At 34.8% G+C, this 60,301-nt stretch overlaps 9 protein-coding genes across 10 annotated transcripts; 6 read left to right on the top strand and 3 right to left on the bottom strand.

Annotated features, from left to right (window-relative positions):
* Positions 1-2,032: 2,032 nt before the first annotated feature.
* On the top strand, positions 2,033-11,179 carry LOC145615044 (BTB/POZ domain-containing protein At2g30600-like). Its single transcript, XM_081670121.1, has 13 exons — positions 2,033-2,186; positions 2,784-3,619; positions 5,091-5,420; positions 6,758-6,988; positions 7,329-7,490; positions 7,945-8,157; positions 8,267-8,314; positions 8,698-8,756; positions 9,044-9,176; positions 9,280-9,354; positions 9,455-9,535; positions 10,415-10,483; positions 10,582-11,179. The coding sequence occupies exons 2-13, from the start codon at positions 2,822-2,824 to the stop codon at positions 10,798-10,800; spliced, it is 2,418 nt and encodes an 805-aa protein (XP_081526247.1). The 5' UTR covers positions 2,033-2,186; positions 2,784-2,821; the 3' UTR covers positions 10,801-11,179.
* Positions 11,180-14,897: 3,718 nt separating this feature from the next.
* On the top strand, positions 14,898-22,406 carry LOC145613181 (1,4-alpha-glucan-branching enzyme 1, chloroplastic/amyloplastic-like). Its single transcript, XM_081668245.1, has 15 exons — positions 14,898-15,049; positions 15,181-15,301; positions 16,720-16,836; positions 17,117-17,327; positions 17,581-17,650; positions 17,752-18,021; positions 18,104-19,010; positions 19,282-19,398; positions 19,534-19,596; positions 19,842-19,949; positions 20,239-20,340; positions 20,499-20,566; positions 20,724-20,805; positions 20,947-21,063; positions 22,002-22,406. Exons 2-15 carry the CDS (start codon positions 15,233-15,235, stop codon positions 22,302-22,304), a joined length of 2,604 nt encoding a protein of 867 aa, XP_081524371.1. The 5' UTR covers positions 14,898-15,049; positions 15,181-15,232; the 3' UTR covers positions 22,305-22,406.
* A 1,139-nt stretch (positions 22,407-23,545) lies between these two features.
* On the top strand, positions 23,546-25,248 carry LOC145615557 (uncharacterized). Its single transcript, XM_081670630.1, has 3 exons — positions 23,546-23,648; positions 23,803-23,918; positions 24,453-25,248. The coding sequence occupies exons 2-3, from the start codon at positions 23,804-23,806 to the stop codon at positions 24,953-24,955; spliced, it is 618 nt and encodes a 205-aa protein (XP_081526756.1). The 5' UTR covers positions 23,546-23,648; position 23,803; the 3' UTR covers positions 24,956-25,248.
* A 581-nt stretch (positions 25,249-25,829) lies between these two features.
* On the top strand, positions 25,830-28,911 carry LOC145615101 (butanoate--CoA ligase AAE1-like). Its single transcript, XM_081670177.1, has 2 exons — positions 25,830-26,027; positions 27,448-28,911. The coding sequence occupies exons 1-2, from the start codon at positions 25,830-25,832 to the stop codon at positions 28,909-28,911; spliced, it is 1,662 nt and encodes a 553-aa protein (XP_081526303.1).
* Positions 28,912-30,215: 1,304 nt separating this feature from the next.
* Positions 30,216-31,005, bottom strand: LOC145615585 (putative germin-like protein 2-1). Its single transcript, XM_081670659.1, has 2 exons — positions 30,882-31,005; positions 30,216-30,763 (listed from the first exon to the last, which is right to left on the bottom strand). The coding sequence occupies exons 1-2, from the start codon at positions 31,003-31,005 to the stop codon at positions 30,216-30,218; spliced, it is 672 nt and encodes a 223-aa protein (XP_081526785.1).
* Positions 31,006-33,330: 2,325 nt separating this feature from the next.
* On the bottom strand, positions 33,331-34,129 carry LOC145615350 (germin-like protein). Its single transcript, XM_081670419.1, has 2 exons — positions 34,006-34,129; positions 33,331-33,902 (listed from the first exon to the last, which is right to left on the bottom strand). The coding sequence occupies exons 1-2, from the start codon at positions 34,127-34,129 to the stop codon at positions 33,343-33,345; spliced, it is 684 nt and encodes a 227-aa protein (XP_081526545.1). The 3' UTR covers positions 33,331-33,342.
* A 2,327-nt stretch (positions 34,130-36,456) lies between these two features.
* On the top strand, positions 36,457-40,896 carry LOC145615447 (butanoate--CoA ligase AAE1-like). The gene is made up of 2 exons (XM_081670516.1): positions 36,457-36,781; positions 39,202-40,896. Exons 1-2 carry the CDS (start codon positions 36,575-36,577, stop codon positions 40,669-40,671), a joined length of 1,677 nt encoding a protein of 558 aa, XP_081526642.1. The 5' UTR covers positions 36,457-36,574; the 3' UTR covers positions 40,672-40,896.
* Positions 40,897-40,948: 52 nt separating this feature from the next.
* On the bottom strand, positions 40,949-46,362 carry LOC145615448 (metal tolerance protein 10-like). 2 transcript variants are annotated; one of them, XM_081670517.1, is made up of 6 exons: positions 46,137-46,362; positions 44,397-44,509; positions 43,753-43,998; positions 43,339-43,419; positions 41,755-41,985; positions 40,949-41,435 (listed from the first exon to the last, which is right to left on the bottom strand). In XM_081670517.1, the coding sequence occupies exons 1-6, from the start codon at positions 46,252-46,254 to the stop codon at positions 41,082-41,084; spliced, it is 1,143 nt and encodes a 380-aa protein (XP_081526643.1). In that variant the 5' UTR covers positions 46,255-46,362; the 3' UTR covers positions 40,949-41,081. The 2 variants fall into 2 exon arrangements, with proteins under 2 accessions (XP_081526643.1, XP_081526645.1); XM_081670519.1 differs by lacking the exon at positions 43,339-43,419.
* Positions 46,363-55,335: 8,973 nt separating this feature from the next.
* On the top strand, positions 55,336-60,014 carry LOC145613480 (butanoate--CoA ligase AAE1-like). Its single transcript, XM_081668595.1, has 3 exons — positions 55,336-55,644; positions 58,118-58,943; positions 59,098-60,014. Exons 1-3 carry the CDS (start codon positions 55,447-55,449, stop codon positions 59,748-59,750), a joined length of 1,677 nt encoding a protein of 558 aa, XP_081524721.1. The 5' UTR covers positions 55,336-55,446; the 3' UTR covers positions 59,751-60,014.
* The last annotated feature ends 287 nt before the right edge of the window (positions 60,015-60,301 follow it).

The raw sequence follows: 60,301 nt of genomic DNA, 5'->3' as shown, positions 1-60,301 counted from the left end.
AAGTTGACACGCGTCCCTGTCAGCCTGTTCCTCCAATCAAAAAATTCAACCGTTTAGCAACGGTAATTAAATCAAAACGGTAATTTGGCCGTTTTATAATTATTAAAAAAAAAAAAAAATTACCAACGGTTATATTTTTTTTTCCCCTACAAATAGAGATCCATTTTGACATATTTTGGTATAATTTCAAAAATCACAAAAACACCCAATATTACACTTAATCACATTTCTAGTGATATTTATGTTATAATTCTAATATGGCTCTATTAATGAGTAAAAAAAATAAATTTGTCGTAAGATTACAATTTAATAGAGTATTAATCGTACGTTTAAAATCTAGGTTCGTTATTGGTTTGTAGTATAAAATGTATTCGTACGCTAATTAAATTTTATGTTGTATTACATTTATAATTAATTAGCGATTAAATTTCAATATTGGTATAATTAGCGATTAAATTTCAATAATTAATTAGCGATTAAATAAAAGTATAATTGTAATTAGTACCCATAAATATTATTTTAACCAAAACATATTAAATATTAATAGGGTGATGTGTAAGAGAGAGAGATATTGGTGGGGTATGTGAAAAAGTAGGAGAGAGATTGATGAGCATTTTTTTTTTTGCTCACTAGTGGGATAGATTTTGCTCACTAAAAATGCTCATGAGCAAATTTAGTTGGGAAGAGAGAGAAAGTGGGTAGAGAGAGAATGAGGAGAATTTTTTTTGCTCACTAGTGAGAATGGTCTACATACATTTGAATTCAAATCTTCTTTGAAGTGTGGATCAAATTGGTGAAGGTTATCAAGGTACTTTTGCTAGGTGGGAATGTGAGATTATGAATACAAAAATAAAATAATTTAAACGATTTGGGTTGAATAATTCAGGAGGTGTAATGATTTTGGTATGATAACTAAAAGATTTAAGTATTACATGTAATGAGTTGTTATGCGTTAATTTACACGAGTTTTCCTCATGTTGAAATGGGTCATATTTTCAATGGTTATACGGGGTTTCCTTGAGTTAAAATGGACAATTAATTTGGATCATGAACGGTATAGGACATATACAGTTCGATGTCAATTACATGTCATATGCAATTTGGTATATATGTTGTCAAGGATATTTTGTTTCATTTACTCGTGGTCTTAATTCACAAACCATATAAACCCATTAAATCTAATTTGAGAACAAAAAGGTGGAGGGTTGTTAATTCGGATACATAAAGTATAGATAAAAATATCATCGAGATGTTACCTTTGAAGAACAGAATTTTGATGGAAGTAGAACTCATCTCTAGAGAATCAATAAGACTATTCATAAGATTATAAGAACAATTAAATCTGATTTGAGTGCAAAGGGGGAATGTTGTTGATTTTATGCTATTACAAATCTTGTTCAAAGGATCTCCTAATTTATAGGACATCATCCATATGTTATCTTGACATAATAATTTGTTTCTAACCACCCAGATGACCTTTTATTTCAAATTAAACTTGTTTCAACCTAATTCAAACCAAACCGGCAACTCAAATTGATAACATAACCAAAACCACAAACCCAAATAAATAAATAACATTAATTCTTAACTTGTGACATGACATATACTTCCTCCGTTTCTTTTTACTTGCAACACTTAACCCTATTCTAATTTTCGTGTAAAAATTATATTGATAAAATCGCTCACTTACCCTCACTAATCATCTCCTAAAACTGCGTGCTGCAAGTAAAAAGAAACGGAGGAAGTTTATTTTTTTTATCAACAAATACATGAGATATGACAAATACATTAGATGGATGGGAAAAATTGACCTTAAACCCAAATCATTTGAGAGGATATGACCAATATGGGACAGAGAACCTTAAATAATGATCCATAATTGAATTCATTCCGAGGTGGATACACGCCAGATTTGATAGCGACTTCCTCTTTCCCTTTCATCCTTATTCGCCACGTTTCGCTTCTCTTTCTTCACAAAAAAATCTCATTTCTTTCCAACTTTAGCCACATCTAAATCTTTGTACTTCAATATTCATGCTATTTTCTCAATAAATGAAAAAAACCCAATTCACCCGTCTCATCCTTCATCAATTTCATTTCGGCCACTATTTTTAATTTTTACCCACCGATTTTCTTGGACTTATTTAATCATTTGGAAAAAAAGGGGGTATTTTCCTGTCAATTTGGTAAGTTTTCAGATTTTGGATTTTTTAAAATTTTTATTTTGAGATGTCGCTGTTTTTATGTACAATACTTTAATTTGTATTTTGTATTTGTATTTTTATTATTTGTATGGTAAATTATTGGATTCAGATATTTTTGATTTACTGGATAAGAATATGGTGTATAATTGATGGCAAGTTGCAAGGTTTGATTTTTATTCAAGCTGTAATTTGAGTGTCTCAATTGTCTTGTAGTGGGTTTTGTGATGGAAACAATGCTAGAAGTTTCTGGGTTCTTTGTTAGCATCATAATTTATTATTCGCATTTGTATTCGAAATCTATTATGAACCCGGGTGTACCTAGAGATAAGTTAATCTAACACCTTATAAAATTGACACTTAATTTGTACCTAAAGTTATGTATATCCAACATCCTATAAAATCAACACTCTTCATTTGTACTATAAAAGCCTTTTGGAAGCTTTCTGTTTTATGTATGCCCATATATTTTCATTATCCTTTGCCTTTATCTCCTATACATGAACTAATTATAGCTTATGTAGTGAGCTCAATTTAGTATAATTTTCTCTCATATTTGATTGATTGCTTTGTATAATGTAGTTGAGTTTGAGTGATACAAAGCTAGTGAATCTTAAGAGATGATTGAGAAAAGGCAGCACAAGTTCTTGACTGTTGCTCCCTTTGAGTGTGCCTGGCAAAAGGACTTTAAGTTTAAAGAGGCGGGGCGGGGCTGTGTGGTTTTCGAAGCATTTGCTCGGAATGATGTGACGGTCGTGTTTCGGGAGAATGTAGGGAGTCAACACTATCATTACAAAACTGACAGCAGTCCTCACTACACTGTTGTCTTGGGAAGCCATAGGAATAGGAGATTGAAGATTGAGGTTGATGGTAAAGCTGTGGTCGATGTTGAAGGTGTTGGCCTTTGTTCTTCAGCTGCTTTCCAGAGCTATTGGATAAGTATTTATGATGGGTTGATTTGCATTGGAAATGGGAGATATCCATTTCAAAATGTTGTTTTTCAGTGGCTTGATTCGAACCCAAATTGTAATGTTCAATATGTCGGGTTGAGCAGTTGGGATAAACATGTTGGGTATAGGAACGTAAATGTATTGCCTCTGACACAGAACCATATATCCCTATGGAAGCAGCTGGATTCTAGAGCACATAATGAAGAAGAGGATAATGAAGAGGATTATGAGGAATCTATGTGTAATGATGATAAGTGGGGATTAGCGAATTTTCTCGAGAGCTGGGAGCTTTCCGATGTGCTTTTCCTTGCAGGAATAGATGAAAGGCCTGTTCCAGCTCACAAGATCATCTTGGCAGCAGCTGGTAACTTTCACTTTGCTCCAGATGAAGATATCATTCAGCTTCAAGAAGTTGGCTATCCAATCCTGCATGCGTTTCTCCAGTATATCTATACTGGCCAGACCCGGGTATGTTTTAGTTCCTTTCTTATGTCAGTAGTCTGGTTAATGAACAATTGAGCATCTATGATAGTTTCTTTGAACCTTTATGTTTGTTAAATGATTAGTTTCAATCTTCTTCTGTAGGAGCTAACTCATAACTCATGTTGATCATGATCTGCTTGAAAATTTCTTGTGAAACAATATACTTCCTCTTCCTTTCGTAACTTATGCTCTTCGATTATTATTACTCCATTTGGACTTAATACTCTTTCCTTTGACCATACTTTGTGATTTATATTAAGAGTAATATATTTATATGGGACCTTTTTAGATTTATCTAGACCTGGCAAATGGGTCATTTGGGTCGAGTTAGGGTTGGGTCACTTTCGGGTTGGGTCATTTTGGGTCAGCTAATATTCGGGTCGGGTATGGGTTAGGTCGGGTCAATTTCAGGTCGAGTATGTTTGGGTCGGGTCAATTTCGGGTCAAGTATGTTCGGGTCGAGTCATGTATGTATCTGATTGGGTCTTGTTCGGGTTGTTTTATTTGTGAATCAAGCTCAAAGCAATAATTTTATACGGGGTATATATTTTGTTATTGTTATAATTGAAATTATCAATTCAGTTTATGAGCTTAGGCGCTTAGCTACGGTTGAACATGAACAATTTGAGTTATTTTTGGTGCAAGACATTTTATGTTCACTTATAAGCCAATTTTAGTTCAGGACATTTCGGGTATCGGATTTGTTCGGGTCAATTTCGGGTATCGGGTCTGTTTGGGTCAACTTCGGGTCGGGTCAGCTCGGGTGTCAAGTCAAGATCGGGTCAACTCCATTTTTTGGTCGGGTCGGGTCAATCATGGGATTCGGGTCATTTTTGGGTCAATGTTTTCGGGTCATCGGGTCTGTGTCAGGATTGCTAGGTCTAGATTTATCTCAATATAGTCTTTCAAATTATCAGCTTTTTTATAATTTTTATTACTACCTATGTTTCACATATTTTGCAACTTTGAAGGGTGCACGAACTTCTAGGCAAAATTTGTTTGTGAGTGTAAGATAGAGAGAGATAAATAGGAATGCATGTGAAGAGGAGAGGCATAGAGAGAAATGACAACCTAAAAAGGAAAGAAAACATTAGTTGCAAATAATGTGTAGCATCCATATTTGGCTAAAGTTGCAAAAAACATTAACCGGAAGTAGTAGGATATGATTAAATATTAATGGTATAAGGTGTGTATAAGCAAGCGTGAAACTCCAAATGGTGCAATTATAGAAGAAAAGAGGATTTTTGACTTCCAACAACCATTAAAGAAGCTAGACATTTTCATTGATGCAGATTGTTCTGTTCGTGTGTGTATATAGTATGTTAAAATTGTTAATCCATATAACCATGTCTTACTCCATCCTTTAACTGTCACAAGACTTAGTTGATTATGTCTCTCCATTTTGGGTGGAGCTTGAAATTTATACTTCTCATGAAGATTGTTGCTATTGTTGTAGGTTTCAGAGTCACAACTTGGGAACTTGAGGGATATCAGCTTACAATTTGAGGTCATGCCATTGGTGAAGCAATGTGAGCAGATTATGGAACGTTTCAAAACAAATAAAAAATTGTTTGATTCTGGAAAAAATGTTGAAATTTGCTACCCAAACTGTCAATCCCTTCGTCCAACAGTGTTCCCCAATGGGCTGCCTCTCAATGTGAGTAGAATTAAGGAATTCTATTCAAATGGTAATTACAGTGACTTGGAGGTTTATGTCGAGGATTATGGATTTGTTGCTGGTGCCCATAAGATAATAATCAGTTTGTGGAGTGTTCCGTTTCTGAAGGTTAGTGAAGCTTCATAGTTTCTTTTTGTTTGATTTATTGTCTGTTATGTAGCTTTCGTGAACGGTTAGCTCTTGAATTAAATCCAGAATAGAAACTTTTATCAGAAAATATTGAGCACCCCCGCCCCTGCCCCAAGGAAAAAAAAAAAAAAAAAAAAATTTGTGTTACTTGGATTACTTCTAATCAATTTTTACGTTGCAAACTACTATTTTGATCACGTGGCATGGCTATGTACCTCTTCCGATGTACTAAAGGTTAAGGTTGAAAGGTGTAAGTTAGCATTTTTTTGAAGATGAAGAGGTTGGGTTATATATGGGCCTCAGGGGAACTGTTTTTTGCACTGCAGTACTAATATTCTTTATAGATGGTTATAGAATGGATAAAAAGAAATAATAGAGTTAAGGAAGAAGAAGAAATTTAGGTTAGGGTTGATAGTAGTTTGTATTCAATATGATTATATCACCAAACAACCCCAGCTTAAGTTGCTGGACACTTGCACTAAGATAAAGCTAACAAAATAAAATTTCTCATCATTATTCATCATACTTCCTATCTCCCTAATTTGCTGTATTCATAAGATTCCTTCTCTAACCCACCCACATGTCTTCCTCCTCAAGATACTAGTGAAACTGCAGTAACTGCCTATGAGCATGATGTAGTTCCCCCGGGGTCCTTCTGAATTTGGAAAATGGATGAAAATAGAAAGAGAATGGTTTACATTTGCTACTTTATTTGCGACTAATGAGAGAAGTGTAAGTTCCTAGGTAAAAAAAAAAGATGGATCTTACGTAGTGTTTCTCTTGATATGAACTGTAAGAGATTATTTTGAGTCATGAAGATGTGGACTTCAAGGAGGGGACAGTAAAGGAGGTACATAGGTCCCTAATACATGTCTCAATCAACCCAAAGGCTTCTATTATAATTTTTTTTATTTCCCCTTGTCTGTTGTTATGGATGTTGTAGTGACAAGTGATTATTATAATCAGGGAAAATCTGATCTATGTATAAACAAGTAAACAACTTTTAATCCAGTATATCTAGTCTGGGTCAAAGGGCTTATTGCTTTATATTCTGTATCCTTCATCCTCTTTTCTCCCCTTGGCTTTATTTCTTATGGAAATCGTGAATGGTTCTTGGTGCCTGAATATCTTCAGTGGTGTAGGAAGTGACCATTGACAAATCATTAGTATTCTCACTGAGGTTGCTAGCCTGTATAGACTTTCTGTCTAATCTGTTTCGTTAAAAATCTCAATAGTGAGTCTATTGACTGTTTTCATCAATATTTGATTCCTTGTGTTTTCATAAAATTATTGATGAACCTAACTTCTGTTCGTAGATGTTCACAAATGGAATGAGAGAGAGTGCTTCCACAAGTGTTCATCTGAGGGAGGCATCACCAGAAGCATTAAAAGCAATGCTTGATTACATGTATAGTGGGGAGCTTAATATGGAAGATATTAAAGACAATGACACCTTGTTACTCCATATCCTTCTATTGGCTGACAAATTTGGTATCACACACCTCCAGCAAGAATGCTTCAAGATATTGCTAGAATGCCTCTATGAGGTAGCTCTTTATTACTTATCTTGTGTATACCTTGGTTTCATCATTGTAGTATAGTTGTTTTTCCTCAATACAATGAAGTTTTGTTTCATGACATTGTCCTAAAAGAGCGGAGAAGTGACACGAAGTCTGGGACCTCTGAAAAACAAATGAAGAGGCACACCTATTACAATGAATTATTAGATATTAATACGTCTATCTATATATGAATGCAGGGATGGCGTCTTCTAATGGAAGCAGGTCATACAACAAGCGTTTTTCTTATCACAAGTTTAATGGACGAGGAAACAAAGTTTTTGGCATAGTAGATACTTCTGAAGCTAACCCTTTGAATTTGTTGCAGGATTCGGTGTGTCAAATACTTCAAGTCATTTCATCAGTTCCATCTTGTAAAGTAATTGAAGAGTTCTGCAAGAGGAAATTCTCAATGCAGTTTGATTATTGTACCACCGCAAGCATGGATTTTACTTCGTTAAATGAGGCCACATTCAGGAACATTCTACAGGTGGGTTTTTGTTTTTAAACCAAGACACTTATCTAACTGTATGCTTGTGGATTGGAGTTATCTAAATATTCTTGATATAGATCCATAGAGGGAAAAGGCCAAAATGGAGATACTCGGTGATAGATTTGGAAAAGATTGATTAATGCAAAGTTTTTGATTTAGAGCGGTGATAAACCCTTTTCTACCCTCCTTGGCTCTTCTCCTGAGCAAGTCATGAATTGCATTTGCCAACAGTCATTCATAGTGCAGGGCTTTGATTCTTACTATAAATGTGTCTCACGGTCAATCCTAAAACTTTGAACACCTTTTGCATATCTATTGAATCCCCTGACTTCTTTATTGGCTATTTTCTTCATCTTTTCCTCAATGTACAGCTGATCACAGAGTGGCTAGTTTGCTGTTATGTCCACAGTATTTTAGCAGTTGTTGTAATAGGACAATGCTTTGTTTGCAGAATCAAGATCTGACAGTGACGTCAGAGGAGAGGGTTCTGAATGCAATCTTGTTATGGAGTATGAAAGCAAAGGAATATTATGGATGGGATGCTGTGGACGCGTACTTGATTCATGCAACTCCAGAGGTTCTATTTGGCCAGAGGCTTGATTCATTGAACCACTTATTGCCACTTGTCCGGTTTCCACTGATGCCGTTTGAGTTGCTAAAGAAGGTGAGAATGCTTCTGTTGACTTGTAAATTCTGAATTTAAAGTAGTGAAGGTTCACAGAAGCTATCTTTATATCATATTGAGTATTCACTGTTGTTATTTGATTTTGCAGTTGGAGAACTCTAACCTTATGATGTCAATCCCCGCATTTGCAAGTCTAGTAAGTAATGACCCTCCTATCTCTTACTCTCCCCACATAATAAATATATGTACTTCCTTAGTTTTTTTTTAATCGCAATGTAATCTTTTTTGTGAAGTTGCAAATTAAATGCAACATTACTTTATTTGATCAATGGTTCTCTATCTCTCTCCTCATCACATGGGTTCACTTTTTTGTTTAAATCTCTGTCTCTCTCCTCTCCTTAAAAACTGTGCATCTCCCATGATGCGATTACAAAAGAACAATGGAAATATGAGTTTAAAAAAAAAAGAAGATGAACATATTATGTTTTAATATCAAATTATGTTCATTTGTTTCAAACTTAAACAAGAATAAATTAAGTTTCAAATATAAAGAAGTAAATGTTTTCTGTTAAATTTAAGGTGAAGGAAGCTATAGATTATGCAAACTTTGGTGTCACCTGGACGGATATTGAACCAAAGTAAGTCCATTGGCACTTCTCTTCTTTCTTCTATCTTCCTTTTTTCTTTTTGTTTTTGTTTTTGTTTTTTTTTATTTTATTTTATTATTATTATTTTTTATTATATTCCTTAGATTCGGTTATATATTTGGATCTCATCATTACCCGATAGTGATTATCCTAAAATTAATGTATCAAAGCACTTGATGAATGTTTTGGGATGCTGGGATATGTTGGTCTCTACTCTCTTTTACTAGAAGAATATTGCTGATTTGGGAGTCACTATTAATAGACAAATATTTTTGTAGCCCGCGATTTCACCACCGGCGTTCTAGTTACAAAGACTTGCAATATATATGTGACGGCGATAGCAATGGGGTTCTATATTATGCGGGGACGTCATATGGGGAACACCGCTGGGTGAATCCAATGCTCTCCAAGGTGAGTCCTTCATTTATGCACTCATTAGACGACATTGGATGCTGTCAATTATGTCATTGCCTAATAATATTCCATAATTAATTGCTTATATTGTCTTTTGAAGAGGATTACTATTACTGCAAGCAGCCCTATGTCAAGGCTTACTGACCCAAAGGTTCTGGCATCAAGGACTTACCAGGTTCAATACACTGGACAAACAACTCTTGTACTGCTCATTCTACTTGTATTTCTTACAGATTAAGGTAATAAGGTGAAACTTTTTTGTTTTTTACCTCTAGGGTACCTCGTTTTCTGGACCTCGGTATGAGGATGGGAAGATTTGCTCTTGGTGGATGGTTGATGTTGGTGAAGATCATCAGGTTTCCTCTCAGCTTCTTCATTCAATGTGTATTGGTTAATGTATAATGACTAGCTTGGAGTGTTTCCCTCCCTCTTATCATTTTTGAAGCAAGGCTTTCCATGCGCCTTCATGGATTAGATAAAGCTGGAGGCTTTCCTGCTTTTAGGAGGGGGTTTTGTTTTGGGGGGTGGGGGTGGGGGGGGGGGGGGGGTGGGGGTGGGGGTGGGATTAAACCGCAATATAACAGAAGCCTCAAACTTATGGTTGGAACTAGAAAGTAAGGACAAACCACAATATAACTGAAGGACAAGGTTAGGACAAACTACAGTATAACAAAAGCCTCAAACTTGTGGTTCCTTGGAACTGGGATCTCAAGCTCAACTGTTGAGCTTATTAAGATCAGGATCATGAAAGTGTTGCCTTAATTATCTTGCTTTTCAAAATCGAGCTTTAAAACAGGGCTGGCATTAGAAAATGTTAAGAAATTCTCCTTCAAATATTTAGCCACATTGTCTCAAGGACTCTTAACCCTTTGTAATCAGATATACATAATTTTACTGATCAGACTTTAAAAAAGTTGGATCATTTCTTCATTCCAGTGTATCTCCCATTTCTTAATCATAATAAAGGTTTTATGGTTGAACCAATGATGGAAGGAGTGTGTGTTTGCAGTTTGCACTGAAGGAAAAAAAAAAAAAATTTGTTGGTGGGCTGTAATTGATAAATTGAAAGGCAAGGAAGAAAATTGTGTTGTTAAGCTTGTTTTGTTTATTTTATATGGCTCTAAACATGAACCAAGTATAGAACAACCGAAGGTGTTCTGTGTTGGCACTGACTGTCTATATATATGTTATCTGTAACCATCATCTTAATATCCCTCCTATATTTATTGATGCAGCTCATGTGCAATTACTATACAGTAAGACAGGATGGTTCGCGGACATTTATCAGACACTGGAATCTTCAGGTACAAAGGAGATTCCCCTTCTGTTTATTCAACAAAGAATGAGAATTAGTTTTGCAGATTAGTATGGAGTTATATAATACTTTGAATAAAATTTACAGGGCTCTTTGGATGGGAAGCACTGGACGAATCTACGGGAACACAACAATGACCAGAAAATATGCAAGCCAGGCCAGTTTGCATCATGGCCTGTGACTGGTCCCCAAGCACTGCTTCCCTTCAGATTCTTTAGGGTATTCTTGACTGGCCCTACCACTGATCTCACAGAACCTTGGAAATTTTGCATTTGCTTCCTCGAACTTTATGGCTACTTCCGCTAGTTGTTTCTGATTTAGGATTTGTAGGATATAGTCATGCATCTCACCAAGTATACCATGCTTTACGACGTCTTGTGTAATGAGATTGATCGTGCCTACCTTGACATTTTTTGCTTACATGCCATTGTATGAAGTATGGAATAAGAATTAACCATTTCTGCTCTTATTAAGCGATGAGGGTCTTGACTCTTGAGAGAAGGTGCAAGGGCATTGTTGCCTTTCTTAGGGTGTTAGATATCTCATGTCCTATGTATCATGGTTAAAGCCTCTTCTAGTGTCAACCTGCACCAATTTTCGTGTTAATTTGCTGGTGGAATTAATGTATTAAAAACAGCATTATTTTGCATATTTCTATGATTACAGAGCACTTAGTTGATGAGTATGTTGATCTTTACCCTTTTATATTTTAGTCGGTTCTTTTATAGAAGACGATGCATTTGAGTTTTGTGGTAAAGCTCAAAGCCCTCGTGACCTCTTTGTATATTCATATTATGCAAGCTCTTCAGTCATATGTTTTTAATAGTTAACCTTGCATTAACCTCGTGACTTCTGTGTGTACATGAGTTTGTCAAAATTTATGTGAAGTTTTCTAACTTTGGCCACAGAAGTCTAAGCAGGGAAAACAAAAATGGAACTAGGTGGTAAACATATTATTATAAGAATACTGTTTGTAGGTACACATTGATGGCTCTTCTATTATAAGAATACTGTTTGTAGGTACACATTGAAGATACTTCTCTGTGGTTCCACCATTGGATTGGTGACTGCCCCTTATATCTTATTCCTAACATTAGAATTCCTAATTCTAGAGGTCATTGGAGGGTTTCTAATATTATTAGGGATAATTGTTGGTATTTGGACAACATTAAATATATCATCCAGATTATATTTTCTCTCTTATTCTTGCTCACCCCCTTCCTACTCTTGTCCATGTTAATGATAGACTTAGATGGACTCTTGATAAGAGTGGTTTATTTACTATAAAATCTGCTTATAACTCCACTCTTCCTCCTTGCAATCTAAATTCTTCTTTTCTTTCTAATCTCTCTTGGAAAAACTTATGGAAAATAAAGGTGCCATATAAATACAAAATGCTGCTTTGGAATTTGGTTAGAGATATTTTACCTTCTGGTAACACTCTAAAAAAGAAAATTCTTCATTTTGACCCTGTTTGTGTTAGATGTGAAGCTCCTATAGAAGACTCTTTACATATTTTTAGGGACTGTCCAAATTCTACAGCCTTTTGGTCTCTTATTTTCCAAAATTACTACTATGCCTCCTTTGATTTAGTTACTTTTTATAATACTAACCTTGTTGATTGGTTAGCTTTCAATCTAAAAAGTGATAGTACTTGGAAAACTATTTTTGTGGTTTCTATTTGGCACTTGTGGAAAACTAGGAACATGGCTATTTTTGAACAGAAAATGCTTTACATCCAATCTACCTTTTCTAAGTTCCAAGTTAACTATGCTGGTTGCTTGAAATTAAAACAGGGGAATGCTGAATCTGCTGGCTCTTCAAGCTCTTCTGCTGACAGAATTTGGGCTCCTCCTCATCGAGGTTTTTTTCAAGCTAAACACAGATGGTTCTTGGATGAACCTTGAGAATGCAGGGGGAGGAGGTGTTATCAGGTGTCAAAAGGGTCTCTGGCAGGAAGGGTTTGCCATTAACTTTAATGCTGTCAGTGCAGCTTCAGCTGAGAAGGTTTGCTCCTTGCTTGGAAGAGGAAAATTTATCTCCTTGAGATAGAGATTGATGCTGATGCTCTCACTAAAATGTTGAAAAACCCAGAAGCTTTCCTTGACAATGATCTTGGTAATATAATCAGAGATGTTGCTTCTCTCCTCAGTAGGAAATGGACAGTCACAATCTTCCATGCTAGAAGATCTTGTAACAATCTTGCTGAAAAGCTTGCTACCATGGGGAGAATTATAGTCAAAAAGGGAGAGAAAGAGAATTATTTCTTTCCACCACCAGAAGTTTTCGACATCTATGCTGCTGAAATACCTGAATATCAGCCAACTGATGAGGGAATGGTTTAGCTTCACTGTGCTGCAAGGTTCTGTCACCTATGCAAAGCTTAACACAGCTATCTGGAAGACCTTTTGCTAGTTGCTGCACTAGTTTATCTATCTACTTTGTGCATTCTGCTTTAATTAGTTTACTGCTGTTATTTTCTAAGACTTTAGTAAGACTACTGGTTGCTACTCATGCACCAAACTATCTATCTTTTGATCAAGTGGATGTTCCCAGTATGATGTAATATAATGATCCACTTTTGTGTTAAAAAAAAAGATGGCTCTTCTATTTCTAGCAATTTCATTAGGGTGGTATGGATTGCTAGATTGTAGCTGCGATTACCATTAGGGTTTGTTCTGTTCATCACATTTTCACTTATTTTAGGTGTAATAAGTTCAGACAAGTTCAATTAAGTTTAGATAAGTACATCAAGTTTAATAAGTTGATGGTTACCCAAGTACAAATTACAACTAAAATAAGTTTTAATAAGGTCTAATATAACTTTAGATAAGTTCAGATAAGTGAAAATCAGGTGAATAGAACACCCTAAAACTCAAATTAGCACGGCATAATGCTAATTAAACCATACATAAAAAAACCCACACAGGCCTATTACAACCCATCTCAAATTCTCAATGTGTAATTTTATATACAAACTAGTTTAGTCTCGTGCGTTGTACGGATTATATAGTTATTATTTGTTTAAAATAATTGTCAATAGTCTCTTTATTTGAATAAAGTGTAATTTTATTCTCAATAGTTAATTTCGAAAGAAGTATTGTTTTTATTTAGGTTCCGTTCACTTCAACTTATTTTTGCTGAACGAAATTATTTTTACTGAACTAAATTATTTAACTGAACTGAAATTAATTTTATTGAACTAAAATTATTTTTATTAAACTGAAATTATTTTTACTGATTTTCTTTTATATTTCATCTTTAAAGATACTGATTTTTACTGAACTAGCCTTATTTTTACTGAACTGAAATTATTTTTACTAAACTGAACTTATGATTACTGAACTGAAATTATTTTTACTAAACTGAACTTATGATTACTGAACTGAAATTATTTTTACTGAAGTGAAATAATATTCACTTAATATTATTTTTTTAAAGTGAAGTGAACAAGGCCTTTGTCTTGGAACTAAAGATGATGTCAACAATAGTTTAGGCGAGAATTTTAATAAAAAAAATTGACATGTGCCTATTAATGATGTCAGCATATTTTGTTTTAGTAATAATTATTAATAGATTCAATTTGTGGCTATTTACATGGTAACATAATGTGATCACTTTACATTTAAGCAATTAATTAAGGGTCTGTTCACATTTACTTAGTTTCAGTTCAGCTCTAATCAGTTCAGTTCAGTTCAGTTCAGCTCTTAATTTCCCTCTCACATAAAATATTCATTTTAGTTCAATTCAGTTCAGTTCAGTTCAACTCCAATCAGTTCAATTCAGTTCAGCTCCAATCCGTTCAGTTCAGCTCAGTTCAGTAAATTTGAACAGACCCTAAGTAATGGGTGTAACGATAATATTCAAATAATGTTACCTTGACGGATAAGGAGTTAACGTGATGGAAAAATGGGTTACTCTTATAAACAAGAAGAAAATGGGTACGGTTACTCGAAAGAACAAATAAGATTACTTTTAAAAAAAATTGCTACTATGCCTATTAGTATAATAATTTAGGGCTACTCAATCGGCAAATTAAAGTTACACATGAATAAATTTGAGGTTACTCATATTAATCGATGAGTATGGATTATTTTTATAAACAAATAAAAGAAATGTGGTCACATCATATAGTTCAGTGATTGACCACACACAAGACCAGTAAAATTTTTTATAATCTATATTACTATATTTAGTCAAAGTTATTGATAATCAAATTTACTCTAAGTTTTAAGATCAAACCATGAAAATATGGATTATGGACTACAAATAATGAAGAATAAGAACTAGTCCTAATATTAGCCTTGATTGGAGGCAAGTCTAGTGTATGTTCCTTAATTTTCGAAAAAATATTAAAAACATCGACAAAATCAACAAATAAATTAAAGCGGGAATACGTAGACGGCACTCACTCACTAGTGAAGTGAATCGTGAGTCAGGTGAGATGATCCTATAACCTCGTCACAAGAAATCTTTACACTTTCTTTTTACAAAAAAAGCGATTTTTTTGTCAAGAATTTCCACGTTTACAACCCCAAATACAGTCACTGTCTTAGTAAGTGAATTAGACACTAATTTAAGTAATCTCTGTTGTTTAATTCTGATTATTATGATTTATATATAGTACTTATAATTGTTCCACATAATTATATAATTTTATTATTTTGTATGATCAAATATTTTCAGAAAAATGGCGTGTGAGTAAATGATATAGCAGAAATTTTGAGTGGAGAAGACGATGATGAACGGTGCAGTGGGTGTTCAAGCAACAAATTCAGTTGGGTCATTTATATTTTCAGGCAATAGGGTAATTTAATGCCCTTTAGATTTTTATAATTTGGCAAAATTTGTTGAATTTTGTTGAAAAATGGCAAATTGTTGAATGATTCTTTAATTTCTGCCTAAAATTTCAAATGGGTGATTATTAAATACCTGAAAGATAGTTTATTTCTTGAATTTGACATTCTTTTTTGATATTTAGGTGAAAATTGATAAATTTGTTGAATTATTGAAGGGATTTCAGTGGGAAATCATTTATTTTGGGGGAATTTGATGGTTAGATATTGCAGGAATTTGAGGTCTGTATAATTGCTTGAAATGGTGATATGATGAATACTATAGCTATAAATCTGAATTGTGGAATTGAAATCAAGTAGTAGCACTCACAAATTTCTTTGAAAAAAGGGTTTAAATCAAATTGGCTATGATTGTTTTGCATTCTTTGTTTGTTGTATGTAATTGAAAAAGGAATTGTATAAATGACTTATTTCCCTTGCAAAATTTGATTTTGTAAGCTTGTAAGGCCTTCAATGTCGGTTGTTGATAATTGGCCTATGCGAAGAAACATTTCACAGTTAAAAATTTTACTAACATCATTTGGTTTTGCACCAGCCAAAAAAGTTTACTCCGTAGTTTTTAATGACAACTTAAGCAGTTTTACGGATACTGCTGTCTGTGAGCTTAAGGCAAGTAAAATCCCTTTTAAATGGGTGTGTTCTGAGACTTCTGACTGTCCTTTGTGGTGCAAGTAAGATCGGTGGATGATAACAATTACTTGTTTACAATTATGAATTGCCTTTAAAAAAATAAATAAAAAAAAATAAATAAATAAAAAAAAGATCTGGCATTTTAAGCTTATAAGTTTTGTATTGCAGCTGGGTGTGCACAAAGCTGACTAAGAAAGAAAGAAATGAGTAAGGCTGAATGTGTAAACTAGTAATCAGCTTTGAATTGAGCTATGTGTCATGCAAGCTCATTGTGCAAAGATAATGGTCTGCCTTTTTGTGTGAGGAAGTATAAGACTGAATTAGAACGTGAGATGATTTTGGAAGGGCTTTCTCATATTGCTAAACATCAAATGTTGTTCTTTCCCATTTCTCCCACCATCATTTAAAATTAGCAGCAAGAAGTGAAGAGCATACTGAGTTTCCTAACATCCCCTGTCTGTCATTTTATCATTTTTTACACTAAATTGGTTTTGGCCCTCTGTTTATTTTGTATCTTATGATTTTGGTGACTAAGTACTTAATGTTCTTGCACTGTTATAAATAAAATTGTTGACCTTACTTTTAACTTGATATAACATGCTGTAAAGGTTTATGGCGGAGTATTTTTTTTTTGATGTAGTCTTTCTTATTTTCTTATAATGTCAATTTATATTTTTCATACAAATACTAGGATCCTGTTGTTGGTTGTTCCACTAAAGACTGCTAGCTAAATTTACAGGGCTCAACAAGCAAAGAATCAATTTTGGCACAGACATCAGCATTGAACTGCAGCTCAAAAAATCTGTTCAGGCGCAATACCTTGCATTCTAAGTCAAAAGTTGACATAGTGCATAGAGTATGTTTTTATTACTGAAATGCAACTTTTTGGATCCCATGAGTATTTTTTCATCCTTGATTTAATTATCTATATATTACGTGGTTTAAGAGGTTACTCAAATAATTTTCATCATATTTTAATCTCCAATTTTGAAGAGCTCATCAACATCTTGCAAATAACTGAGTAGTCGCTGAAAATTTAATTGTTTTTCTTGATTCCCAATATTTCCTGTAAACCCTCACAGCACTGGAAATTTTTCTAGATACTATAGCTTAAAAATGCCCATTTTCTTTGATAGATGAAGTATTGTCCCGCAATCTCAGCCAGTGCGACTGAAAGCAGTCAAACAATGGAAAATACTGAAGTAGAGACAGAGAATCTGGGAATCCTGGGTGTGGATCCTTCCCTGGAACCCTTCAAAGATCATTTCGAATACAGAGTGAAGAGATATGTGGATCAAACTCAGCTCATTGAAAATTACGAAGGCGGTCTTGAGCAATTTTCTCAAGGTGATATTTTTTATCTGCACTGACATCCCGCCAAAATATTTTCTTTTTAAACCCTAATCTTTTAATTAGACTGAGTGTATGCTGTTATAAGTTTGAAATATCCAGTTAATGCATCAACTGTAAATGATGTCTCTGTGCTGTATTAACTATTATGTCAAGAATGTATGGTTCTTGCCTATACTGCCACCATGCATGTAGCTTGGCATGTGGAAATATTAGTTATATATTCATTTAATTCATGCTTATTGTATAGGATACTTGAAGTTTGGTTTCAATCGAGAAGAAGGGAGCGTTGTGTACCGAGAATGGGCTCCTGCTGCTCAGTAAGTTTATTAAAGGTTTAAACAACTTTAATTTGGTTCAAGCCTGATGCTTCTGGTAATTTTAAATCTCTATGATGTCATAACGTTCCTCATTGATCTAGGGAGGCCCAACTTATCGGGGACTTCAATGGGTGGGATGGTTCCAACTACAAGATGGAAAAGAACCAGTTTGGTGTTTGGAGCATTAGAATACCAGATTCTGGTGGAAAATCCATTATCCCTCACAATTCAAGAGTTAAGTTTCGGTTTAAGCATGGAAATGGAATTTGGGTTGACCGAATTCCGGCTTGGATCAAATATGCCACGGTGGATCCCTCACGATTTGCAGCACCATATGATGGGGTATACTGGGAACCCCCTCCTGAAGAAAGGTACTGGTTAAATCCACACAGAATTGCATTATATATAATGGAGTGAGAATTTGCTAACTCAGTTTATTTTTCATAATGCAAGCTACCAATTTCAGCATCCTCGTCCTCCAAAACCAAAAGCTCCTCGAATATATGAGGCCCATGTTGGAATGAGTAGCTCAGAGCCTCGTGTAAATTCATATAGGGAATTTGCAGATGATGTTTTGCCTCGCATTAAGGCAAACAATTATAATACAGTGCAGTTGATGGCCGTCATGGAGCATTCCTACTATGCTTCATTTGGATATCATGTGACAAACTTCTTTGCCGTGAGCAGTAGATCTGGAAACCCTGAGGACCTAAAGTATCTGATTGACAAGGCTCACAGCTTAGGTTTACGAGTATTGATGGATGTTGTTTACAGCCATGCCAGCAACAATGTTACCGATGGTTTGAATGGTTTCGACGTTGGACAAAGCTCACAGGAATCATACTTTCATACTGGAGACCGTGGTTATCATAAGCTATGGGATAGCAGGTTGTTCAATTATGCAAACTGGGAAGTTCTTCGGTTCCTTTTATCCAACGTAAGGTGGTGGCTTGAAGAGTATAGATTTGATGGTTTTCGTTTCGATGGAGTAACCTCCATGCTATATCACCATCATGGAATTAACATGGGTTTCTCTGGAAATTATAATGAGTATTTCAGTGAGGCAACAGATGTTGATGCTGTGGTTTATCTGATGCTGGCCAATCGTTTGATTTACAACATTTTTCCTGATGCTACAGTTATTGCAGAAGATGTTTCTGGTATGCCTGGATTATGTCGCCCTGTTTCTGAAGGGGGAGTTGGGTTTAACTATCGCCTAGCAATGGCTATTCCTGACAAGTGGATTGACTACCTGAAAAATAAAAAGGATGAAGAATGGTCCATGAATGAAATCATGTTAAGCTTGACTAATAGAAGATACACTGAGAAGTGTGTAGCTTATGCTGAAAGTCATGATCAGGTCCATGTTCTTCCTTTCTGTGAAACGGATGCCTCTTTGCAACTTATTAGTTCAAATACTAGTGTCTTGAAATAAAACCTTCACTTCGCTTCATAATTCAAGAATTACAAAAAGCACTTCCTTTCACTTTTGGACCACTGAATACGAATAAAGAGTACAAGTTTGTATTTCCTGTAAAGTCAAATACGTAGTATATTATTTTATCTGTCGTTTTCCTTTATTATATCCTTTAATTATATATGTCTCATGATTTTAATATAATTATTTGCAGGGAATAGTTGGAGATAAAACAATGGCCTTTTTGCTAATGGACCAAGAAATGTATACAGGAATGTCCTGCCTGACAGAAGCTTCTCCCATAGTTGACAGAGGGATTGCACTTCATAAGGTTTGATTTCTTCCACTTTTTTTTCTACATAATATTCTCAATTTATTAAGGGTAAATTTTGCTTCAATTTCTTACCCTGAAGTCTGAAGACTAGATTTTGGATAATATTCTGATAATCATTCAACTGTTCTGCAGATGATACATTTTATTACAATGGCCCTTGGAGGGGAAGGTTACCTTAACTTCATGGGTAACGAGGTAAGCATTTGAGGCTGAGATCTTGTTAGATTGTTGGTTCTAGGGCCTAGGGGATTCCATTCTTTCTAAAGACAGTGTTGGGATGTCTAAACTCTAAAGGGATAAAACAACATACCTCTACAATGTATGGAAAACCTGTTTGAGTTCAGAGTAATGCATGAATTAATAGTTTAATCAGAACATAATGTTTTTGTATGATTAAGTTTATCTACTTGGGCTGTTATGAATCCTCTATTATTTGCCAGTTTGGCCATCCTGAATGGATTGATTTCCCCAGAGAAGGAAATGGTTGGAGTTATGATATGTGCAGACGTCAGTGGAACCTGCTTGACACAGATCACCTGAGATACAAGGTATTAAAACACATACCTGTCTTCATTTTAAATAAATAAAAAATAAGAAACAAAAAATTAAAAAAAAAGGAAAAAAAAAAGGAAAAAAAAAAAAAGCACACTCACACCTGTCGAAACACAAAATGCATCTTACCATTTTGAAGCGGTCAAGCCTCAGACTGTGTTCTTGAGTGCTACATATAACATGAGAGCTGGCTGGTCCCTACTCTCTGAGTTTCTGATTGTCATTAACATCTTATGTTTTTAGAAATGAGGTCTTAATCACAGTTTTTTGTTTTTTTCTGTCCAGTTCCTGAATGCATTCAATCATGCCATGAATTTGTTGGATGAGAAATTTTCGTTTCTTTCTTCATCAAAACAAATTGTCAGCAGTACAATTGAAGAAGATAAGGTACGGGGTACTTGAAGCAAACTTCAATTCTCATATTTGCAGCTTTATAGTTGATGTCTATGTAATTCATCAATTTGAGGCAAAACTACTCTCATTGTCGTCATAATAATGATGACAATTCCCTGTACAATTTAAGACATAAATTCAAAATTTTACAGGTTATTGTGTTTGAGAGAGGCGATTTGGTCTTTGTCTTCAACTTCCATCCAGAGAATACATACGAAGGGTAAATAAATTATCATGTGATCTTTATGTTTTGAGAATTTTAATCCTTCTAATCATTTTTAGAATTAAACCTTCATAAGTTATTTTACTATTTTGCTGATGATTTTCCCACAAGTTTCCCTTTCTAGAATTATTTTATGTGTGATTTTCATATGCAGTTACAAAATTGGGTGTGATCTGCCTGGAAAGTATCGTGTTGCACTTGATAGTGATGCTTTGGACTTCGGTGGAAGAGGAAGGGTAAGGACTAAGGATTTAGCTGGTTGTACACCATATTGTATTGGTTTCTCAAACAAGAATATTTTATATGACTTGCACTCAATAAAATTTCAACCTTTGTTTGACCATGGATGGCCAATTGTGTGCAATATTTTTTTGTAGGTGGGTCATGACGTTGATCATTTCACAAATCCTGAAGGCATACCAGGAGTTCCTGAAACAAATTTCAACAACCGTCCTAATTCCTTTAAAGTCCTATCACCAGCGCGTACATGTGTGGTATGCATCCTACATATTTTACTCTCTTGCTAATTTGGATGAAAACATAGTTCATTTGCTAGCTTACAATAAACTTTGTGCTGTCAGGTTTTTAAGATTTTGCCTGTTTTCAAAGTTAACATAGTAGCTGTGGTTTAAAATCCTGAAGTCTTAGCTGGCCAGAATCAAGAAATGTGATTATGTGGTGCTCTTGGTTTGATTAATGCATTATTTTTTAGGGCCATAAATTCAGATGATTTCACATTTCTCTTTCAGTTCTATCTGCCTAATACTATGTTTTCATCCAAATTAGCAACAGACTTGGAATATGAGTCACCGGGCGCGCACATGCTTGCCTAATAGAAATTTACTACTGGTTCATTAATGAACCAAACTTGAGTATCTTTTGGTTAAATAGAACAGAAAGGAGAGAAGTTGAGGGCTGCCAATTGGAATGATCATCTTTTTGCTTCTTGTTAATTGCCCAGCTGTTAAGAATCAGACTGACTTCAGATAAACTCCATTAATCCCCAACCCACTCAATATTTTGAAGTTCCTGTTGGGGGAGGAGAATGGGGGGTGAACAGGATTGTGCACACGACACAAATGCCTCTAGTGACTCTGCCTTGTTTTTTCACTAATCTATGAAATCTAGCCACATCAAAAGCTAGTCATATCTTTGCCATATATATGGTTGTGTTGCACAATAAGTTCTTGCTTCGTTAATTAGCAGCACAGCAATCTCATGATGCCTAAATGATTGGGTGGGTGTGATTTTTTGAGAATTGATGATGAGAAATTCAGTTTTCTAATTGTTGTGTGGTTGGAAGTCAATCAATGCACCACGTCAATGGTGCAACTGTCAAGCTCTTTATGTTGTTTTTATCTTATTGAGCAACAAAGTACATGCTCATTCCTTTACGTACAACCATTTTTTAACTATCTCCTTTGTTCCATAGGCATATTACAGAGTAGAAGATTATCCAGATGAGACTGTCGCAACCTCTACCGTTGTTGCTGATAGTCTAGAAGAAGAGGCTGATGGAGCCGATGATGTTAGCCCTGGACTAAAAAAACCAGCTCCCATGGAAAAAAAATCTGCTCCAAGCATAGAAGATATTCCATCAACAGACAAGATCTTGGTCAGTGGACGACCTGGTGACTCAGATTGTAATCCCTCCACAGCAAGTGACGTTAAGATCAGTGTACCTCTTCTGTCATCCATGCACTTTCCTTTTGTTCGGGGCTACCTATTAGTGTAATTAAGTAGCTAGCTGCTTACATGGTTATGTAATTGCAATTTCATCATGTAATCATGGAAGAGAACGAACAAATCTAATCGAAGAGTTTTGTTACCAATATAATTGTTAAAGTAAAATTTAAGGAGGGAGTTATGCCAAAGAGTCAAGAGGCTCATAAGTTCCAATTTAAGCTGTTGATTCGAACATTTAGGTTAGGTTGGGGTCAGGTCAAATTAGGTTGCGAGTCAAACTTGGATTAAGTCATGTTTAGTGAATATAGCCTCTAGCTCGAGTTTACTTTTGGGTCGGTTTTATTTGGATCGAGTTTAGTTGGGTCATGTTATGTTAGGTAAATTACCATTTTGGGTGCAGGCCGGCTATGATTTAAGTTAAATTTAGATTAAGTTTATTTACAAGTTTGGTTTGTATTGAGTCAAGTTTGAGGTCGGTTTCTAGCTAGTAAACTTCAATTCGGGTCAAATTCGGGATAACTATCAAGTCGGATAATATTTAAATTGGGTCATCCTTGAACTTCGGTCAAGCAATCCATAATTCGAACAATTCAAGTGTTATGAATGTGCTATTGGACCTATATAGTTGTGAACAAGAGTTACGGAGCACTCCGTATGTGATATGAACAAAATGTATCAATACGTTGTTAAGCCACAAAGCCTATAACAATAGATCTACAGACTACACTCACTACAGCTTTATCAGTGTAATCAAATTAAACTTAAGATCAATTTAGATTAAACTTGTCTCGGATTAAGTAACAAATAAGTTAGGTTACTTAATTCATGACTTCAAATTATTCACTGATCTGATCAATGATAGACGACATAACAATGATGATTCAAATAAACTAAGATCGAGTTACACATTACTGGATCACCATGAGTCGAACAATTACTTAATAATAAAAACAAATACTCCATGAACTCATGGAGTAGCTTATAATGGATATTGCCTTCATTTTGACCTTTGTACAACTGAACCCACTACACAGTACACACCCCTTTTTCTTTTTATTGTTTTAAATATTATTTGGTCTTCTAGTCGATGACGTAGACTAGTAGCTCATTTTTTTTTTTCTTTTTTTAAAAATCTTTCCTAAACATGGAAGGTGATAATCCATCCGTCCAAAAAAGCTTAAAATAATCCCAAGCCGTCGGATTGATTTGACCGTTACACGCTCCTTCACCTTTAAAAATTCAAACAGCCGCCCGTTGTGACTGTAATCTCATTACAATAATATTTCTCAAACATCCACAATCATCAAACCAAAAACCCCAAAACTAGAACCCTAATTTCAGAATTAGTAAAACAATTATCAAACCAAAGACCGAGTTCTTCCAATTTTTCAAGGTATAAATTAATTAAAAATTCAATCTTTCATACTTATACTACTTTCTTTTCCATTACGAAGTATTATTTATCAATCACAAAACTTGGAATTATATTTTATTATTAATGCCCATTTTCTTGTTCTTGTTTTTCTCTGTATGTTTTGTTGTTTCAGGATGAAATCTGATCGGAAACCACCTCTTGCAAGATCTCCGATGATGCTTCGCGGCCGTCGTCCTCTTCAACCACCCAATTCCAACATCATCGCCAACACCCCTCTTCGAACACCTGGTAATTTTCAATTCAAAGTTTTTATTTTTTGTTTTCAATTTTAATTTTTTTGGGTGGGTTGATGATATAATATGTAATTTAGTTCAAGAAAATTGATAATACCCATTTGTTTATTCATAAACATTATTAACACCGATCAATTGCGTGTATAGTTAGACACTTAGACTATATAGGGTTGTTTATAAAACTGACTTGAAATGTATGAAGAAAATCTGATTATATTGGGTATTTTTGATTTTTTTTTTTTCATTGATTGTTAATCAGAAATGAACCTAGATTAATTTTGATTTGCAGAGGTTTTCTGGGTTATGATTATATTAAAAACTTTGGATTTAAAAAGAAAATGGATTAGATAATTGTTAATCAGAAATGAACCCATGTAATTTATTATAAGCTAGTTTATGTTATCAGGGCTCTGATTATTTTGTGTGTGATGATTATATTTATATACTCTGTTTTTGAACAGAATATGTATTATATGCTTTAAAATGGGCTAATTTTGTTGTTTTTAAAAAAAATTAATTGTAATTACAGCTATGATGAACAAACCCCAGATGAAAGGATCAGAAAATATGCCAGAAAACAACACAGCTTCTTGTGAATTGAGGGCATTAGCAAAGATGGTTCAAGATGAACTCGGCGCAATCAATGCGAAAAACACAGAATTTGGGAGTCATTCATCAATTGGAGGTACTAATCAGTTTGAGAGAGGTCGATTTTACAATGCTTATTCAGAGAGAAGGAATGAGAGGTTAAGGAAGAAACAGAGTGAAACAGGGGATGATCATGATGAGCCTAAATCTGCCTATAATCTGGGTGTTAAACTCGATTCTACAACTAAGAAGAAGGATACTAGGAAGAAGGCGGATAGTCTGAAGAAGACGATGATGGCAGCTACCTACTCTTCTGTCGATCGTAGCGAGCACCCGAGGTATGCATTGAGGAGCACCACTAGGAAGCCTCCACTTCCGGTGGCACCGATGAATGTCGATGAGACGGCGAGGAAGGCTCCTAGTACAAGAGCTAGGAGAAAGTAAAGGAATAAGAAGATAGATTTTAGACAAAGGGTGGACAAATTTGAGGGAGGATTTATTGATATGTTCAAAATTGATGATGAGCGTTATTCATGGAAAATTTAGATGTTTTGCTTGTGTGATGTTGTAGTCCATCTATGGTGGACATCATAAAAATGTTATCAAGTCTTGTTAAATTCGGTGATTTTCGAATTGAATCTTCTATATTGTTGATCATTCCCTCCTTATTGATCAATAAGTGAGGTGATAATAGGTCATTTCTATCAAATTTTGTTCAACAGTTTGGGTTATCTTAGGCTACATATAGTGTAGGTGGTTTGTATCATATTCGGCTTACTTGTTTATTTCGGCTGCTTAGGTCCATTTAGGTTGTGTTGTATTCAATTATATTACCAACTATTGTGATATTGTGTACAATAACAACCTCGAAAATTGATAGCCCTGTAAAGGGTTCGTAAATGATAAGATTGAAATTTAAATGCAATCACTAAAAGGGTACTTTTCTTAAAAATGATTTTTTGTAGTACAAACATGCATGAAATTGTACGTATTGTCATTACAAGCTATACAACCAACTTGTTTATTACAAATAGCTCGGTGATTGACTAGCCAAACTTAAAAATGACTAAACATGAATTATTGCATCACAACTTACAAGTTTACAACTTAAAATTGACTTTTAACATGAATTATTGCATTACAAATTAAAATTGACCAAAACATGAATTATTACATACAACTTAAAGTAGACTTTCAATTAAACAATACATATTTTAACGGCTTAAACCTCTATAAAACGAATCTCTCTTGTCTCTTCTTAACACCAAAAAAAAGTCAAAACTCTACTAAATTCACAATAAAGCTTTAGAACTCATTAATGGAGGGATTAATTCGTTGCTCAGCAAATTATGTTCCACTATCTCCAATAAGTTTTTTGGAGAGATCAGCACTTGTCTATGGAGATCAAACTTCTGTTGTTTATGGGAATGTTAAGTATACTTGGAGAGAAACTCTTATTAGGTGTACTAAACTTGCTTCTGCTCTCACCCAATTGTCTATCTCTTATGGCGATGTTGTAAGTTCTTAAATTTATATATGCTCGGTTATCATAGCGCATAATTTTAGGTGATAAGTTGTTCTTTGGCTCTCAATTCGAGATTTTATTGAATTTGACGTAACACGTTCAATTTTATGTTTGTATTTGTTGTTAAATACTTGTTACAGTTTGACTGACACGCTTGATATGTAAAGAAATTTTGTTTTAGTAGAATTTTTTTTTTAAAAATTGATACTAGAAAAATATACACATTGAAACTAATTTATGAACATATTACATGATAACATATATTTTTATATGTTGTGATCAAACTAATGTATGAATGGTGTATAAACTTTAAGTGTTGCAATAAGTTGCATGTATGTAGGAACAGAAAATATACTATGTTTTTTCTATGTGTGTTGTTAATTAGATTGTATGTCTATATATGACTGTTTTTGTCATGATGTCTAGTACTCGTATAGTCGTATTAAGTGTGAATTCTTGCTGATCAAATTAATCCATGTATATTTTGTGCACTTTGTACATATTGTAATCATAAGTATGTTGTTCATTTGTTTCGATATATAGGAATGTATTGTATGATATCCTGTTTTATGATGTCCGTTTTTGTGGCTATACTTCAAAGTAGTTAAGTGATCGTGTTAAAAGATAAACTTACACGTGATGGCTGATGAATAACCCCATGGGACGTACTAATTCTCATATTTCCAATTGATTCTGGTATATATGTGGTCAATTTTACAAAACAATTTGAATTGATCAAGGGAAGTTTGACTTTTGACTAAACAAAAATTGTGTGACATACTCCTAACTAATTCTAAGTCCTAAGTCCTAACATTACATTAGATACCAGTCCTAACAAATGAGAGGAAACTTCTTATTGTTTAACTTTCTCCCTTATTGTATCCTCTTTTGAATCAGTAAATGGACTGAAGTTCTACTAATGGTTTATAAGAGCTTATTAGACTTTTGCCCGAGGTTCGTTGCATCTCTTGAAATGTATATGAAAATTATTAGATGTTTTACTAATCAGATGTTTTATCACAAATATAGCAGGTGACCAAAAATGCTGGTAAAACATTTTTTGCCTATTAGGCCTAACCTATATCTTGTCAGCCTATCATTTGATCAATGAATATACGGATGTAATTAAAATGGCCTTTGTTTGTTTTTTATGTATGTATACATGCTTTCTATCATGCAAATGAATGAATGATGCAATGCACGATGTTTTAACTTTGCTTATTTTACTAATGGTGGTTGGAATGGTGTAATAAAAAAAATCTGTGCTCTTACATTTATATTATTTTTGTTTGTTTGTTTGTTTCGGCTTATATATGTACATCAGGCTGTCCATTTCCTCCAAACCAGATTAAGTTAATGACTTACTCTAACATGTCCTCTTTTATCTTGGTCTTTGACATGCCAACATTAGGTTGCTGCTTTTCTCCCCAACACTCCGGCAATGTATGAGTTGCACTTTGCTGTTCCAATGGCCGGAGCAGTCCTTTGCTCCTTGAACATTCGTCATGATTCTGCTATGGTGTCTGTCTTGCTAAAGCATTCAAAGGCAAAGCTCGTCTTTGTAGATTATCAGTTTTTGGATACTATACGCGGAGCATTAGAAAACATGTCCAACTCAAGCTCTAGCCTTCCTGATATTGTCCTAGTTCTCGATGACCAGTTGATGTCAGTTGGAAATGACATGCTTCTAACCAGAACCTTTGAGTATGAGAATCTTTTAAGGACTGGAAATCCTGAATTTGAGATCCGAAGGCCAAAAGATGAATGGGATCCAATTGCATTGAACTATACTTCAGGGACAACTTCAAGTCCTAAAGGCGTTGTTTACAGTCACAGAGGTGCATATCTGAACTCCTTGGCTACAGTTCTGGTGAATGAAATGCTTACGAGGCCTGTCTTTCTGTGGACTGTCCCTATGTTTCACTGCAATGGCTGGTGCTTTACATGGGGTATAGCAGCTCAAGGTGGGATAAATGTCTGCCTGCGCAATGTTGTTCCAAAGGATATATTCAGTAGTATTGCTGAGTATAAAGTTACCCACATGGGTGGTGCACCAACTGTTCTTAACATGATCATAAATTCTCCTGATGGCGATAAGAAGCCTCTTCCAGGAAAGGTGGTTGCGATAACAGGTGGTGCTCCACCAGCTCCACAAGTACTCTTCAAAATGGAGGAGATTGGGTTTGCAGTAACACACGGATATGGGTTGACAGAAGCCTATGGGCCTGCTACAGTTTGTGTTTGGAAGCCTGAGTGGGATACTTTGCCTCCGAATGAAAGGGCAAAGATTAAGGCGCGACAAGGAGTGCTCCATCTTGGACTTGAGGAAGTGGATGTAAAAGATCCAATGACTATGAAAAGTGTCCCTGCTGATGCAAAGACAATGGGCGAGGTTATGCTTAGAGGGAACACCATTATGAATGGGTACTTGAGCGATGAGAAGGCTACTAAGAAGGCTTTTGAGAATGGATGGTATCATAGTGGAGACTTAGCTGTCAAATACCCTGATGGTTATATTCAGATAAAAGACAGAGCAAAGGACATAATAATATCTGGTGGAGAGAATATAAGCTCAATTGAGGTAGAAGATGTAATATCAAGTCATCCGGCTGTTCTAGAAGTTGCTGTAGTGGCTCGTCCTGATTATCACTGGGGGGAGACACCCTGCGCGTTTGTAAAGCTGAAGGATGGGTGTAATGATATTACCTCTGCAGATATAATTAAGTTTTGTAGAGATCGCTTGCCTCATTATATGGCTCCTCGGACAGTTGTTTTTGAGGATCTGCAGCGCACAATAACTGGGAAGGCACAGAAATACATACTCAGGGAGAAAGCAAAAGCCATGGGAAGCCTAACAAAAACCAGTAAACTTTAAGTTATGATGGCCTTATTTCTTCGTCGATTCTTGTCACAGGAATATCTTTCCTCAAGCTTTCTGCAAAATGATATTGACCATATACTAGCAGAACCAGAGTCCATTCATATTCATCTGTCCCTTTTTTCTATCAGAAGCATTTCAGATGACAGTTCAAATGCTTCTCTGGAAACATGCATTAAGTCATTGAATTTTCATATTCTTTATTTATACAAAACATTCTGTGATCGTTCCTCGTATGTTTTATATATGTGGGTGTGACTGTGTGAGTTCATGCAAGAACATTTGTCCTCACTCACCAAGTCACTCTGTGATCTGCTGTATTATTTCTGATTTTCATGATTTAGAATGTGCGCTCAACAATGTTGTGACAAAATTGTGCAATAATTTCCAGTACTCATCAATATCTGTAATTGCATTCCACAAATTTGTGGTTTTATTGATGTCCTTTTTTTCCTGTTAAATCAAGGCAACAAGCTTATCTTGAAGTTCTTCATTGAATACTGTTGCACTGTACTACTTAGTCGTCTGTAAGATTGTAGCTGTAATGTTAATGCTGTTGAGCTCTAACTTAATACATCTTGTCTTTATCATAATTTCCTTACCTTGGGGCTGTAGACCTGTAGTCATCCTCAATTTCACTTAGTATCTTAGTTTATATCATCCCACCTCACCGAGATTATCTTTCTTAATTATTTTATGAAGCTGAAAGCTAAGTTTTCTGAAAATTGAGTATGGTCAGAAACTCAGGATATTTTCTGAAATGCTAGAAGCATTTAAGGTAAAAAGTTATTTGGCCTGATTAATCTCTTGAGTGTTTATGCATATTATGAGTAATGTTTGAAAGTTGTAATGGTGAACGCAGAAAGACCAATGGTAGAATGGATGACTTTGTAAGGTGGTTTGGCCTAAATATGTTGTGTCTTTGAGGTCAGTTTTCATAATAAGTGTGACTGGCCTGGTCTGAGGAGTTTAGGCAACTTGGGTAGTAAGCACCTTGGCTGTGCATAGGGAGCGAGGATTGGAGTTTAGGGAACAGGAGATGAAAGCACAGCAAACATAAAGATTAACTGCTTTCTTTTCCATGGCAAATGTAGAACAGATATTGTATACAAAACAGTTCAATACTTCAATATACATTTTTTTTTTAAATACTGTATAAATAAGTTATTCATTTATTTTTGTAAAATTTAAAAAATAAACAATGGTATTAGAAAATAAAAACATCGGCAAACATAATGAAATCAATATTTGATCACTCTGCAGTACATTGTTCTGTCTGTTCTCAATCAGGAAGTAATCAGTTAGAATTTGGACTGGATATACTTGATGACATTAGCATCAAGCTGAAAGGCCTTGGAAAGAACATCAACAGAGATAGGTGCTTCAGAGCCAAAAACAGCGTTACCAACAGTGACCACACCTGGATTCTGGCTACTCAAGGCAGAAATGGCAAAAGCAGGAGTTTTGCCAACATTGAGCTGAAAGTGAACGAGACCTTGTGGGAAAACGAACACATCTCCCTTTTTGAGAACCTTGGTAAAGAGCTTGTTTGCACTATTATCTGCTGGGTTAGAGGTCACAAAGCCAACATAGATGGTACCCTCCATCACTGTGAAAACCTCAGTGGCACGGGGGTGTGTGTGGGGAGCAACAAGGCCATATGGGGCAAAGTCAAGCCTGGCGAGTGATATACCAAGGGTGTTGAGTCCTGGCAATTGAGTTGCTGCCACTGGAGTCACCGCTGAGCCTAACTTATTGTTGGTGTTACCAGATTTGTCTAGCCCATCGGTGAAGAAATCTTCTGCTGTAACTGCCATTGGATTCTTGCAGAATAGCCCATTTACAAACACTGCAGATAATAAATAGCAGAACATAAACCAGCGTTAGTGCTTAGACAAAAATAATTAACTCCTACTTGCATACAAATATTGGAATATCATGCAGTTATAACAGGAATTAATTCTTACAAGCATTTTTTGGGTCATTTGTGGCGACACAAAAGTCTTGGAGCTGTGTAGGATCGGTAGCATAGACTATACTAGATGTTAGAGCTAATAGAGTCAAGTATGCAAAGAATCTGTAAGCTGCCATGGTTTCTGATGTCTAATTTATCGTGTAGTTTCTACTGAAATGAACTTTTACTTCTTTTGTATGAGTTTGAGCACTTGTAAGTTGTGGTGGTTTCTTGCTTGGGAAAGCACCCTTTTATAGGTTTAGATGGTGGGTTGTTTTGGAGTTGAATTGGTCATATTTTTCTAGAGTACGTAAATTTGTCAACAAAGATTACCATGTCATGTTAACTAAGTCTTAAGGCAGTTAATTAGTAACATATACTATTCTTCTGAGCAGGTAATGACTTGGTATGCCTGCCAATTTCTGTGCTCACAAACAATCCATGGAGTATTTGTTGACATAAATGGATAAACCTATGGAATCAGTGTAAGACGGCGTGAATTGGTAAAAATAAAATATATTTGACATTCTTTCCTCAGATTAGTATTCAGTCCTTTTCCGATCATATATTAATGTGTTTTCACTAGGTAATAATTATGACTTAGCCAAAAGTAGGAATTTTATATTACTATTGTAGAATTTATAGTCAGCGAATTGGCTTCAGTAATGATGTATCTTTGCATGACCCATTTTACCTCATAAGCTTAGTGCATACTACACTTGTCATGTGATGCTAGTTTTTATTTTGATCTGATGGAAGAGTAAAAGGCCTGATAAAAATCGAACGCTCAATCTCTCCATGAGTGACAATACTTTTTACAATGAAAATTTGTCCTATGTTATAATATTTGTATTTCAGAAGCATCATTTTAATGGGGTGGCTTATAGCAATATAGGTATCTGAACTTCTTAGCAACAGTTCAAGCAAACTAGATAAATTCCTGCCAGACTTCTGTCTGTGGACTGACCAAAGTCACTGAACTCCCCCTATTTTCTATTGTAATGTATCGTGCCTTACATGAGCTGTAGCAACTCAAGGTTCAGAAAATATTTGCCTACAACCCTGCATAATGTTGTTGCGTAGGATATATCCAGTAATATTGCGAAGCAGGAAGTATCAACCTATGACTTTATACACTATATGATCATAATGTCATCCGCTAGTAATTTTATACGTGGAAGAAACTAGATTTGTTGTAAAACACGGATTTGGGAAGACAGAAACGTACTAGACTGCCAGTCTGCCACTGTTTATGTTTGGATGGTCGAGTTGCTTTTTTGTTCAATGGAGAGGCAAAAACTAAGGCTCGGAAAAGAGGGCTTCACCTTGGACTTGAGAAAAATGGTAGATCCCATTTCGGTAAAAAGTGTACATACATGCTGATGGGAAGACAATAGGCAAGTTTTTGTTAGAGAAAGTACTCGAGAATTCTGAAGGCTACTCGGGCAGATGGTTCCATTTCAGGGGCAAAAAAGGGTCAATCACCCTGATAGTTTAATGAACTACTGCACTACTGGTGGTGAAAACATTAGCCTAATTGAGATAAAAACTGTAATGTTAATTCATCGGACTGCTCAAGGTGTCATGGTACAGGCAACTGCTATGAGACAATCTAGTGATCTACCTTAGACCTCAACTGGGAATATGCATCTATAGAAAGGGTGTACTAATATTAGTTGGAACTCTAATTTGGTTGATTTGTTCCAAGGATCTAGCTTAGACCTCAAACTGAGGCCTTTTTTTTTTCATTAAACGCTTCAATATCATTGGTTTAAAACAGGAAATGCATCATGTCCAAATTGGAATTATGTTATATACGAAGTAGAATATAAGCATGATACACAAATTGTAGTCCGAAAGACCGAAACCAAGTATGAAACATGTGTGATGTACTATTATTAGTATTATATCTATAACTTTCATGAAACAGATTGAGTGCACACCGATGATTTTGTCACAACTTGTGCAGTGATCTGGTGATGTTCCCAGTTCATTCTACTCTTAAAGGAAGCAGAATTAAAAGCAATGATAACTCATATATAATCTGTGATCAGGTAAGTCCTCTGTTTCAGTGATGCCAACCTTGTCTATTACATCGAAAAAACAAATTCAAAGTTCTTCAATTTCAATAAGTTTCTCAGAACTTTGAGTGTTATTTCTTGAAAACATTGGATGTTAGCTGAAAAGATTCATAGGTCCAAGGGAGAAGTGTGAGTTGAAGGTTGTAACAAACTTTAAAAGGCAACCATTCTTTTTTATGACATATTACACTTTACACACACAATTAAAACATTATTGTAAACTTTATTTTTCATTATATTTTGGAATGTTGAATAATACAAAGAAAATATTTTACTTTACTTGAACGATACAAAGGACTATTTTATTAAATCAACATTGTGTTATTTATTAATCCACAACTATTATAAAAAGCAATCGACGATCCATATTAATTAGGTTGCACTTGATTACATTTAAGAGCTCATTGCGAACTTAGACTGGATTTGCTTGATCACATTAGCATCTAGCTGAAATGCCTTAGAAAGAACATCAACGGAGATAGGTGGTTGAGAGCCAAAAACCGCGTTACCAATAGTGACAACACCCGGATTCTGGCTACTCAAAGCAGAAATGGCAAAAGCAGGAGTTTTACCAACATTGAGCTGAAAGTGAATGAGACCTTGTGGGAAAACAAACACATCTCCCTTTTTAAGAACCTTGGTAAAGAGCTTATTTGCACTATTATCTGCTGGGTTAGAGGTCACAAAACCAACATAAATGGTACCCTCCATCACCGTGAAAACCTCAGTAGCACGGGGGTGTGTGTGGGGAGCAACTAGGCCATATGGTGCAAAGTCGAGCCTGGCAAGTGATATGCCAAGGGTGTTGAGTCCTGGCAATTGTGCTGCAGCCACTGGAGTGACAGCTGAGCCAAGCATATTGTCGGTATTACCAGGTTTGTCTAGCCCGTTTTTGAAGAAATCGTCTGCTGTGACTGCCATTGGATTCTTGCAGAATAGCCCATTTACAAACACTGCAGATATGTACAGAATGATAAGTCATTGTGTTTAATGTTAAATTTAAACAGACATAAGAACTACTAATAATCCTGCATGATAGGAAAAACTGAATCTTACATGCATTGTTTGGGTCATTAGTGGCGACACAAAAATCCTGGAGCTGTGTAGGATCAGTGGCATATCCCACAGACAAAGTAAGGGCTACAAGGGTTAAGAACGCAAACAATCTGTAAGCTGCCATGGTTTCCTTTCCGAATTCTGCTGCTATGATGACCGCCTTTTTTCTCTGTAAAGATTGTCTGTGAGTTATGAATTGTTATGGTTCTAAGGCATTGGAAAGGTCCCTTTATATAGTTATAGATAATGCACTATTTAGGAGCTGAATTGGTCCTAAATCATATGTATACATACTTCGAAGTGGTCAAATGTTTATTTAATCATGTTAATTAAGTCATATGCATGGTTTGATTTTTGATTTTGTTATTCTTTTTAGCAGGTAAGACTTGGTAATTAATATACACAATGTTCATGTTCATGCATATATATTACTTCACCAAGTAGTACTAGAAGTTTTTGACCTTCTTGTTTACCTACCTAAGTAGTAATGTAATTCTCCAAGAAGGAGAAGATAAAATAAAATAGGAAAGAAGTACCTAAGCAATGAAATCAGTATATACGTAAATGTCAATAAAAGATACACTTTTTTCTTGCATAAATCCTTTTTGAAAAGAAGAAAACTGTGTGCACTAAATGTTTGAAAAGATTTTTGAAAAATTTACTTAAGTAATATTGTTATTCACTTATTGTCGTTGATATCCTTGAGTAGAGGTTAAAAAATAAATCAGATACGAGAATTAAATATGAGACGACAATGACCTACACCTAAACATACATTGTGCGGAGCTAGTGACTTGTTATCCAAACACGAACCTTATTTATGCATCATTTAATCATTATAAGTTATCTCATTCTATTGTAAAAAAAAAAAAAAAAAAAAAAAAAAAAAAAAACAAACCTCATTTAAATTATTTCTTATTGTACTTTTCTATGTTTGCTTAGATATGCATCATCGATAATCCCCTCTACTCTCAAATATCCGACCTACAAATAATGGATAAAAAAAATCATGAGGATTAAGGCTTTGTTTGGTTCACCTTATTTTTGCTGATCTGATCTGATCTGGTCTAGTCTAATCTGATCTGGTCTAGTATGGTCTGGTCTGGTCTGATCTGATCTGATTGTCTGATTTGACTAAACTTTAACCTTAAGTGTACGATAATCTATAAGGAAAAAATATATCAAGTGAAATCTTATTAGATTCGTAATAATGTGTAGTTTATATGTAATTTTCACAATTTTTTTCATTACAAAATTAAAGATATTTAGTGATATAAAACCGCACATAAAATGATGTTCTGATCAGAACTTATTTTTTCTAAAATAAGTAAAAATAAGGTGAACTAAAGTTACTAAATAAGGCCTAAGGTGTGGCCAGGGTCCTTATTATATTGGTATTTTTTTTAAAAAAAATGATGCATTAATGAATAATGATATTCCATCCATTGTTCCTTAGCTCCACAATAATCAAATATAGTTGACAATTCAACTTTTTGATTAAATTGAATCCATGTATGTCAATTGTTTTTTTTAAATTGTTGAATATTAAAACTAAATAAAAGTACAATCATTCCCCTCGGTACATTAAATAGTCATTATTCGTCAGCTAGTTCTCTATGATAATCTTTGTCTAAAATGACCTCCCTAGCAAAGGCTTTTATGAAATATACAATTAGTTGTCAATTTAAAAATATAAATAAGTATTACTTCGAGTAATTCTTAAGATGTGAGCACATTTGTTTCACCATATGTAGTTAGTCATATGGTGTAAAATGTGTAATCACTTCACATAAAGACAATTAATTGAAAATAAAAGTTATTGCAATGAGCAAATGATATTTAATTACCTAAACGGTTGTGAGTTACTCCAATGTGAAAATGAGACTAATGTAGGGAAAATTTGCCCATAACGTTTTTTTTTTTAGAGAAAATGCCCATTACGTTTTGGGGGTTACAATATCAAAATTTATTTTTGTAAATTACAACAAAAAAAAAAAGTCACCAAATATTTTAAACTACAACCAAAATCGATTTTCAGCCGCTTTCACCGTTATATTAACATCATTCGTTATTTATTAATACGTTTATAACCCCAAGTCAGTACGAGTGTGGAATCACCAAGCTAAGCTAGTCAAGTGGTAAAGTTTGTATCTCACAAGCAAGAGGTTCGGGAATTAGGATCGAACTCCACTAAAGACACTTTAGGGTGGGGATTTCCTTACCGATTCTTTCGAGTTGATATTAATATAAATTACTCTTATACTTAAGATTAATCTTACAAGAAAAACAGACGAAAATAGAAAATGAATCAACTCGAAACAACAATGAAAATCAACAAAATAGGGGGTTTCTTTGATAAACAAAACAAAATAAGGGTTTCTTAAAATTGCATGTATTCTATACATATCCATTTGACAGACTAAAACCCCTGACGGCTGTTCATATCCAATTTAACCCAAATTAAACCTGTCTCATTCTCATATCAATTCTTCATTATCTAGGTAACAACAAATTCCAATAATTTAATCAATACCCATTATAATATAAGCTTGGATTAGTATTTTATTTCATGCAAAAAATGGAGGGATTAATTCGTTGTTCTGCAAATTATGTTCCATTATCTCCAATAAGTTTTCTGGAAAGAGCAGCAGTTGTTTACAGAGATGATTTCTCTGTTGTTTATGGAAATGTCAAGTTTACATGGAGAGAAACTCTCATTCGCTGCACTAAACTCGCTTCTGCTCTTACCCATCTCGGCATTTCTTATGGCGATGTTGTAAGTTTTGATTTTTTTCTATAAAAATTTGATTTTGATGATTTTGTTTGTTCTTTATTTTCTGGGATTTTCTTTAATTGCTGAATTTGATTCCAATATTTCTTTATTTTTTTGGGTGCGATGTTGTAATTTACTTGGGTGTTATTTGCATGATATACTGTGTTATTGATGTTGAATGTAACAGTCTTGGTTTCTAATGATTAATATAAAAAATGAGGGACCCTTAATTTGGTGTTTGCTGATCAAAAGTGAAAGGAATTTTAGCTTTTTTTTTTTTTTTGGATATTCTTTTTGGTCATCTTTATATCAAGAAGCAGGGTAAAGTAGGGGTGTAAATTCGGCTTTTGGTTTGGGCTTTATAGGATTCTACCTACAATCTGAAATACAGTAATTTGTTTGTGAATATATCCAATCCGAATTTCAAAACTTGTAATCTAGTTTAGCCTTGTTGGTTTGGATTCAATCAATAGTTTAAATTCTTTATCTCAATTTAGTCGGATATCAGAAGTTGAGCAAAATTCGTAAATTTCCATAAAGCCTATAATTTGGTCCACAAATTCATCATCACCATACTAAATTGTTTAAGAAACAAACATTCGAGTTAGAGTGATTGACTTTACTTAGGGCCTAAACTGAGCTGAACTTATTAGAGCTGAGCTGAACTGAATATTTTATGAGAGAAGGAAACTAAGAACTGAATTGAACTTAACTTATTGGAGCTGAATAGGAGTGAACTGAACTGAAAATAAGCCGAAGAGAACAGACCCTTAGCAAGTAGGACCTACTTTGCCACTTGGGATTTTACTAATTTGGTTTGGTTCAAGTACTTTGCCTATTTGGATTTTTTTCCAAATATATTAAACCCATAGAAAAAGTTGATTATCATTTTCTTTTGGCTCTTGTTGTAATTAACATGAAGGCTATGCACTAGCTTGAATCTCGGACTAGTGACAACATTGTGTTACATCCAGACCCCTAATGAGAAATTTTTTTTATATTGTTATGATAATTCTTGTAATGCTGGTTGCATCTAACTTGAGCTTAAGTCAGAACGGTGTGGCTCATTAGACACTAAACGAGCCTTGTAGAATAATTGCTGTATTGCAGCTCTATAATTGACATTGTGTTTAGACTTTTCAGTGTATTGGTTGCTATTGAGTCAGAACAGCTTAGTGAACTATTATGGCAGAACAACTTTGTATCAGTGTTTGCATTCTGTTTGATTTGCTAAGATGTGACTGGTGAGAGATAGTGTGATTGCAATAATCCTATATTTAAAGCATTTATCAATTTCTGCTGGATTGCTTTCAATTGGATTCATTATCCCTGGTGCTTTTCATTTTGTATATTTTTCTCAGTTATGTTGATAGTGGTGTTATATAAATTTTGGCACACTCCTAAGTCCTAGCATAATAAATTAGGTGTTACAAAGGCAAATAAAGGCCAAATTAATAAGAGAAAGTTGGTGCAAGCTAGGAGGCAAAGGAAAAAAAAATATTATTGAATGATATTTTTTTTTTTTTGCCAATTGTGGAAGAATTTATTCAGGGTCTCTTTTGGTTTGTTTGGGAAGGTTATGGGTAACAAAGGACAAAAAGAGATAGAGGCTGTAGATTTAGCATTCTCCATATATCCACTTTTGTAATAATTCCAATAAGTGGTCGAAAGTGACGTCTACAAGAAATTTCTGATCCTATTTCTCTTTCCAATATTTTTGATTGTCAAAATAGGGGAGTGCTCATTGTTTTATCGCTTATTACCCAACCTAAAATGGGTACAGAGATAAAGCTTTGAAGGACTTTTATGCAAGCTGTTTTCTTGTGTATATTGGAATGTTTGATTTATTAAATAAAGTATTGATTTGAATATAGGTTGTTCTTTCGTCTTTTTTCTGGTAAATAAAATTCTAGTACCTTTTGAAATTGGGGCTATGTTTAATATCGTGTCACCCTGCAGACCTTCCTAAGGCTGAACTGCTGAAGACTTCTGCATTAGTATGATTATTAGCAGGCGATCTTTGTGAATGGGTTTGTTGTGCTGGTAATACATATGTCACATCTGTTTGTTTTGTCTGACCTAATCTGTACGCTATCAGCCTGTTACATAGAGTCTACTGAGAACAGGTATCAATGACATGCAAATGCTAATGGGCTTTGATTTTGATGTGCAAACTTGCTATTGTATGATGTATATGTGAGCATATTGATGAAATTAATTAGTTCTTGTGGATGGCGCTCCTATAAGCTAAGCCCTTGCATTATTACAAGAGATTATTCTGTTGCTTTTTCGTGGATCTGGCTGTCTAGATTATATGTATTTCACCTTGCTATCCTAAGCAACACTGTTCCTCTGAAAAACAGAATAAGATGATCAATTTCTCTAATAACTGCTTTTCATATTCCTCAACTTTCCAATGTCAGGTTGCTGCTTTGATCCCTAACATTCCAGCGATGTATGAGTTGCACTTTGCGGTTCCAATGGCTGGGGCAATCCTTTGTGCCGTTAATGTCCGCCATGACTCTGCAATGTTGTCTGTTTTGCTAAAGCATTCAGAAGCAAAAGTCATCTTTGTAGATTTTCAATTTTTTAATGTTGTACGAGGTGCATTGGATATTTTGTCGAAGTCAAGTTCAAGGCTTCCTCAAATTGTCATAGTTATTGATGAAAAGGTGATGCCAGTTGGAAATGTCATGTCCCCTTCTGGAACCTTGGAATATGAGAATCTTTTAGCAACAGGAAAACCTGAATTTGAAATCCGAAGGCCAAAAGATGAATGTGACCCAATTGCATTAAATTATACTTCGGGGACAACTTCGAGCCCTAAAGGTGTAGTTTACAGCCACAGAGGAGCATATCTGAACTCTTTTGCTACAGTTCTAATAAATGAAATGCATACAAGGCCTGTATATCTGTGGACTGTTCCTATGTTTCATTGCAATGGTTGGTGCTTTACATGGGGTGTAGCAGCTCAAGGTGGGACAAACGTCTGCCTACGTAATGTTATTGCAAAGGATATATTCAGTAGTATTGCTGAGCATAAAGTTACCCACATGAGTGGTGCACCAACAGTTTTAAACATGATCATAAATTCTCCTGATGATGATAAGAAGCCTCTTCCGAACAGGGTGGTAATGGTGACAGGCGGTGCCCCACCTCCTCCACAAGTAATCTTCAACTTGGAAGAACTTGGGTTTACTGTAATACATGGATACGGGCTGACAGAAACTTACGGCCCTGCTACAGTTTGTGTTTGGAAGCCCGAGTGGGATACCTTACCTCCAAATGAGAGAGCAAAATTAAAAGCCCGGCAAGGAGTGCTTACTACTGGGCTTGAGGAAGTTGATATAAAAGATCCCATTACTATGAAAAGTGTTCCTGCTGATGCAAAGACAGTGGGGGAGGTTATGATTAGAGGAAATACCGTCATGAATGGATATTTGAGAGATCAGAAGGCTTCCCAGGAGGCTTTGAAAGATGGATGGTTTCATAGTGGAGACTTGGGTGTTAAACACCCTGACGGTTATATTGAGTTAAAGGACCGATCAAAAGATATAATAATTTCTGGGGGTGAGAATATTAGCACAATTGAGGTAGAATCTGTATTATTTAGTCATCCGGGTGTCCTAGAAGCTGCTGTAGTGGGACGTCCTGATGATCATTGGGGGGAGACACCCTGCGCATTTGTGAAACTGAAGGATGGGTGTGGTAATGTTACTGCTGCAGATATAATTAAGTTCTGTAGAGATCACTTACCACATTATATGGCTCCTCGCTCTGTTGTTTTCGAGGATCTGCCGAAGACCTCTACTGGAAAGACGCAGAAGTTCATTCTCAGGGATAAAGCAAGGGCCATGGGGAGCCTTTTTCACAATAGAACCAGCAGACTTTGAGATATGCTGGCCTAATTGCCTGGTCAACATCTTTGTGATTTCTTTCCTTACAATTTGTATGAAATAATTTTTTATCAATATTTTACTTACATATAACATGCATTATAATAGCAGTGTTAGTTGCTAATATATTATTGAAAAATTGATTTTAATAATTGTAACTTTAGACCGTTTGCTTTTAATACTCCCAACATTCAATTATTATTCAATAATCACATGTCAGGAATTCAGGAACTAGATGTGCAGATGTCTAGTGTACTAGTAGCTCAGATAAAGATGGTAGGAATTTTCCAGCAAGTATTATTATTATATAAAACCGTGCACATATATTACTATATTAGGCTAAAAACATGGAAAAAATTCATCTGATAGTACTTAATGAAATTCCTATCTTATTTTTTAGTCTGTTTCTAGGATCCTCTAACTTTTGCTTTGTGCTCTGGTCGGTGAGTGAACTCAAAATCTATGTGCACAAATGCTCGCTCTACATCAGGGAGCTGCTCGAGTTTCTCTTGGAGTGTCTCACCGATGTTATGTGCTTGGTTCAGAAGCATATCTTCCGGCAGCACAATGTCAACCTCTGCAAAGTAGTGTGTACCAAACGTGTATGCTCGTACGGTGTCAATGTGCTTTATCTCCTCGTTATGATTCCATATTAGATATGTTAGCTTGGCTAAGAACTCTGGTGGTGCAGTCCTTCCGATCAGTGACCAGACATTCTCAATGACGGTTCTTGCCCATGTACTGATTGTGTACAAAGCAATCTGCAGCAAAAAAGTTCCAAGAGATAGTAATGTGATTCAGTAAAAAGCATACAGTAGAATATTGGTAATTTACTCACTTTTCTCAGTTGGCAATTTGGCTAAGTGAATCATATTATTGTACTCATGTTTAATTTCTTGTCGTGTTCAAATAATCAAATTGCATTATATACAAAATGTGCGTGCCTCAATTGTTTAGTACTGATTTTTGTTCTTGTTGTTGTGCCAGAATGCCAGGTTAGAATTGCAATTTCTAACTACCATTTTGTAGCAATTAGTTGAGTTGAAAGAAAATGTAAAGTGGTAAGTGTCATTAACTTACAATTATGGCACCAGTTGGATCAATCCACCAAAAGAATCGAACAGCAAGAACTGCAGTCGCCAGACCAATAGAGTTTGTAACAACATCGAAGAAATGATCTTGAGCATATGCTCGAACAATCTCATTTTTAAATCTACGACAGTAGACCATAAGACAAAACTTCACTACTGTTACAGAGACCATAATCCCGATCATCCACATTTCTTGCGTGTGATTCATTTTAGGCCCCGTCTGCAAGAATAGCAAACAGATAAGCCTCTTGATTACACAATACATGAAAGGGGTGTTTGTGGGAGGATGGCCATTTGAGGCCTTGTATTGGTGTAAATATTTTGCTCAAATGGCCATCCTCCCACCTAACACCAACCTGCTGCACAAAGCAACAGCAAAAAACCAAAACAAACTACCAGAACCAACAAAAACAAAGAGACAGATTAATTGATCAAACACCTAACCCAGTCTCTATACTTCCTACTCGTTTTCTTAGGCATAGCCACACTGCTCCGATGATAAATGTCTCAAAGCAGCTTCCTTATTACATACTGAGGACTCTGTAAACAAAGGTCCCAAATAGCTTTGTTTCTCTGCTGCCAAACTGAGTACAACAAGCCTGCATAACAGCTCTGAACCACCTGTCTTCTGAATCTTCCTGTTATAGCACTCAATCTGTTGTTACAGTCTTCCAGAGAACTAGGATTACAGTTGTAACCAGTCACCTGATCAACAATCTTACAGCATGCTTTGGTGTAACGACACTCAAAGAAAAGGTGATCAACTGTCTATTCAGCCATGCCACACAAAGGATGATCAGTATCATCAATGATGCCCAACTTAGCCAATCTTGCCCTTGCTCTAATTCTTTTCCACATAATCATCAAGCTGTGCCTTGGAATGTTCATCCTATTCCACACCTAATTGCAACATGGCACATCCTGATTCTCTTCCTTTAACCACTTATAACCACTAGCAACTGTATAATTCTTCCCAGTAGCTATCCATTTGTGCCAGAATAGCCAGATTTAAACCTTTCTTTCAGCTTCCAAAACTGTTTCCAGCTCCAGCTAGCCAGGAAAGTTACTCTTATAAATTGCACTAAAACTACAAATTCTGAATTCTCTCGAATGCTCAATTGAATATGGTCAGATGCAAAGCGGACGCAGTTTTTCATGATCTCCCTTCGCCCCTTATAAGTGTTTTAAATACCTTGTTATGATGTCCCATATATAGTGCTACATAACAGTTTAAACCTTTTCCTCTAGTTATTCTCTGTATTTAGCCCTTCACCCGGCCTAACTAGTAACTACTATTATTCTCTCTGTGATTTCACTCTTCTGGATCTCTATATATCATTATTGTATGAATGTATGTAACACTAAAAAAGAACAGATGAAGTACATATTGTATCAAAGTGAAGGTTAATGAACCTACTCAGGATAGGCAGGGCCTAGATTTCATTAAGGTTTCAGAATCACCCTAAAGAAGAAAGTTGATTCAAGCAATTCATTCATTTCAAATCTTGTGAATAGAGTTTAGTCATGACAACAAGGATGTTTGTACATCAGACAATTAATAAAATCAGCACACCTTAGTAATGAGGTCACGAGCAGACTCCAGCAGTATTTGCAATCCTAACGTAGCCATAACAGATGCGAAAACTATAATCCCCTGAATTACCCACAAGAGGTGAAATCAAACTTATCAAATGCAAGAGATACACAAGGAGCCGGTCAAATTTATACATTATAAATGAAGGTATAGGAGATGCCATTTGGAAACAGTAATTGACACACTGTGAGTAGGTTTTTTGCATCAAATGTTCATCAAGAGTTACGCCTTGATTTAAGCTAAGCTTTATAACACAGTTGATAAAGTATTTCATAGCTGTATATAAAGCGTATTACACAAAGGACTCACAGTGAAATGATGCAGGAAAGGTCCTTATTAAAGTTGATATAAATCATTACTGTTCAAGTATATGCATAAGAAGTAAGGACATACCACTGGCTGCATCCTTTTCTTCCCAATCGGATAGTAATATTGATTTGGTTTTCTCATGGCATGGGAAGTAAACCACAAAATAAATCCAGACAAAAGATCAAGAAGTGAATCCAATGTTGATGCAATGACTGCCAATGATCTACTTTCTATGGATGCATATATCTTGGCTAGGAAAAGAACAACATTGGCTGCATTCGATATATTGATAGCCAGTCGTTCACTCTTTGCAAGCTGCTTCATCTCATCCTGAAGAATAATAATTGAAACTAGTATATAAAGGTACTTCTCAAAGTATATAAATCCGAATCTCACAGTAAATACAAGTTCATTTCATAGTCCTACTAAACTTTGCAAATTTTAACTTATGGTCCAATACTCATTCATATAATCATATCTAATAAGCACAATGCCTCCTTAATATGTCTTTGTTTTGCGCAAATGCGATTAATTTTCTATTAGACTACCATCTTCATTCTTCAACCAACCTTCTATATCAAGTACCAAAGGCAGTTTCTGTTGAATTTTTTCCTACCTTTGTAATTTAATGTAGGATCCTTGACTAAAATCTCCAATAAATTCTATGACCAAGAAACAGGATATATAAATCTTTGTGCAAACTACAAAGTAAGGAAACTGCAATTGACCTCAGTCAAACTTCCAGGGAAGAAACCTGTTTCATTAATGCTTTCCATTTCATTGAAGCCTTCTAACAGTCTTTCCTGTTTCTTGTAATAATCGGCAACTTTTCCTTGTCTCCCTGCCAAAAATATAAGAAATGATATCGGAACAAAAACACAATAAATCCATGAAATTGGCCTCATTTTTTTCCCTTTGCTAACTTCATGCTGTAAAATCCATTCATGCAGATAACTATGCTGTTGCTGATACTGAAAGTCATGCAGCATCAACGCCCACAAGCACAGTATAAACAGCTGAAATCTACATCGTCTCACACAACAGCTAAGTATCCTATGTGGTCATGAAACCTAAATGCAAGTAATATATGCTATTGACAGACGAGCAAAAAGCTTTATCACTAAGCTAGGAAGAAAAAAGAGTGACAGTTCCCTTGTGTTGTTGATTTTGTGCTACTTAATACATACTTACATAGTCTATCAGGCACCTTTGCGACTTTGTGTAATAAAGATACAAGATTACCATATATATGATGATTGTTTTTCACAACTTGATTCACATTTCTTTTATTCAGTTAGACATCACTTCCCATGGTCTAATTGAACATGGGAAATGTGAAGATATTTCGAACTATGGTATAGTGATATACTTCCTCTATCTAGTATTAGTCATTATATTACTACTTCAAATTACACACTTTTAATTACACTTTGGTTTAAGTGCCAAAATGACTCTCCTACATTGTGCCTTCTATTGAATAAGCTTAATTTAAGAAGGCATCTATACTCTATAATAAGAGAATTAAATTGACCCATTAAGGAGATTTGTGTCCAAGATAATACTAATCCAAAGGCATAAGCTTCTCTTTTGCCTATAATGAGGATCCAAAAAGGTATGCACATCCCTTCACCTCATGCACACCATTACACCATTACCTAGAATTAACTCCATCCATTCCTAGATACTTGCAACAGTTGTCTCTTTCGTGGAACATGAATACTTGCAAAACTTTCTATTTTGTTATACGACTATTATTATTTATTAGTGTTGCTTTCTCTCACAAAACCCAATTTTACTTTTTTTTTTTTTAAATTTTATTTTATGAATCTCTCCCCTTGTAATTAATTAAAAATATTTCCATTAACTCCACTTACACATTAATTTATTCATATTCATGTATTACCCAATAATCTTTCTAAAACTACGCATAAACACAAATGTTGGAAGTACTAAGGAACGAATTTCTCTCCATTTAATTAATTTAGGCATTAGAGGGCTTTCTTAGACAAGGGGCACAATCCAATCAAGTCTTCATTGCAATTCACAAATGAGACCTCACTTAGTGATTCCATCCACACCGATAAAACTTTTAATGTGAGTTATGTGACAACTAAATCTAGCAAAATAAAATACTTAATAATAAGGGTTTCGAAAAGTATAGTACATCAATGATCGTAACAAGTCGCACATACACATTATCCCTTAAACAGTGAGAATTTAACAAAGATGTACAGTAAAATTACTTAAATTAACAAATTCCTTTAAAACATTCTAGGTTTGTACAACTTTACATGAGAAAATATCCACACATATTGACATATACAATCACATTATACCCAAAAAGGAATTATTCAATGACATATTTGTAACCTTCCTAACAATTAAAAAAATAATAAAAACAGCATGCAAATTATAATAACTCGTAAACAAATGAAATTAATCAAAAAAAAAAAAAAAAGTTGGCTCACTGCGTGTACGGAAAAGACGACCAAAACGAGAGATGGAAGGAGGACGAGTTTCCGGCAGTCGGAACGAGCTGAGGTTGAGTCGCCATGGCTCGGCGTCGTCTAACTCGGCTTCCGCCATATTATTATTGTTATTGTTATTATTATTGTTATTAAGGGTTGCAAAAACTTGTTCTCATACGATACGATAGTAAAGATACGAAAATAGATAAATTTGGAAACTTAACGTCTTTACTTTTTGGTTAGTGTATATGGTATGTGTTGAGTGAAAGATATTCATATATCAATAATAGTGACACGTAACAACGAAGCTTCATGCGCAAATAAAGTTGTGAATTATATGCATCCTAATTATATGGTAACAACATTTTGATTCTTCGATCCCTCTTTCATAAATTGACTTGTGAATGCATCGTATCCTAGGGTTGGATTCTTTCTTCTGGATATCGGGTAGTGGCTAGGGATGGTAATCCCACTCGTATTAATAATTGATATATACCTTATCCATTTGATTTAGATTGATATGTGGACTCGGAAATATCTAAAAGTGTAATTCATCATGTGATGACTTAAGGGATTGAAACAAATGTGTAGGTGATGCTTTACGCGATTTACTACCTAATAATGTGTCAACCGTATATTTGTTTATATTCATTTATAAATATATGTTAAAAGGCGTTTCTAAATGTATAGATATATACCACATCAATAAAAATGCTTATTACAAAGTTTGAACACAAGACCAATAAGAATCAAACTAATGTTCTAACCATCTTTGCTATCATTTAATCATGTTTCATATTCAATTAAAATATTCTAAATACTTTATATTAAACATCAATTTGAGAGCACTTATTTAGTTTCATAATTATTATTGTTCACTCTTATTTTAGTTATATAGTTTATATTTTATAGGTTAAATATTGTTGATATTTTAAGTAAAATCCGGGACATCGTCCGGGGTACACACTAATTCAATTTTATATTTGTATGATTGTATCCCTTAACACTTAAGAGAGTTGTTTCTAATTCATCTTTTATCTAGGAAGTTTGGTAGAATATTTAAGTATAGAACTAGAACTAGGGTACATAACAGAAATATAAATATATATGTAAAGGATACAATAGACTTTTCATTCAATAAATATATTGTGTCTTGTATATCTTCTGTATGTAAATGGCATTGGGCTCTTGCATTAGGGTTGAACCATTATCCAGTGCTTGAACTTTTTTTTTTTTTTTTCAATTCTACCTCTGGTTTTTATTACTCGCAACAAAAGAGTATTATTTGTGAGACATAAAATATTCCTTTATTGCGAGTAACAAGAACCGGAGGTACTACATAGTAAGATACGAGGGGTGTTCCGGCCCTCCTATCATATGAGGGGTGCAGGTGAGGATTGAACTCTGGTTACACCACAGAGATAGATGGAGGTACTAATCATCCCTCCACTCCTTGATCCTTAACTTACACTTGCTTCTTAGAAGATCTCTTTATTTTAATTGTTTTGGCATTATTGTATATTCTATGGGTTAGAATATAATTAATTTATACAAAGTATATTATATGTGTATTTAATAAAAATCAGGAAAAGCAGGCCATGGACTGAATAAATAAGATTGATGTTGACCCAAGCTAATTCAAAAAATAACCCATGAAACTATATTATGAGCAAATTGGTTGCTAAGAAATATTTAGGCCACATGTGCAAATCAAAAGAGAGAATGCACTTCACAAGTTCAAGGAGGTTCCATCCCTAAACCATATGGCGATAGGAAAAGTAGCTTCTTAGCGTTATAAAGTGTTTAATTCTCTTTTCTTTTATCAATGTGGGACTCTTACATGTGTTATTTGGTGGGATATACTTCTTGCTAGCCATTGGCTGGAAACAAATTTAAACTAATTCACCAATGAAGTGTGAAGAATAATAAGTTAATAACGCAAGTAAACAATAGACGCAATAACGCACCATTGACTGCTAATGTAGTAATGTGCATGATCCTTGCTGTTAACAAGGAAAGTTCCAATGTAGTTTTCTATTCATCAATAACTTGTGGAATTTATGTAGGCACTAAAATAGAAGTGATGAATGGGTCTTAGGATTAAATTCGTTTATTATTCTTAATTATTCGGCTGGATCATATTAGTTTAAGTTGTTTTAATGTGACGGTTATTTTGATCTGGTTTAATTTAGATCGTATTAGGTCTATATCAATCTACTTATTGTGAAAAAATGACTAGCTCTAGCTAATCACATTAATTTTCTAGTAAAATTGATTGGGTTAATTTTTGCTTAGGTTCGTTTCAAACTATTTGAGTATAGTTCAATATTGGATTATATTGTGTGAGAAATTTGATAGTTGTGTCAATTTTTGATGTATATAATCTATATGTAACTATGACAATAAACTTCCTATTAATTAGAATCAATACCATTATTTACTCTATCTTTTAATTGATACTAATATAAAGACATAATATTCTAGATATATAGGAATCGGGGAATAGTTAATTAACTCCTTGCACAAAGCTTAAGGTGCGTGAGGGTCATCATGTAACATATTCAAAGCGTCAAGGATTGAAAGTAATTATAAGGGTCATGTAGTTCTATTCAAGGGAAACATGTCACAAAATTAAGGTGTGTGTTGCTTAGGCCACAATTTACAAATGTTCTACAAAGGGAATAATGAATCATAATGAGTACTAGAAAAATGATTAGTGAATTAATCCGACTAATTGCTTAGATTTAAGGCACATGTAAACTAATTCATTATGATCGACTGTCATCTATAATAAACATATTAATATTCTAAAAAACATGTACAAAAAGCTTAATTATAAATCAAATCGTTTCAAATTTTTTTGAAAAGAAAGGAAAAGAGACTTACGACGAGTAGGGTTAAGACATAGCAAGGGATGAAAGGAAGGACGAGTTTGTTTGGGAAGTTGAAACTCGCTTATACTTAGTCTCCATGAAGGCAACTCATCGTTGAACTCAGTTGTAACCACAGATTCTACGTCTGGCAAAGGTGAAAGGAGCTCCCTTCTTGAATCTCCTATACAAACTTCGTTTTCCATTATTACTAATTACACAATAATCTGGCTTAATTAGTTTGATTATGAGAATAATGAATAGGAGGTTACTAAGGAAGTGTATAAATGTGAAGGTCCACCTAATCTAGCTTTGTCATACTAAAATATTTCATGCGTGCTTATGTCATATACTACGTAGTAGCTACATATAATCATGTATGACGTATGTCCTAATTAATAATACATGTCCTAAAAGTAAGCCATCATTACCAAAACCTTTAATTAACCACTCCACTGTTTAATCATCCACATTTATGTGTCCTATTCTGATTTGTAAGTGAATCTGATCTATTATCATTGAGAATATAGATTTACTCTTTAGATTATTGTAACTTTATATTACAAAAATTATTAAGACATTGCTTGAAACTAGCTTTCAAGAAAAAAAAAAATTAATACGGATATCCTTTGATCAAGAATATACGTATTTTAATGATTTTTGTGTTAGCAATTTGTAAACTTAATAATTTGTACTGTAATAGGCAATTTGAAAGGGGAAAAAATAAATTAGAAAAGTAAAATGAGATGCATGGAATTCTTTTAATTACAGTTTTTTTAATGGACGGTGGCTTTTCATAGTAGTCCAATGGGAATTATTTACAATAAAGCAAGGAATTGAAGGACTTGTTTTGTTCGACTTATTTCAGGTACTTATTACAATTTTTCTTACTCGTAATAAATTCAGATCAGATTAGACACAATTAGACCAGATCAGAACACATTCAGATCAGAACTTTTAATTATCATTTACTTATTGCTAATATCGTTAATTGCGTATTAAAAAATTATGATAATTATATATTTGAAAAGTTCATAATGAGATGAATTTAACAAGATCCATTTTGCTAATGTTTTTCTTTATAGATTAGTATTATAAAGCGGTCAAAGTTTAGTCAAATTATTGAATTAGATTAAATAAGACCAGATCTAACTGTATCATGTGAAGAGAATAAGTCCTAAATTATGCACCAAGTTCAATACGTATGGTGCCACGATATTCACGCATCATCACAAATATATAACTCATACTTTATAAAATAGAAAATCTAACAATTGAATTGAGTCTATAATTGAGAGTGACTGCCTAATCTAGTTATATACGGCTACCTCCCAATTCATCATCTATTTGTCTACTGTTCCTATTTTTTTACTTTTTTGTTTCAATTTGGGTTGAGACCAATAAAGATTTATTTTTTGATTCATCCCTGAATTTGTCATATATGAGTAGTGATCTTTAGCAGATAATGTTTTATTCCATAATCTAATATGGAACATACTTAACTACTAAGCACAAAATTAAAATTTTATGCGTTTTAATGATGTATGTATATTATGTCATACTTCCACTACTAAAGTTGTTTAGCAACCAAATATATGATCATGTATTATACTTCAAAGTACCATGTGATTCTAAAGTTAGAAGTAGAGCGAGGTATCGTTTCAAATCACCTGTCTGATTGTTCGATTTGGCATTTCGGACATGAATCATGCTAAATTAATTATTTTGTCTGCATAGGCATATCAAATACTAGATTAGGTTATGTAGAACAGTTTAGAGTCGGATTAGTTTTGACACTTTTAACTTACAAGCTAGGATACAAAATTTTTGTTTATGATAAAAATGTGTGATATCACATTGATCAAATTTTTGATAGAATACTGAAAATGAGCCTATGCTTCTTATCAAGAAAGCAAAAAAGAAAAAAAAGTCCAAGCTATCCATACTTCCATTAGTCTATAAAGAAGAAGATAAAAGTTTGGACCATTTATAAGCATAAAAAAAAAAATTTAATTTAAAAACTATTGACATTTAGTGGAGCACTAGCTAAAACTTATTATTATTGTTAGTTTAGATGATCTACTATGAGAGGGGGGTGAATAGTAGTAGGTTCCAATTGTGGAACTTAAGCGGAAATAAGCAATTAAAATGTAAAGAAACCTTAAAGCACACAGCAAGTTTTACGAGGAAACCATCCAGTGCCTAACTGGAAGTAAAACCTCGTCCCTATTGGGACTTATAAACAAATTCCACTATAATAGGCAACTCTCCTAGTACAACCTATTACACAGACCTTTGCTTTGCAAGTTCCACCACGGACACTTGACTCTATGATAGGACACTTCCTACCAGACCTAAGACACTTCTCAGGACCCTTTTTCTCCCCTTACCCAGGACAATTCCTAGGTGACCCAAGACACTTCTCAAGTACCTTTCACTCACTGTGCACTCACAGCTACCACTCGAATTTTAGAGAATTCAAACTCATACACTTGTGTGAATTTAAGAGAATCCACAATCTCACCCCAAAACCAATTACAACTCAAATACACACTCTAACACATAAATGGAAAGCTACACATGAAACCCAAAATCAAAATGATAAAGCTTAAACCTTTGGCAAACTTACTCTTAAGCACTAAGTGGTTTTCACGCTTAAAACTCTCATTTTGCTAAGCTGAAACACTTCTATATTTATAGGAGTTTCTCATCTTCTCAAACCAGGGTTTTCGCAAATAGGATAGATCAAACAGAAATCTGATCTTATCTTCTTTAAAATCGAAACCAAACAAATTCAATTTCGTTTTTATGAAAACCAAATTTTATCAAATTCGTTTTTGTTAAAAGATAGAATTTTATGAAAAAGATAAAACCAAGTTAAACCAGATTTTATAAGATAAAATCAATTAAATACTTTTTCATAAAACTTATAATTATCTTTTACGAATTAATTAGTTTGCCAAGCTTTATCTGATTTCTAATAAGTTCCATGCATATCTATCATTTATATGTTTACATCATCCTACGAAAACAAATTTATCTTTTACACAACTATAAGTTATGAAGTCCATCTTCTTCGGTTGATATCTTGATCTTTGTGTTGATCCTTGATTGTTGAGGCTTGCTCCAGCATTACACCAGAACCAGGTCGTTACAACCCGTTTTGAAGTTCCTGTTGAGAAACTTCGGGAAGTTCCATTGCTGGAACTCTTCTTCTGTTCTTTACTTGTCCTCATGGATCTTCTAAAGTTCCTTTGTTCCACTTCCTACTTCAGCCCTCTACGCTTACTGAACCTGCCAACATCACAACACTAGAAAATCCTTATTAAAAGGAAGTTTGCTCAATTCTTAGTATCATCATCAAAACCTCATAAGGGTCAACAATTATGGGATTCATAAGATCTTGGTACAAATGGATTAGTAAACTGCAATTCTAGCATTGCAAAGTTGCAAGTCTGAAAACCCACCGTAAGTAGGAAATCGTATTCACATAATGCATGCACACAGCACAAGTGCCGACTGATGATTGAAAGAAAAATAGTCGTGATTGGGACCTTGACGCATGTGTATATAGGGAGAGAAATAGAGTCGCGGATTGGTTTGCTAAAACGGAGTTGGTCAAATTTCCAAGTTGAACATCATTCAAGATACATTCTCTATAATGACTTAGTTGGTGTGGCTATGCCATATTTTTAATTTCTGTTAAATTTTATTGTTAAAATTACTCATGCTATAAATACATGCATAAAATTACCCTTAAATGTTTGGACCATTTTAGCAAGTCTATCAAAAGTGGGCTAGTTAAGTTTAAAAGTTGATAAATAATAATTCCTCTTCTTAATTATTATATAACTAATTATATGAGCATAATATATATTTTAATGTTTATAATTAAAGCATATATAAATACAAAGTAAAATTCGTGAGTCTTGACCTCTCGTTGTTAATGGTAAGATATTTTAGTAGCTTTTGACATCAACGACAACAATATCATATGAGTTAATAGTTGATCAATTCGTACTTTGACTGCAATCATAAGACAATAGTTCATTGTGCCTTTGAGGGCGTGCATAAAGCAATGAAGGCCTAAAAATAGAAGATTCCGACAGACAAAATACAAGGCATGTATTACACCATTATTATGACGTGTGAATTGCTCCCAACTAAAATTTGGATCATCATATATATGGAGTAGAGCAGTTGTTTTTCACTAAAAAAAAAAAATATAATAAAGTTTACACTTATAATGGTCTAATCTATACAAAGGGCTTGCGGCGTGTCTCAGTTCCTTTTCTTGAGAAACAAGAAGAGTATCTCTAATGACATTTGTGTAATTAAAACGCATTGGGAATTGTAAACTAATGATAATATAATCAGAAGAAGTGATGACTGTAAAATCCTTTATAGCTGATGACTTGGACTAATCTAGACGTCATATCAGATTTGCGTTTTATCGTTAGCGGCGCGTTCAGATTTCATTGCATTACCATTGTAGCTTCGTCTTCCACCTCCACGGACAACAAATTAAACACCATCATCACCCTCCTCTTTCGTCTCCACCTTCTTCAATTCCTCTTTCGTGTAAATTGTCGTGTCTCCACCGACAACAACCACCATTATCGGCAGCGAATATAGGTGGCTTCGCCGCCAAAATCAAAGGAAAACCCTATAAGAAAGGGTGAAATTTATGGCATGGTCAACCCCAAAGGGTAAGGGTGACCTTCCTCCATTGAAGCTATCATCATCGAGCTCGAATTCTTCCATTCAAACTTCTTGAATTCCTCCATTGAATCTTATTCCTACTGTTAGCCGTTCTTTTGGTTAGTTGACACTTTGGATTGCCCTCCCGCATTCAACGATACATCACCGAATGTGGAACTAGGTAATCTGAGCAGTGTTGATAGAGATAAATTGCAAAAGGGGGTAACTTCGGCTAACAGTATGGATAACGTCGTTTAACATTAGGTTTCACTCTGTCAATAGTTAGCCTTAACGCATGTCAACTTTAAAATAGACAGAATTTACAAAAAGTTGCTCGCTCTTACCCTTAACTGTTCATAGGGTAATTCCAAATATACCCTCATGAGAAACGTTTCTTGTTTCTCCGAGAAACTTGAAATTACGCTAAACAAATACGAAGTAAAATGGACCATGGAACCAAGGGCCAAGGAGATCTAGGACATAAACTATTGGAGATGCTCTGATCTTGTCCAATTAATATCAGATTAAAAACTATAATTAATATATTACTTGTATTTGGGATATTTGAATTAATATTGGGGGTATTTGGATACCTTTTTTTGTATTATTTAATGAATAATTAAAGTATAAATTTCTTTTTGTAATACTGTACATTTTATGATTTGTACTTTGTTAATCATGTCCCTTTATTTTGAATAAGTAATTTAATGTGTCCGTTTTGTGTCTATACCATATTATTAATTACCCGATCTCGCACAACTTAATTTGAAGCTTGCATACATACTATCCTAATTATTTTAGGTTGTGAATGAAATACTTTGGTACATCGTATTCCACATTTATTGTCTTCAATTGCAATGTTAGAATTTTCTACAACTAAGGGATAGCTCAGGTGGTTAGAGCTCCCCTCCCAATTCCAAGAGAACTTGGGATCGATTCTCATTACCCTGCCCTTGTTGCAATCAAGATAAATTTAATTTTCTACCTTCCTTTTTATTTTATGTTTTTTTTGAAGAAACCTTTTCCTACCTTTTATTGTCTAACAATCTTTTATTTATGTTAATAATCTATGATTTTCAAATTTTCTTTTAATCATTATTTTCATTCCCTTATCTATAACATCAATATTCTTATCCATCGTATAACTAGTATCATCACCTAAATCATACGAGTATGAAATTTTCTTTTTGTTGTTTCTTTATTGCAAATTTGCAACCATTAGCATTTTACAATCAAGGAAATATGCTGAAAAAAAATAAAACGGAAGAAAAAAAAATTAAAACAATTAGAAAAATACAAACGAACTTTTAGGGTCTGTTCACATTTACTGAACTGAGCTGAACTGAACTAAACTGAACTGATCGGAGCTGAAACTGAACTGAACTGAACTGATTGGAGCTGAACTGAACTAAACTGAATATTTTATAAGAGAGGAAAATTAAAAGCTGAACTGAACAGAACTGAAATTAAGTAAATGTGAACAGGCTCTTAGTTACATGATCACCAATTTCACCATCCCTTTAATAATTGCATACTCCCCACATAATTAATTGATGCCTTGCTACTTGATGGACATGATAGTGATACAAAAGTCATTATTTAGCTCACACAATCAAGCTAAGCTATTATCTTTCTTCAAATATGCAACGTTTGTAAACCACATATATATAGTATACTTTGTAATTTCATATATACATAACATTTACATCTTGTGATTTTGTGTCAACTTTCATTGTGCTATGGAAGGAGTGGTCCGTTGCCCAGCCAACTACGTGCCTCTTTCGCCGATCAGCTTCCTCCGGCGATCCGCTGTTGTATATAGAGACCGCCCTTCGATTGTTTATGGAGATGTGCAGTACACTTGGGGGGAGACTCTACAAAGGTGCACCATGCTTGCTTCTGCTCTATCTCAGCTAGGCATCTGTCGTGGCAATGTGGTCTGTTCTCTTTACCTTGTTTTTACTATTTGTATTTTCAACAAGTTTATAGAATAACTAATGCCGACTAATTTAGTTAAGTCATTCATGTTAATTTATGGTCAGATTTTTTTCACAGTTACATACCGTATAAAAAATTTGTTAATAAGGTTAACGGGTTTCAAGAATAATTTTGTATCAATATCATTGGGTCTAAAACTTAAATCTAATGTACTTGAATGGTATGATTTTATGGAGTAATTAGATATTTAGAGTTTAATTGCACTAAGAAAGTAGGAATTACAATTTACAAGTACAAATTTTGGATCTTTTTTATTTTCTCTTTTTTATAATTTTCCTCAATTCCAGTTCATTGGTCCCATCACTCCCATGCCATTGCAAATAATTATGTATTTTTGAATCTTGTTCTACTAAAGTTATGGTCCCTAAATATGTCCTGATTCATCAAAATCATGTGATAATCGTAACAGCTTAGCCTTGTAGAAAAAGTGAAAGGTGACAGGGGAGATATTTGGCCAATTTGAGGAGGATAAAGATAGTTGATGACAAAAAAATTGGAGTATAAATGTAAAATGTCCTTATATGCTACTTGTGCATTATGCACTAGCTTAGAAATGGGCATGGGTATGGCACAATAACGGACCATAGAAACTATTTTCAAATTTGGCACGTGCATTATTGGTTGGGTCGTGCATTATTGGTTGGGTCGTGCATCAAATGCATAAGCTCACTTATGAAAAGTTAATGTGAACTCGACATAATATGATTTTTGCTTGACTCAAATTAGGCGCAACACAATGGACCATGAGGATTACTGAAAGCTTGAAATAACATGTAGGCTTGCACGGTCTGACCTGTGCCTAGCTTTACAATAGTGTTTAGTTTAAAAATTCTCAGTGGTACAAAATATACTCTCGGTAGTTGTGGTCCCAATTTTTTTTTTTTTTTTCTGTCCTTTTTGCACGTGAAATCATTTTTGACGAAAAGGTAGACCCTATCTCACCCTTTTTTCACTCTCTCTATCTCTCTCTTCCTTTCTCCATCTTCCTAGTACATTTGCTATATTATTTTATGTTGTGAGACATCTTATTTTGTCTCACAAGTCACAACTGTTGTAAAATAAGATGTATTCAAGGCTACAAAAATAAGTAAACAATAAGATCGAAAAGATGATCTTATGACAATGATCGAAAGAGTACGGTGTGTCGTGATGCAAATCACTGACTTGAAAACGAAATTCCGGCGCAAACGATGTGCACAATTGCATTCATTTGCCGACACGTTCCCTAAGGTTAACACACCACTTCCACACAAAGGCACTTTTGGGTGGAAGGTTGGAGCCAAGTAACTTATGCCCAATGCAGCTTAAGTGTTTAGCTTGTGTTTGATGTGTAATTTTCTTGGTGTACAAAATCAGATTATGATCCTTCAACTTATAATGATGGATGGAGGAAGATGGAAGCTCATAAAAGAATATTTTCCATCAATGAAGGGTGAATAAATCAGAATAAAGATGAAGATTTAATCACCATCCATAATCATCTTCTTAAATGTAGGGGTTATAAGGAATCAAAAGAGAACAAGAAAGGAATCCAAGAAGAAGGCAAAAAGACGCTCAAGAACTCAGTATCCCACTTGCCCAGACCGGGCAAGACTACGCTTGACCGGGCGAGCAAGCCCAGCCAAACGTGGCTTCTCGCGCCCGACCGGGCGAGCTTTGCCCAGTTAGCCCAGGCAAATGAGATTTCTCATTTTTCTTGAAAAATAGTTTCTACCTTCTTCCGCCCTCCAGGGCGGACTTGCCCTGATAGCCAGGGCAAACAAGAGAATGAAAAAATACTCCTTTAAACTTGTTTTTTTTTTTTTTCCTTCCTTTATTCCAACAACAACCCTACAAATATACTTCCTTTTGGGCACCTTCTCAAATCTCAAAAGTATGCAAAAGTTTAAAATTAATGTTTCAAGCCAGTTCTATAAAAGCATGAACCTCAACCATGTATAACCCACTAAAAGTGAGTGTGGTTAGCATAAAACATAAAAATGATCTTAAAAAAAAAAGAAAAAAAATACTAGTACAAGGTATCAACGTATCATTTAACATATGTGAACCAACAATCACCAATCTTGTTTATAAATACTCGCAATCCTTAACAATTTTACTAATCATAGTATTGTTTTTATTTTCTGCTATCAATAATTATTTAATTATCACTCTCTATTACAAACAATATAAATAGCCGAATTAACAAAAGTTACACATAAGTTTATTTATTTTCATGTACTACCTAGATTATTCACATGTCATCCAAATACTAGGTATATGTGTTGCGAGTATTTAGAAACCAAGGGAGTATGTAATGGGCCGGGGTCAACTACTTGGTTTCATAAAATAAGCTTTCATCTAAACCTCTAAGACTAGATAACCTTCCGCAAATCATTTAAGTCCTGGAATAATGATCTGTTGGATCTGCAGGTTGCAGCATTGCTTCCTAATGTTCCTGCAATATATGAGTTACACTTTGGGGTTCCAATGTCCGGTGGAATTTTATGTACCCTGAACGTACGTCATGACGCCGCAATGGTATCAGTCTTACTTAAACATTCAGGGGCAAAACTCATTTTTGTAGATCAGCAGTTCTTCGAAACAGCCAGCAATGCTATTCAGATTCTGTCCAAGAATACAGCAGCTATAAACCTTCCACAGATTGTCTTAGTTCTCGATAAGCAAGCAGTCGGAGCTGTAAATCAAACACATCTTCCTGCAAATAAACTGGAGTATGAGAGTTTTCTTATGTCAGGTAAACTTGATTTTGAAGTTTACAGTCCGAAAGATGAATTAGAACCAATTTCATTGAATTACACCTCTGGAACAACCTCGAGGCCTAAAGGTGTCGTGTATAGTCATCGAGGTGCATACTTAAACTCGTTGGCTGCTGTCTTGTTGAATGAGATGCACTCACTGCCAGTCTATTTATGGACCGTCCCTATGTTTCATTGCAACGGGTGGTGCCTTACGTGGGGTGTCGCAGCACAAGGTGGCACAAATGTATGCCTGAGGAATGTGACTGCAAAGGGGATATTCAGTAATATTGCAGAGCACAAAGTGACTCACATGGGAGGTGCACCTACAGTTCTTACCATGATTATAAACTGTCCTGCTACTGATAAAAAGCCTCTTCCTGGAAAAATCGCGGTGATGACAGGCGCTGCTCCACCTCCTCCTGAAGTGCTCTTCAAAATGGAAGATCTCGGCTTTTCTGTGACACATTCGTATGGGTTGACAGAGACCTATGGTCCAGGTACAGTGGTTAATGCATACTGTAAATTAATCCTAGAAATTTTGTTCAGTTTTGGACCCAGAAAAACAGTTTCATCAGAAAAAATCAGTAAATGTTCAGTAGAAATCAAAACAAGTCCTGAAAAAACAGAATCTTTTTGGAATTGCTACTGCAGGTACAGTTTGTGTATGGAAGCCAGAGTGGGATGCTTTGCCTCCTAATGAGAGAGCAAAAATCAAGTCCCGGCAAGGTGTGCATCACATTGGCCTAGAGGGGGTCGATGTGAAAGACCCAAATACCATGAAAAGTGTGCCTGCTGATGGAAAGACAATCGGCGAGGTTATGCTGAGAGGCAACACTGTCATGACAGGGTACTTAAATGATGCTCAGGAAACTCAGGAGTCTTTTAAAGGAGGATGGTTTCATAGTGGGGACTTAGGAGTGATGCATTCAGATGGTTATATTCAGCTGAAAGACCGTTCTAAGGATATTATTATTTCAGGAGGCGAAAATATAAGCACAATTGAGGTAGAATCAGTAATATTCGGTCATCCTGCTGTACTAGACGCGGCTGTTGTTGGGCGTCCTGATGATCACTGGGGTGAGACCCCCTGCGCATTTGTGCAGTTGAAGGAAGGACATGATCAGGTTACTGCTGCAGAAATAATTGGGTTCTGCAGAGATTCACTGCCTCATTATATGGCTCCTCGAACTGTTGTTTTCGGGGATTTACCAAAGACCTCAACTGGAAAGACACAGAAATTTGTTCTTAGAGAGAAAGCCAAGGCAATGGGGAGCCTTTCTCACAAAAAAACCAGCAAACTTTGAGCAAAAGTCATTTGTTAATAGGCTTTCTAAGATTGTGTTCAACTGATATAAGCTTTTGTAAGCAAAATTTGGCACATACCCTATAGTAGGTTTGGAGAATACTACTTACAACTTTTAAGGGTTGTAAAAAATAAGGAGCCACAAATGTAGTCAAGCATTACAAACACGGAAACACCAATCAATGTTTGACTTTGTCGTGCATTCTTAAATTAATACTTGTACTATTTTGAGAATTGTGTTAAATGCTAAATTACAAATTCATAATCTTATTAAGGGTAGTACTCCGTATATATCATTATCCATTACTTTTCCATAAAGATCAAAGAAAAATGAATGAAAGCAACTTAATTGTGTTAGCATTTGCTTATTTATTATTTATCTGTATGAAATCTGATATGGAAGTGGATGTATGATAATCATCAAACTCAAAAGCTTAAACTCTCTGTATTCTGTATAATTGTATAAACAAAGTTTCAGTCAAAATCATGGTCTAAATTTTGATATTGATGTACAACAGTTTCTAAATTTGAAGGATAAACAGATTATGTTGC

The sequence above is a fragment of the Chenopodium album genome, chromosome 25, assembly GCF_948465745.1.
Source record: "Chenopodium album chromosome 25, dcCheAlbu1.1, whole genome shotgun sequence".
NCBI lineage: Eukaryota > Viridiplantae > Streptophyta > Magnoliopsida > Caryophyllales > Amaranthaceae > Chenopodium > Chenopodium album.
This window is presented reverse-complemented; position numbering and strand designations above follow the sequence as displayed.

Excerpts from the sequence above, each read along its gene's own strand:
- LOC145615044 (XM_081670121.1), top strand. The coding sequence starts at position 2,822 with ATGATTGAGAAAAGGCAGCACAAGTTCTTGACTGTTGCTCCCTTTGAG. Across the intron at positions 9,355-9,454 it reads TGGCATCAAGGACTTACCAG|GGTACCTCGTTTTCTGGACC; the intron begins GTTCAATACACT and ends TTTTACCTCTAG. Across the intron at positions 10,484-10,581 it reads TCAGACACTGGAATCTTCAG|GGCTCTTTGGATGGGAAGCA; the intron begins GTACAAAGGAGA and ends TAAAATTTACAG.
- LOC145613181 (XM_081668245.1), top strand. The coding sequence starts at position 15,233 with ATGATGAACGGTGCAGTGGGTGTTCAAGCAACAAATTCAGTTGGGTCA. Across the intron at positions 20,806-20,946 it reads ACTTCGGTGGAAGAGGAAGG|GTGGGTCATGACGTTGATCA; the intron begins GTAAGGACTAAG and ends ATTTTTTTGTAG. Across the intron at positions 21,064-22,001 it reads CACCAGCGCGTACATGTGTG|GCATATTACAGAGTAGAAGA; the intron begins GTATGCATCCTA and ends TTTGTTCCATAG.
- LOC145615557 (XM_081670630.1), top strand. The coding sequence starts at position 23,804 with ATGAAATCTGATCGGAAACCACCTCTTGCAAGATCTCCGATGATGCTT. Across the intron at positions 23,919-24,452 it reads CACCCCTCTTCGAACACCTG|CTATGATGAACAAACCCCAG; the intron begins GTAATTTTCAAT and ends TTGTAATTACAG.
- LOC145615101 (XM_081670177.1), top strand. The coding sequence starts at position 25,830 with ATGGAGGGATTAATTCGTTGCTCAGCAAATTATGTTCCACTATCTCCA. Across the intron at positions 26,028-27,447 it reads CTATCTCTTATGGCGATGTT|GTTGCTGCTTTTCTCCCCAA; the intron begins GTAAGTTCTTAA and ends TGCCAACATTAG.
- LOC145615585 (XM_081670659.1), bottom strand. The coding sequence starts at position 31,005 with ATGGCAGCTTACAGATTCTTTGCATACTTGACTCTATTAGCTCTAACA. Across the intron at positions 30,764-30,881 it reads AAATGACCCAAAAAATGCTT|TGTTTGTAAATGGGCTATTC; the intron begins GTAAGAATTAAT and ends TATTATCTGCAG.
- LOC145615350 (XM_081670419.1), bottom strand. The coding sequence starts at position 34,129 with ATGGCAGCTTACAGATTGTTTGCGTTCTTAACCCTTGTAGCCCTTACT. Across the intron at positions 33,903-34,005 it reads TAATGACCCAAACAATGCAT|TGTTTGTAAATGGGCTATTC; the intron begins GTAAGATTCAGT and ends ACATATCTGCAG.
- LOC145615447 (XM_081670516.1), top strand. The coding sequence starts at position 36,575 with ATGCAAAAAATGGAGGGATTAATTCGTTGTTCTGCAAATTATGTTCCA. Across the intron at positions 36,782-39,201 it reads GCATTTCTTATGGCGATGTT|GTTGCTGCTTTGATCCCTAA; the intron begins GTAAGTTTTGAT and ends TTCCAATGTCAG.
- LOC145615448 (XM_081670517.1), bottom strand. The coding sequence starts at position 46,254 with ATGGCGGAAGCCGAGTTAGACGACGCCGAGCCATGGCGACTCAACCTC. Across the intron at positions 43,420-43,752 it reads AGAAAAGGATGCAGCCAGTG|GGGATTATAGTTTTCGCATC; the intron begins GTATGTCCTTAC and ends TGGGTAATTCAG. Across the intron at positions 41,986-43,338 it reads CTCGTGACCTCATTACTAAG|ACGGGGCCTAAAATGAATCA; the intron begins GTGTGCTGATTT and ends CTATTCTTGCAG.
- LOC145613480 (XM_081668595.1), top strand. The coding sequence starts at position 55,447 with ATGGAAGGAGTGGTCCGTTGCCCAGCCAACTACGTGCCTCTTTCGCCG. Across the intron at positions 55,645-58,117 it reads GCATCTGTCGTGGCAATGTG|GTTGCAGCATTGCTTCCTAA; the intron begins GTCTGTTCTCTT and ends TTGGATCTGCAG. Across the intron at positions 58,944-59,097 it reads GACAGAGACCTATGGTCCAG|GTACAGTTTGTGTATGGAAG; the intron begins GTACAGTGGTTA and ends TTGCTACTGCAG.